We start from the raw sequence: 61809 nt of genomic DNA, 5'->3' as shown, positions 1-61809 counted from the left end.
GTGGCGCCAGGCTGCCAGCAGGCTCTGGCAGGCAGGACTTGACCCAAAGCCCTGCTCCCCCCTCACCGCTGTACCTCCAAATGCACTTTAATTAATTCCCCTCTTTTACCTTTCCAAATCCATCATGGTAATGATCCTCCGTGCTGCTGAGGAAGCCCCGTGAAGCATCTCCAGCAAACCTCCCGCCCTTTCAGCTGCTTCCTCGGCTCGTTCAGCGAGCAAGCAGGATTTCATCTCCTCCGTCATGGAAAGGTACTGGCTGAAAGATGCTTCTTTCCTCGTGCACTGCACCCAGCCAGTGTGGGAGAGTGGCCCCAAGCCCCAGGGCCCAGGGAATGGCTCGGGGGAAGAGCCAGCAGTTTTGATTAGGAGGCTGATGAAGGAGATGCAGCAAATAGCACTCATCTGTTGTTTTCTTTCATTCTTTTTTTTTATTTTTTATTTTTTTCCCTTCTGAAAGCTCTGAGAGGGGAAGATACCATGTGGTTTGCAGAAGAGCTGAAATAATCAGCTGGCAGCCCGCTAAGCCTGGTCACGGATTAGGAACCAGAAGACAGGCGGCTAAACCCCAAAGCAAATAAGCAGAGTTTCCTATAGCTAACGGGCTCATCAGGGAAAGGCCCACGTACCAGGAGCAGCACAAAACCAGCAGGACATGCTGTCCACGACTGTCACCTCACCCCAAAGCTGTCCCTTGCCTGATTTTATGGCAGAGGCAGCTGCCCAGCCTGCCCTCACCACCCCACTGAGCTGTGCTCAGCCACTGCCCAGGTGCGGCCAGCCCTGAGAGGGTTAAAGCCAAGCTCATCAGCCCGAGTGATGAGAAGTAGGGGAGAAAATATAAACAAGTAATCATTAATTAAGGTGAAAAGCTGGAAGCAGAGATTGCCGAACGCTAATCAGTCTGACGGGGAGGCTGCGTGCAAAACAGCCATCAAGCTCCTTCAGCTTTAATTACAGCCAGCTCGGTATCAAGGAGAAGTCACATTTTCTTCTCCCCTAGCTTTGAGCCGTCGGACCAGTTGGAGCGTGCGTGCTGTTACTGGGCAGACTGGAATTCCCTCCTGGCTATGGGAGCTCCCCAAGCCAGACACAGCGTCTGCCCTTCCCGCTCACGTGCTCCCCAAAACAGGGGCTCAGCCCCAGAGAGCTGAGGAACGGGAGCTTGGGCTTGCAGAGGCTTGCTGGACTAAATGAACCTTCTCACACAGGTTTTCTCCTGTCCTCTTTGTCCCGTGTTATTTAGGCTTCACCCCAATACACAACACTCAGCCCTGACCTGGTCTGCTCCCTCTGCAAGCAGGGCCCACGAGGAGCAGGATCGGAGTATCACCACTCCTGACCACTGTTCCCTTCTCCCTCCAGCACTTTGGGCTGCAAAATGGGCTTTTGCATCTGGAAATGATGCAGATTTTTGTACCTGGAGGCTGGTGTGACACACCAGCAGGCCACCAGCCACTGTGTCACGCACAAAGGGTGGTGGCAGCGAGCTGCAGGACTAGCGAACCCCCATGGAGGTGGGCAAAGCACACCGGAGGTATTTCCAGAGGAGAAGCAGCCACCACGGAGAAAAAGAGGGCTGGGAGGTGAGGGAGGCTCGAGGGGCAGAAATCGACATCAAACACTTAAGTGGGGAAAGAAGAATAATCCCCAGCGCAGCAACGGAGTTGACCTCAGTGCGGGGAAGGGGGTGTCCTTGCAGCTGAGCTCTAACAAGCCGCACAACAGCGTCAGTGAGGGTTAGAAATGCCATGTCGCCTGGGAATTTGATGAGTGGGCAGGACAAAGCAATAAGGGAAGATTTACGCAAGCAGAGGCAGGGGATGTGAAGAGAAGAGGAATAAAGGGGGGTGGGAGGGTGTAGCTCTGCTGCGAGGTCTGCAGCATCTTGCACGCACCAGACCCCCAGATCCCATTGCTGCCAGGTGTCCTCATCCCCACCCTACAGTGCCCATAGCACTGAAAGTGTCAGGGGACAAGGACAGAGCCAAATTTTTTTCACCTATGACCGCAGCCTTCAGCTGCATCTCCAAAATCCCACCAGACACAGGGGCAAGGAAGGACACCGGGGTTTCCACAGCCTGCGCAGGGCTTGGGGCACCACTGACAGGGCTGTGCTGCCTCCAACGACTGCATTTGGCATGCTGGCATTTGGCAGTGGGCTGGCAGTAAATGGCTCCTCTCCCCCAGCTGGGGCTCCCTCGCTGTCTGAATTAGCTGTGAAGTGAGCAGCGTGGTCCCCGCGGATTTCCAGCCTGCAGTCTGCCGCACCACCTGGCCTCTGCGTCTCCTCCTGGAAAACCAGCCTCAGGGGCTTTGCTGGGAGGGTTAGCTCCACGCACGTGCTGGCTGTGGGCAGCAGGGCAGTGAGAAGTGAACTGTCAGGAAAAAATTGCCATCCACCCCATTCAGGGCAAACACGTTCACTCTGAAACCTACTGATGCCATGACAGTCAGCTCCAGCATGAAACTCTGGAGTGTCCCACAGTGTCACTGCCCTCACTAGACACTTTTTGCCAAGCTTTCTCTTTTTCACCTGCTCTTAGGGCATTATCAGCATAGATCTGCTTCACGGTAGAGGTTACACACTCAGGAGCCACACAGCACTGAGCAAATGCCATCTGCAATTAAGGAAAATGAGGGCTGTTGCAAGCATGCAATATTTACTGTAAATATTGAGCTGGAACAGCGCAGTGGCAGGTTTAACGCTTTGCAGATAAGGCATCTGAGGTCTGGCTGTGGGATTTTGGAGGGGGTTGTTGAGCTCTGCAGCGCTCGAGCTCAGCTTTGTGAGCAGGGACGCTCGGCCCTCCTGTGGGGTGTCGTTCAACTGCTACCACAAACAAAGCCTCCTCTGTGGCTGTTCGGGGCAGGGTGGCCAACAAGGAACAAAGCAGGGGTAAGTCTTGCTCCCAGGAGGACACGGGTCCCACAGCAGTCCCACAGCGATGAGCGTTGTGGAAGATGTCCCAGCCCACCGGCTGGTGTAGGCCTCACGCTCTCCTGGAAGCCCTCTCCATTAGGTTGGAAGGGGCACAGAGGAGAAAAGATTAAACTAAGTGCACGTGGGTGCCACCAAAATAGTCATTACATGGAAATAAAGTGTCTTGCCAAGTCAGTAAACCACGCACATGGAGCTAATTCCACTGAATAGCATCACTGCTTGGAGAGCAACATGTCCTTCAGCCCCAGGAGGAAGGGATGAAACTCCTCATGATGAAGAAATACCAAAGAGAAGGCAGTAATCCTTCAGGAACTTGCAAAAGGCAGACAGAAAGTAAGAAAAAGGATGAACCAGGTGGAACAACATGGTGGGAGAAGGAGTTTGGGGGTTGTTTAGGAAAAAACGAGGGACAGACCTCTAGGAGACATCCTCCAGCAAGTACCTTTGGTGGAGCGGAGTCAAGGGAAGAGGCTGGTCTGTTCCTCCTTGAACTTCAGAGAAGCCCCAGGGAGGGCATGCAGATATGTCAGCACCCAAGCCTTTCCACTCTTTACTTCACATTAATGTGTCCCTCTGTTTTGCATCTGTATGGTGGATTGTGCCAGTCCTAGACAAGTGGTCCAGTAAGCGGAGGTGAGTTTGAGCAACCAGTTGACCATTGCCACAGGAGCTTTCAGCTTGGCTGTGCCCCACATTATTCTGGAATAATTTTCCACCCACCGGCTGGAAAAGAGGTTTCTTTGCTTTGTTCATTTGTAGTGAACGGTCAGACACTCCTGAGATCTTCTCGGAGGGGTCATGGCTAGGAGATTGCCAGCTGTTACCAAGCTTTCCTCCTCCAGCAGTTCCTTCTGAACAGAGGCCATGGCATCTTGTAGCTGGTGAGTCCATGCTCTGGCATGGTTGGCACCTTCCGTGTCCCTCCTCCTGGTGTTCTCCCGTGGGACCTGGATCACCTCCGTGTTGCCTCCATAGAAGCCTCCGGTGCTGTTGGTGAAACCTTTGCCCACGTTGACCACGTGGACTTGATTTCCAACTCGCTTCTTCTTCTTCCTGTTCTTGTTCTGGGAGAAGAGGCAGGTGAAGACCTGCTTGAAACGCTTTCGGAAGTGCTTGGAGATGAGGGCATAGACGATGGGGTTGAGGCAGGAATTGGCGTACGAAAGGCAGTGGGAAGCCAGGCGGCAGGCATACGTGGCTCTGTTGAAGGGGAAGTGGCCAAACCAGAAGCAGAGGATGACCAGATGGTGGGGAAGCCAACAGAGGCAGAACAAGATAGCAACAGCCACAATCATCTTGGTGACCTTCCGCTTGGCCTTACGGGACTCTGAGATCCTTTCAATGGGGTCTACAGAGGTCCACAGGAACTTGATGGTCCTGGCGTATGCCAGGCTCACCACAGTCACGGGTAAGAGGTATCCAAAGACAAACGTGAGGATGTCCAGAATCTTTCGGCGCTGGTCCTCCCAGATGGGGACGCAGATGGGCACCCCGTGGTAATGGACGATCTGGTAGTAACTGAGGTAAGGCCCTGCAAAGAGCAGGGACAGCGACCAGATCACTACGATGGCCACTCCTGCGTTTCGGGTGGTACGGAGATCCCGGGACTTCAGCGGGTAGCGGATGGCCAGGTACCTGGTGGGGAGGGGAAGGAGAGACCAGGCATAATGCGGGTGGGATATCTCATTGCCCTCCAGCCCCATGGAGCTGCCATCTAGGCAGCCTTTCCTGTGCAGCCTCCCATTTCTCCTCTTCCCCACCTTTCACGAGGGAGGGTTATGGTGAGCTCACATAGCTAAAGGGATCATCCCAACGTGGAGCTGGGAATCTCCATCACCCTGTGCTAGGTCAGGAGGGGCAGGCAACGTGCCTCTTGAAGCGGGGAAGAGGGCAGGAGCAGGACACAGAGGACTCCGTGTTTCTCCTCTGGTGCACTGTTTCCCTGGGTTTTAGCACTCTTGGTTTTGTATGGTGGACACCAAGCCTCAGTGCGTGCCTGCACTCCTCCTGCTCAGGTGAGAAAGGGAAAGGGCTGGGTAATCAGGCTGAGAGCTTGGCTGGATGCTGGGAGAAGGCACGGGGAGATGTGGAGGAACAGTGAGAAGCTGGATCTGCTGGCCCTGCCTCTAGGGAGACCCTACGTGCTCTTCACAGGACATTCAACAAGGTAGGGACTGATCTTTCCCTTACCCCTTAGCTCAAGAGTGGTGAACACATTGTCCCTGAGCTGAGGGACCGAGATGGGAGGGGACACTTGCCTGTCAATGGAGACAGCAGCCAGGGTGAAGCTGCTGGCGTACATGGTGAGGTAGATGAGAAAATGCACGGCCTTGCAGGCAAAGGCCCCGAAGAGCCACCCGTCCAGGGTGTAAATGGTGGCCTGGAAGGGGACACAGCAGACGATGAAGCACAGGTCGGCCATGGCCAGGTTGAGGATGAAGAGGTTGGTGGTGTTATACTTCACTTGGCCGTTCCGTAGCAGCACGGCCAGCACCAGCCCATTCCCCACGGTGCCCAGGAGGAAGATGAGGGAGAAGATGATGGGCACGATGATCCCTGCCGCTCGCAGCTCCGGGCTGTCGGAGGAGGCGTTCCAGCCCCCTGGCATCTCCCCATCCGACAGCAGGGCCCTGTGAGCAGAGACAGAGAGACAGCCTGGATTCACGTCCCCATCACAGCGTCCCCTCTCCCACCAACTCACCTACACTCCTCCTACAATCCCAAAGCTGCTTTTAAACCTTTTGGGATTTCTTGCTTTGGCAAGTCTTCATCCCAGCTGATGTTCAACCAGGCTTGGCCAGGGCCACGAGGACACAGAGAAGGAACACCCCCTAGCAGCAGCACCCTGTTGCCTTTAATGTGCTTTCAAATCAGAGCTCAACAGGTCTCTGAAAAGCACAGGTGGGACGCATTTTATCCGTGGGTGTGGGGTATTGCTGACCCGACAGAAGGTGCAGGCAAAGGAAATTTGGCTGCTGGGTCCTATCTTGTGATGTGGGAGAGGAATGGGGGGGAGACCTCAAAACACAACCAAATAGTCATCACAAAGGAGCGATTTATCCCGGAGCTTGAGGAGCGAGGTGCTGACATTTGCTGCCAAACTTCCTCCAGCACTGAGTAACACCGTGCTCAGGCGGGGAGCGCAAACACCCGCTCTCCTAACGAGCCTTCGCCTTATTGTTCCATCATTAGAACAAATTGTCCTTGGCTGAGCAGCAACCAAGAAGGAAAGACACCGTTATCTAGCAACTGTTGACATGCAATTAACTCCTTTTGGGTCGCGCGAGCTCTTTCACCCCGTGCTCCCCCATCTCTCTTCTCATGCCGCTTCTCCTTCACATCACCCTCTGTGCTGTGCTGGCAGTTCATCCCTGGCTCTCAGCTCCCCTCTGTCCTACTGGTGACTGCCCAGCTCCTCCATCCCAGCCCTGTGGGACCTTCCTGCACCAGCAGAAGCCCGCAGCGTCCCTCTGGGCCCACACCTCGCACGTAGGCTGTGGGGAGCTGTGGGCACACTCTCACCCCTGCCCGGGGAGCCCTGAGGATGTGAAGCTGGCACTCACCTTTGCGAGGAAGGGCCTTCAGCTTCTCTGCTTGCTCAGGGGAAACCTCCAGAAGAGCCTGGGCAGCGGTGGTGAGGAGGAGGCAGCCCTTCATCCACGTGGGACAAGGACAGTTTGAGCAGTACCGTCACCCCTGCCCGGTGCTCCAGCGCTCCCCGCCAGCCGCCAGCTCTGCTCTCTTCTCCTCCTCACTCCCGCGCTCGCCTCTCTCCTCCTGGAGCTCCTCGCACGCTCTCTCTCTCTCTCTGTCTCCCCCTTTTCCCTCCCTCTGCTCTTGCTGCTGATCCATTGATCTCTCTCTGTATTTATTTTTTTTTCCCCTCTCCCCGTCGTTGGGTTTGGAGTTAACTCCTCTCTGCCCAGCCTTCCTGTGGGTTCAGCAGCTCCCACAAGGAGGGGACAGCGGAGAACAAGGGTGCTGCTCCTTGCTAGGAGAGGCAGGATAGGGTCCTGCAGCCCCGGCACCGCTGTGTGTTCGGGAGGTGCTTCCCAACACCTCCAGGGAACGTGGATGTCCCGCCATGCCTGACCCTTACCTCCTGCTCGGTCTATGGGGCTAAAACCTCTGGAGCACGAGCAATTAGTTGCTATTTCTAGCTGTTGTTAATTGCGAGCAGCATGGCAAAAAGGACTCGTAGCACAGACCAGATCAAATCACACCCAGCATCAGAGCCGGAGACGGAGGGCAAATAGGCTTTTGTTTTCTGACCTCTCACCAGAATTTCTCTCCCAGGGTAGGGAGGACAAGCAGCCCAGGGCCGGCCCCACCAGACCTCCAGCTCCCTTATCACCCCGCAGGACAGCGTGTGCTCCGGCTGATGTGACAAGAAGCAACCGTGACCCACGCAGCCATCCTGCACCGAATCCATGCCCTGCAGACCTTCAGGAGCACCAGGGCTGAACATGGTTAGGGGGGGGCCTTTCCGAGCAAGACCCAAAACCCAGCAGCTCCCCTTTGCTGGGAAGGTCCCGGATGCCTCTTCAAGCACAGGCATGGGCAGGATACGGAGGTGCCGGACCCTTCCCCTCCGTGGCAGCCTCTTCTCCCTGGGGCAGCATGGGTGGAAAGAGGCAGAGGCGAGGGTCCCGCTGCCCCTGCCCACGTTCATCCCCACCCTCAGCACCTCAGCCCGGTGGGAGGCCCCCGCTGCCCCCCCGATGTCTGGAGGGAGCAGGGTGTCCCCGGGCAGGCGGGCGGGCGGCCGGGTATCAGCACCCACAACCAGGGAAAAGGGGAAGGCCACGCTCGGGATGCGGCGATAACCGGGGGGGACGCAGCCACAGCCCGCAGCGCCGCTCGCCATGCAGGGCCCCTGCCGCTGCCTCCTCCTCCTCCTCCTCTTCCTCCTCCTCCTCTGCCTGCTGCCGCTGCCGCCGCCGGCTGCCTCGGGCCTGGCACCACCGCCGCCGCCACCGGAGGACCCTCGAGACCTGCCACTGCCACCCGGCACTGCTGACCCCGCTGCCCGCCTGCTGCGCGGCCGCCCCTCGGCCCCGGTGCGGCCCTACAGCCTCTCGCTCTCCCCCGAGGACTACCGCTACGCTCCCAAACCCCGCCATCTACGGCCCGGGCGGCTTCGCCGGCTGCTGGGTTCAGCCTTCGACCCCTTCTGGATGTCGGCCGAGGAGCCGGCGGGTCACAACGGCACCGCCACCACCGCCGCCACCACCGAGGATCTGGAGAACCAGAGCCGGGAGCTGGCGGAGGGTGCCGGGCGGTACCGCCGCAAGCTGTGGCGTGAGGCCGAGGGGCTGGAGCTGCCCACCCTGCTGCCCCCCATGCCCGGGCTGCCCCCCGAGCTGGCCGCCACCGTGGCGCGGCGCTTGCGGCAGTGGCTGGTGGAGCGGGCCGCTTGCCGCCTCGCCTCCTCCTGGGTAGACCTGGGGCCCGTCTTCTGGCCCCGCTGGGTGCGCCACACCGCCTGCCAGCCCGAGCCCTCCGGCTGCTCCTGGCCCCCCGGTATGGCTTGCCGTCCTGCCCAGCTCACCCAGCTCAAGCTGTTGGCCTGGCACTGCTGGGCACCCCGGCCCCCTGGCCCCCCGCACTGCGCCTGGCGGCAGATCCCCTACCCCGTGGTGGTCGCCTGCAAGTGCTCCTGCCGCTGAGGGGCTGGGGAGAGGGAGAAATAAAATGCCAGAAGCCAAGCGGGATACCCCCCGGGTGTTTATCTGGGGCAAAGGATGCGGGGAGGGTTAGTCCGTGGCATCCCTGTGCACCGGGGACTGAGGGTGGTGGGAGCGGGGCTGGGGTGCAGGGAAGACGTGAGGGGATGTGGGTTGAGCTTGAAGGTGGACACTGTGATGTGGAGAAGGGCTGGAAGAGGGGCAGGTTTGGGACTGAGGTGTGACAGCACGGTGAGGGCTGTTCATGAGGGTGGGTGGAAGTGAGGGAGGCAGGAAGCCAGGGCTGGAAGTGTCCTTGTTTGTAGGGGAATTGAATGGGATGGGGAGCTACAGTAGCTTAATGTGCAACGGGAGAGAGAGGTGAACCCACACCTACCCCACATTGCCTACAGGGATGGGGTGGGACCAGCATATAGGGTGGGCCACCTGGGATGGGTCAGGCTGGGAACTACAGCCTGGAAAGGCAGCACCTCCTGCCTCTGCGTCCTAACGAGCAAAAAGCCCTCTGCTTTCTGGGCTAAGAGCCACAAACAGCCGCGGATCAGACCTCCACCAGGAAGCCTTGAAGAAAATAAAGAGCTGGAGGACTCGCCTGGGAACGAAACGTTCTTGCACCTCCTCGCTGCGGTCGGCAGCGGCTGCGTTATTCAGCCGCGGCGCGCTGTGGCCTGACCCGCCTGCCTCCCCGGCGCTGCAGCTCCCGGCGCCGTGCAGACCGCAGCCTGCTGCACAGCTCGGCCTTGGAGCGGCTGGGAGAGGCAGCGGGGACGGAGGGGAGAGGTTGGGGTGTCCAGAGATGAGGAGGATGGGGAGAGAACGTGTGCGTGCAAGGACACGGGAGGGAGGCTGCATGACACACGGTTGGAGCAGAGGCAATTCGAACAAAGCCATCCTGTGATACCCAGGACCCGGCGTGTGCCTGCTCGAGTGCTAAATCACCACCTCGGCAGGGCTCGGAGGAACAAATGCAGAGATGCCAGCCTGCTGTGTGTTCTCTGCCACGTGAAAATTGCACTTGATGGAGGGAAATTACAGGTTTCTGTCACCTGCTCGGATGCATGCCCTCTTGCCCATCTCCTGGGCTTGCGCCACGTGGGGCGAGATGCAGCTCCCGGGGCTGGGGTGGGAGCCCTGCGGGGAGGGTGAAGTTGTAGGGCTGATCTCAGGCACCAAGCAAGCCTGGGAGCGAGGAGCAGCTGGTGCTGGGGCCAGCCTCTGCCCTCTTTTCTTTGCTGGTGGCAGGGGTTGCCAGGGGCTGATGCACAGCCTGGGAAACCACAGCTCCCGGATGAGAAAGCAAGAGCCAGACATCTACCCACTGCACTGCAGGAAACCTTTAATGACACAGGGGCTGCTGCCAGCACACCGCAACAGCCAGAGCCTTCAGGTCCTTCGTCCAGCAGCACGGTGCTCAAGCCTCCCCACCCCGGCACAGGCACTTGTGTTGGTCACGGGCAGGAAAGGCACCGAGGGAAAGACGCCGCTGGTGGCCCCTCAAGGCAGCGCTCCGTGTTTCCGTCCCACCTCGGTGAAGGCCTCCACGCAGCGGTCGATGTCCTCATCGCTGTGCACAGCCGAAATCTGGACCCGGATGCGGGCTTTCCCCTTGGGGACCACGGGGTAGCTGAAGCCAATGACATAAATACCTGGGGAGAAAGCACAGAGAGCTGGATTTCAAGGGGTACCTGCTTCCGAGCTCTGATGGACTCATGGAAAATCCCCTCCCCTCTAGGAAGGACCAAGAGGATATTTGCAGCCGGAGGGTGCGAAACGAGCAGATTTCATGCAGAAATCTCTCTGGAGGGGAGATGATGGTGGTGGGGGCACCATCAGGCATCGATTCCATCGAGAAACGTGCCTGCAACCAGAGCTCCCTGCCCCGCTCACCCCTGCTCAGCATGTCCTCAGCCATCACCGCAGCCAGCCGGGCGTCCCCGAGCATGACGGGACAGATGGGATGGTCCTTGCCTGAGATGGTGAAGCCGGCTGCCGTCATCTTGCTTCTGAAGCTGGTGAGGAGAACGAGAGAAGGAGTCAAAGCTTGTCACCCCTGTCCTTGGGGACCGCTGCCGTGCTTTCCCGGGGAGCCCTGGGGGTGATTCTGGCTCACATCTCCTCCCCCTGAGGACCTCCAGCAAGGTGTCAGCAGAGGGTGAACGCACACCCAAGTCCCTAACGCTCCTAACAAGCCCCTTCCCGTGCTCCCACCCCACCTGGGACAGGAGAGGAGTGGAGACAAGGCCCCTCACCGCTGGGTCTTGGCGGCCATGGACTGGGCGATGGCGTTGCTCTCCATGAGCAGGTCCAGGGCCTTGGAGGCGCAGCCCACCACGGCGGGGGGCAGGCTGTTGGAGAAGAGGTAGGGCCGGGAGCGCTGGCGGAGCAGGTCGATGAGGGGTTTGGGGCCCGTCGTGTACCCACCTGCGGAGGCAGGGGAAAGGGGAATGGGTGAGGCACCCCTCGGTGCTGCGGCAGGGTCCCAAACCGAGCCTCGTGCCACCAGCAGGACAAGGAGAGCAGGCGTTTTGTTGGTTTTGGACAGATGAAGGCAACGTCAAAGCGATGCTGTGGAGCACTTTAGGGCACGGGCAAGGGGATGCCTTCACCTGCAGCTCCTCCAAGAGCTTTTCCCAGGGTGGAGTTGATGATGGTGACCTTGTCCATCACTCCCAGGAGCTCATCAGTACCCCTGCAGAAAAAGGAACGTCACGTTAGGACCCGTGCCAGCGCTTACCAGGGAATCTGCTCTACATCTGGCACCTCGAGGGAAACGAAGCACCACCGGGCAGGCGGCAAGGCAGTGACACCGAACCCCGAAGACCCAAGGGGGCCTTCTAGGAGGGTGAAACGCCCCCTTACCGGCCGTTGGGCCCCAGGAACCCTGTGGCGTGGCATTCGTCGATGAAGACCAGGGCGTCGTACTTCTGGGCCAGCTGGCAGATCTCCCGCAGGGGCGCGATGTCACCGTCCATGGAGAAGGCACCATCGGTGGCCACCAGCCGCAGGCGGTGTTTCTGTGGGAGGGAAGAGTGGCACCCTGCTGCTTCCCCACGGGATTTATCCACGCCAAACAGCAAAAAAGGATGCCCAAGGCATGGGAAAAAGCCGAATCCTTCAGGGTTGGGTCCTGCCTGGACACGTGGGGGCTTTGGGGTGGGAGCGCAGCCCCGTACCTGCGCGTCCTGCAGCTTGGCCTCCAGGTCCTGCATGTCCATGTGCTTGTAGCGGTACTTGTTCGCCTTGCACAGGCGGATGCCGTCGATGATGGAGGCATGGTTCAGCTCGTCAGACAGCACCGCGTCCTCCGGGGTGAGCAGAGCCTGCCCGTGCCAAACGTACAGGGTCAGCCTCTGCTGCAGGGCACCACCTCGCCCCAGTCGGGCAGCCCGTCCCGGTGAGGAGGGCAAAGCTGCATTTGACTGCAGCTGCCACGTCTCTCCTGGCGCTGCTAAATTTTCCACTTTCCTGCCCAGCTCCCTTATCCCCTGGTTTTCTGAGGGCTGAGTAAACAGCTCCGCACGGCCCACACCTCCCAGTTCAAGGGCACCAGGTCTGGGCTCTCCACCAGGGAGCCTCTGCAGCCTCTCCCCTCCTCTTTGCCAGGCACGACCAACCTCAAAGATGCCGGCGTTTGCGTCGAAGCAGCTGGCGTAGAGGATGGCGTCCTCCCTCTGGTGGAAGCGCGCGATCTTCTCCTCCAGCTCCTTGTGTATGCTCTGAGCAGACAGAATAAAAAAAGCAAGCATCACCGCTTAGGGCAGTGCGAGTTCTCGCTTGCCCGCTGCTGATGGGTGCAGTCTGCAGGGGGAGAAAATAAATGCGTTTTATCCAGGGAAGATGTGTAGGGGGGAGAAGCTAATGGGCCCTAAAACCACGGTGATCGGTTTGGATACCAAAAACCCAGCAGGGAGACTCCAGCCTCCCAGCCACGAGGCAGCAGCCATGGGTTTTCTCTGTGTTTAACCTGCTGGGGCTCTGAGGGGGATAAATTGGGGTAGGTTTGACCGAGACGGTTCAAGTTTAGGATTTTTAAGCGAGCCTGGCTGCAACCCTGAGTGCTGGGAGGGGTGGGGAATGCCATTTGCTTTCTGAATGCGGGGGGATATTGATTTTTCTCCTCTCCAGGAGGGGAATGGTTTAAGGGGGGATGTTCCCTGTGCCTGGTACCCCGTTTACCTGCGTGCCGCAGATGAAGCGCACGGAGCTGAGGCCGGCACCGAACTCCTCGAGGGCTCGCACGGCGGCGCGGATCACCTGCGGGTGGCTCGACAGCCCCAGGTAGTTGTTGGCACAGAAATTGAGGATCCCTGCGGGGGCACACCTTGCAGCCACCACCGGGTCCCCAGCGGTGACCCCACCGGTGACCCTATCGGTGACCCCATCGGGGACCCCATTGGTGACCCCATGGGGGGACCCTCCCCGCACTCACCGGCGTCTCCCCCTCCAGCCAGGCGGAGGTGGGGGCCCTGCGGGGAGGCGATGACCCTCTCGCTCTTCCAGGTGCCGGCTCCCCGGATCCCCTCCAGCTCCCCCTCCAGCCGCCGCCGGAGCTGCGCCGCCGCCGCCCCCGAAGCCGCTCGGGACCCCCCGGCCCCGGCCCCGACCCCGGCCCCGGCCCCGGCCCCGGCCCCGGCCCCCGCCGCCGCCGCCGCCACCCGGAGCCACATCCCCGAGCCCCGAGCCGCTGGGGGCGGTGCGAGCACGGCCAATGGCACCGGGGGGAGGGAAGGGAGGGAGGGGAAGGGAAAAAAGGGAAGGGAAAAAGGGAAGGGAAGGGAAAAAGGGAAAAAAAATGGAAGGGAAGGGAAGGGAAGGGAAGGGAAGGGAAGGGAAGGGAAGGGAAGGGAAGGGAAGGGAAGGGAAGGGAAGGGAAGGGAAGGGAAGGGAAAAAGGGAAGGGAAGGGAAGGGAAGGGAAAAAGGGAAGGGAAAGGAAAAAGGGAAGAGAAGGGAAAAAGAGAAGGGACCCCCTTTCCTTCAAATCATCCCCTGTATGATTTGGGATCACTTGGGCAGATCCTACCCGCGGCTCTCAGACCGTCCCGTGGGCTCCCTGCCAGCCCCACTGGGAGGGACGCTATGGGGCCAGGCCGGGCCTGGTCCCGTGCCAAAGCCCTGGTGACAGCGGGGCCGTGCCCACCCCCACACCCCAAAGGTCCCCGCCACCACCCGTCTGCGCCGTTATCTCCAGCCCTCACCCGCCGGGTGGCGGGCTGATGGGGACGTGGGGCAGGAAGGGAACGGGGAACCCATCGTCCTCCTCCTCCTGGAAGGGCTGCGGCTCTCTTCGCCTCCCTCCCTCCCTCCGAGTCCTCCGCCTGCCCACCACAACCCCCCCAGACCCGCAGGAACCCAAGTCCTGCCCGGCCCCAGCAGACCCCCGGGGCCACCCGCGCTTCCGAGTCGAAATAAAAACCCAGACCAGCAGCTCTTAAAAAGGGGAACTCTTCATGCTGAAGACGTTCCTTTTTTTTTTTTTTTTTTCATTTCTTTCGTTAATTGCCTTATTTTAGCTGTTTCCAGACAGAAATAGATTGATTCGTTACACAGAAAAAAAAAAAAAAAGGCAATAGTAAGAGGTAAAAATAAAGGCAAAAGCTATTTACAGAAACCAACGGGGAGAGTCTGGACAAAGGCCTCCAGACTTCTCACTTCTTTTTGGGCGATTTTCGGGCGCCGGATTTGGCTCTGGGTTTGGACCGCTTTGCCTTCTTCACCTTGGATGTCTTCAGCGACTTGGCCTTAACAGTCTTTGGCTTCTTGGCTTTCTTGGGGCTGGCCCTCGACTTCTTCCTGGCTTTCCTGGCGGCGGCTTTGGGCTTCTTGGCCGGCGACCTGGATTTCCTGGGCCTCGCCGCCTTCTTGGGCGACGTGGACCTTCGGGCAGCCTTCTTCTTCTTCTTCCTCCCGGCCGGGGACTTCTTGGCCTTGTCCCCCTTGGCCAGGCGGTAGGAGCCGGAGGCCCCGACCCCTTTGGTCTGCTTGAGGACGCCGGCGGCGAGCAGGCGCCGGATGGAGAGCTTGATCTGGAGGTCGGCGTGCTGGCCCACCCTGTAGTGGCTCTTCACGTACTTCTGGATGGACTGCCGAGAGGAGCCGCCGCGGCTCTTCTCGGCCCGGATGGCCGCCGCGATCATCTCCGAGTAGCTGGGGTGGGACGCCGGCTTCCGAGGCGCCTTCGCCCGCTTGGGCTTGGCGGCCGGGGCCGGGGCCGGGATGGGGCTGTCCGTCATGGCCAGCGCTTCTCCCGGTGCTGCTGTGGTGGAAACCGGGACCGGGTCAGCCAGCTGCGACGCGGGCACCGGGGCAGGCTACGAGAAGGAGCCGCGGGCAACACGGGATGCTGTGCTGCCACCTCTGCTGCCTCTGCCGCCTCTGCGGGTGCAGCCGGTGCTGCCCCGAATTTAAGGGTGTGGTGCGGACGGCAGGGAGGACTGCCTGTCCCCCGTGTCCCTCCCCCATCGCGTCCCGTCCCGCCCTGCATACTGGGGTGCACTGGGGAGACGGGGAGGGACGTGGTGGGGACAGGGAGGGAGAGTGTGGGGACAAGGAGGGACACCGTGGGGACAGGGAGGGACACTGGGGTGGACACCAGGGGATGGGGAGGGACACTGGAGCTTTGGGGGGACACTGGATGGGACAAAGGCACTGGGAGGGGTATCGGGGGACAGGGAGGAATGCGCAATGGGGACACTGCAGGGGAAAGTGGGGGGGACAAGGAGGGGATGTGGCAAGGACACATAGAGGAGTTTTAGGGGACGAGGAGGAACATGGGGAGGAACAACAGGGGATAAGGAGAGGGGCACTAGATGGACAAGGAGGGACACTTGGGGTCTTTCCCTTCCCTCTGCCCCGAGCCACCATGGTGTCACCCTGGGGTGGGTGATGGCTCCCTGTCACACCACCCGCTGTCCCCAGGGCACACAAAGGGGTTGGGGGGGGTACTTTTTTCATGCAAAAAGGCTCAAAAATAGGTTTGGCAGCTGTACCCCATGGTCCAATGTCTCTGTCCCCACTCCTCTGTCCCTTCTGCTCCCCACCAAGGGGCTTTGGGGATATCATCTCATCCCTCATGCAGAGTCACAAACTAAAGGCTGTCCCCTGTTTTTGGGGCCAGACAGCTCTTTGCTGGGGGACAGAGCAGGGACGTGAATTCTCATCAGCCATCACTTCCCAGCTGGGGTTACATTCAGCTGCCCCCGGGAGATTAAATGTGGCCGTGGCCATCACCTTTCCGGAGGATTCAGATGATGTTTTCCTCCTTCCATCTGAAAAACATCTGTCTGCCCGCAGACGTGCAGTGCTGGGGGACAAAACCCTGCAGCTCGAAACACCTCAGCACATCCAACACATGCTGAGCACCCTCCCGCAACACCGATGGCACCTGGGCGGATTCGTGCCACCAGCCTGGGACACGCAGGCATCGGGAAAAGAAAAGGGGACCCCGGTAGAGGACTCTGGCCTCTCCGTGACGCCCTGACCGGGTGAAGCACCCTGCGTTTTCTGAGCGGGAAATGGAGCGCCGTTGCTGGCTGCCTGCACGTAGGCACTCGGGCGCGGGGAGATAAGGCCCCATCTGGTTTTATTTTGCATCCAAGCTTGAAACCGCCAGCAGCACCCGGGCTCGCCCGCCAAGCGGAGCAAACAAGAGAGGTGGCGGTGGGGGGGGTTGCCAAGAGCATCTCCCAGCCCCGCTCCTTCCCCGCGGAGCCTCCAAAAAAGAGGCAGTGGTTATCAGGGCGGCGCAGCGCCTGGGCAGGGAGGAGGACAAAAGGCTTCACCTCTTCACCTTGCTGGAGCCAGCTGGAAAGGGGCTGTCTTATCGGAGCCCATCACCCGTGCACCTCCTGCAGCTGGCGGGGACGCGGCCTCTCCGCTGTACATGGGGGACCCCAGCCCTTCATCCCGACCGGGTCCCTAATTTTTAGCAAGACAAAAGAAGGGAAGGTCGTAGGGGTGGTCGCAGTTCTTTGGGGGTCCTCCACGGGCAAATTCTGGCCAAGAAAATCCCAAAGGTCCCTGAAGCACCCCTGATGGTGAGAGCATCCCTCGCACCCTGCACTGGTGCACCAGCATGTCCTTAACGTGCAGGAGCAGCTCTGGAGCTGGAGGTGCAATGGAAATGTGCAGAGGCCGATGCTGCACGTTTCTGGCATTAAATCGGCTTTGGAGATTGGGAAACATCCCTCTATCACAAACCTCCGGGTTAGGAGCCTGGCAGGGGAATCTTCCAGTAATCCCAACGTCTTCCTCCTCCTCCTCCTCCCTCCCCGTGCCTCGTCTGACCAGCCCCCCTCGGGATTTCTGCACGTCCAGCCCAGGACTTCTTCTTAAATGGTCAAAGCACACACGTTGTGGACGTGCTGCAGTCCACCGGGTACCAACCCACACCTCACAGGGCTGGGGCTGTTCTTTAACAGCATCCAGGCACAGCAGGGGGAGCACGCAGCGCTCCCGGTGATCGACACCAGCGAATCCATCCCGGCGAAATTTAATTCAGCCCGCGCTCCCCTTTTCAAAGGGGCTCGAAACACGCAGAAAAGCAGCCCTACAGGCTGCCGAGCCCGCCGACATTTCGGCTGCCTGGCCCTCCCGTGCCCCTGCGGCCGGGCGATAGCGCTGCGGGGCCGCCGTGGGGCCGGTATCGCCCTGCCACACGCTGCGCCGCGGGGTGACGGGGCTGATCGGCAGCGCCCACGCGTTTCGGCGCGATGCCTTTATCACGGGCAGCAGCCCCCGGCCAGGAAAAGAAATAAAAAATATAAAAAAAAACAAACACAAAACCCCAAACCCAAACAAACACAGATAGCGAGCGCCTGGGGAAGGGGGTGGCCGGCCAGTTGCATCCCCCGTGTGTGGTTAGGACCATGCAGCCTGAATTCAGCCACAGTGGATGTGCAGGCATGTTTATTCCTAAAAACAAATGTGTAATGCTTTTGCCCTCCTAATTTGGTTCCTACAAATCCCTAACACCGAGGTGGACATCCAGAGCGTGGAAGCTCTTGCCTTCCCAGCTCTGGCCATGTGTGCCAAACTCATCCTATCTTTAAGCCGGCATTTTGGGCACGATCCGAGCCAGGTCCCACATCCCACCATCATTTCTCTCTCATCCCAGCCCAGACACAGCTCTGGCTAACGTAGAATTATTGGACTGCTGTCACAATGCAGATTATTCCCCCCCCAAACCCAAATACAGAGCAGACGGCCAGATAGCTGCTTTGCACGGCTTCCCTCAGCCTCCGTGCTGGCCCCAAAATCACGCAGGAAGCTGCAAAAATTGTCTCCACTTTTTGTCCCGAGCCCTCCCCTCACCGAACATGTTTTTCATCAGCAAAATGGAAAGATTTTATTAAGTTAAGAAGTGAAGGGCACGGCAGAGCAGCAGCTCCCACCTCGGGGCTGGCTGCACAGCACGGCAGCAGCTCCTCTGCCCCAAAAAAAACAAGGGGGGGGCTCTCCCCGTCCCAAGGGAGGGCGGGCAGGGAGGTGCCAGGGGGTTGAGGCTCTGCCAAGGCAGAGGCGAAGGACAGTCACTGAGAGCTTGATCACGCAGCCTCGTGCCAAGGTCTCCTCTTTCAAAGTCCCGGGCGAGCGCAGCTGCGGCCCTGTCGGCTCCCTCCTATGGCTTTGGGTGTCTTCTCCCCAGGGGAGCAGTGTCCTCGCTGTATGACCCCGTAGGGCCACGGAGATGGGGGGAAGAGAGGGCACAAAAAGTGCCAATGGTGGCTGCACGGCCGGGAGAAACGGGGCTGGGGAGAGGGGGGAGAGATTCTCTTTTTTTTCTCAGGTCAGAAAACGCTGGTGATATCAAAGCTTTCCCCCCTCCTCTTCCCCTTCTTCCCGGGGGAAGACAACAATTCCTCTATAAAATATAATTTTCACATATAAAATCCCGAAGAAGGTGCATGTTAGGAGCCAGTCCAAACGACGTGCTCAGATACGCAGGCGAGAGGGGCTTGAAGGGCTTCATCGAAAGCTTCAGGAGGGGCGTGAGGGGAGGCTGGCTGGGGAGGGGGGGACGCCGTGCCAAGGCGATAACGGATGGGACTCAACCTCCCCCTCCCCACGAGTGAGGAACGGAGCAAATTAAAAACAAGAATAGATAAACAAATGAAGAACAGACCTGGAGAGAGAGAGAGAAGGAGATAAAATTAAAAAAAAAAAAAAAGGGGAGCAGGAGGAAGCTGCCAGCCACCCGCGCTCGGGGGGGACGTGGCAGCTCCCCAGCGCTCACCGTTACTCGCTGACGCTGTTGCCCAGCGATTCCTTCTCCTGCAGGGCCGCCATGGCCAGGCGCAGGTGCTCCTTCAGCTGCTCGATCTCCCGCTCCGAGCGCACCTTAATGTGATTCAGCTCGGCGTAGACGTCCTGGTATTTCCCTGAGGCAAATCTCTTGTCCTGCCGGGAGAGGGGGGAAGAGTCAGCGAACCCTGGCGCTGGTATTGGGGTGGCGAGGCGAGGTCAGGGGGAGAAAGGCTAGCAGGTGGAGGAGGAACCAGCCCAAGATCTGAACCTCAGCAGCGATTTTATAGCAGTATTTAACAGCCCGGGTTGGAAGGGACCTCGAAAAATCATCAGGTCCAATATTTTGTGGGAAAAGGGAGCCTAGATGAGATTTTATTGAGCACCCTGCCCAACTGCGTCTTGAAAACCTCCAGTTTTTGGGGACTCCACCACACCTTTGGGGAGGCTGTTCCAGTAATTCATCATTTTCACCATAAAATTGTATTTTTTCTATCAAGGTGAAACATCTCCCGGCGCAGCCAAGCACCCACCTTCTGCATCATCTGCAGCTCCTCTCGGAGGCACTGCACCTCCTTCTTCACGTACTGCAGCTCGTTCTCCTTCACCCGGAGCAGCACCTGGGCCGGGGAGAGAGGAGCCAGAGGTGACTCAAGGCAGGGGGAAGCAGAGAGCCGCAGGATGACCGCTGCCCCGGCCGGGCGCAAGCGCGGCGCTGGGAGAGGAAGGAAGAGGGAAATGATGCGAGGTGCCCCGGGAGAGGCACGGAGGGGAAGCTTGCGCACCTCCTTCCTGCACGGCTCCTGGCCACCCCGCGGCTCCCCTCCGAGCCCAAATCTCTTTCAGGGTGAGAACCCATCAGCCCCGTACCTCCAGCTCGCAGGAGCTGCGCTCGTTGTTCTGGGAGCGGTCCCCGGAGCAGCGCGAGGAGATGAAGCTCCGCAGCTTCCCGATCTCGTCCGAGAGGCGGGTCTGCAGCTCCTGCGGGCAAGCCCCGAGAAAATAGTGGAAGAATACGACCCAAAAGGGGGAGTTTTAGCAGCCAGGTTAGATAGGGGCAGCCCCCAGCAGAAGGAAGATGCTCCATGGGCAGGGAAAGCCCCTCTCTTGCCTGGTTCTTCCGCAGGAGCTGCTTCCCCTCTTGCTGGCAGCGCTGCAGCGTCTGCTCCCGCTCCTCCGCTTTCTCCGTCAGCTGCCCGATCTCCAGGCACTTCTGGGAGTACTGCTCCGACAGCACCTGCAGCTCCCGCTTCAGGGAGTCCACGTCCAACCTGCCAAAGAGGCGCCGGGTCACTGCTGGCCTTGTCATCGGCATCGCCTGCCCCCGTGCCATGGACGGGCTCTTCCCAAAGCCTCCGTCGTGGCTTTGCCACACTGCTCCGTGTGGCTCCAGGCTTCATCCTCCACCCTCCCAACACGAGGACGGGGCTTCGGGGAGCTTCGAGTCAGGCAGGAGAAGCGGAGGAGCTTTGCGTAACGCAGACAGATATGAGCTGATAGGGGAAACACGCCAGGAATAGCGAGAGCTCGGCTAGTTCTGGGTGGCCAGGCACCTCCTTATTCCTCTGTGGATCAATCCTGCTTTGCTGGCACCAAGCAGGGGATAAAGCTCTCTGCCATATAGCTGGTTTTATGGCAGCGAGCCTGGCTGTCACCCACCACCCCTGGAGAGGCAGACACTGGAGGCTACAGCCTCAGATGGGTGTGATAAGACCAGCACGGGGTTCAATGAGGGCAGCAGCCCAGAGCAAGGGGAGCAGGAGAGGAGATTTCTTACTGGTGCTGCTTCTGGAGGGCATCCGAGATGGAGCCGCACTGCTGGAAGCTTCGTGTCCTGCCCAGCTCCTTGTTCATCTCCTCCCGGTGGGCTTTCTTCAGTGCTTCGATGGCTGCAGAGAGGGACAACGGGGGATCAGGCTCTGCCTGCTCAGCACATCTAGGAAAACCAACCCGGGGAGCTGACCGAGCTATTACAGACTCAGATCTCCTTCTGCAGTTCCTCCTCCATCCCTTCTGCCCTCTGGGCTTCCCTCGCCTCCTCCGCTTCCCAAGGCCACCCGAAACAGCCGCCCCTACCCGCTGCTGTGGCCGCAGCCTCCTCTGCCAGGAGCCGCTCCTTCTCCTGCCGCAGCCGCTCCAGCTCCCGCTGGTGGTGCCTCTGGAGCTCCTCCATCACCTGCTGGTGGGACGACTCCATCTCGGCCAGGCTGCGCTCGCAGGCCTCCTGCCAGGCCGGGGGAAAGGACAAGAAACAGGAGGAGTGAGGGGCTTGGAGGTGCCAGGCTGGTTTGACTCAGCAAACCTTACTCCAGCCCATGGCCAGAGATCACTTCCCGGGATGGTTTGTCCCTCCCAAAAGCGAGGTGCTGCTTTTATCACAAAACACACCAAGAGATTGAACGTCTCTGGCTGGAGGAGGTTAACAGCTGGAACCACGTCCCGCTATTTGCCTTTCAAATGAAGCAGCGACCCCAGAATCGATGGAAACCGAGCCTCTTCTTCAGAAAAGTGACACCTCCCAGTGCCACATGACTTGGCTGGGTGCTGTTAAAGAGCCCTTCTTCCCCAGAGCCTGGCTGTCAGAGACCTTCCCACCCAGTTTGCTTTCCTTTCCACTGGCCCTGAGCTGCAGGACAGCTCCCTCAGCGCCATGGATAACTGGTATTACAAGAAAAACCCAAGCAGGACATTCCCCTCTCAGCCCCCAAGGCCTGGGAAGGATGCTTTTGCCACCTAACCACGCCAGAAAGTTATTTTTAAGAAGCCCTCGCATCCCCCAACTTGCTGCCCCCAGTTCCTTCCCCTGGCACTAAGGGAAATGCTGAATCACCGTGAGAGGCGATGCTGGAGCAGCAGGCTGCAGGGACACAAGCCCTCCCCGGCTTCCCTTTGTGCTGAGAGGCTGGAAGCTGGCAGCTGCCTCGCAGATCAAAAAAGGAGAGGGATCAGGCTGGCCACGAACATTGAAAAAATTGATGGGGAATGAGCCCTTTTAGGAAAAAATGAAGTCATTCACTTCAAAAGTGAAGTTTTTCACATACAAAGCCCTGGCCTGGGAGCCACGTGATCAGGAAGATAGGATGCCATTTCTCCCCGCTCCTTTTCCTTTATTTATTTTCATTTTTTTGAACATAACGGAGGCCTGTGGATGTTACCCAAGATCCCAGAGCACCTGAGAAACAGCTCCACGTGACTCGTGGTTTCCTTTCTCTGGGCTAGCAGCAGCCAGCTCACCAGGAGCCTGAATTTCCTTCCCCTGGCTGCCTGCGACACATCCTGAAATCCCAGCAGCGTGCTCGCGCCGCTAACCTCCCGCCAGAAAGCTGGAAGCACCCATTCCCCTGGCTCCAGCCCCTTTTAGGGCTTACCACACACACCAGCCTTTCTGTAATTACCATTGATTACAGCCGAGCCTCGTTAGGGTCACCGAGGCAACCCAATGATTAGCGATACCTGCTTGGCAGCGAGTCCCGGGCTGTGGCATTTCCCATTTCGGGGCTCACCTGAGAGATGTACCCCCGGGGCACGTGGCTGTCCCCCTGGGGTTTTGTCGCCTCATTTTTGGCCCGGCAGGACTCCAGCTGCGCCCGCAGCGACTGGACCTGTGCCAGGGAGGGGAGAGAGAGAGGTGCTGAGCCCAGGGAGGAGGTGGCAGCCTGGAAAGAGCAGCGTGGGGAAGCCAGCAAGGAGGGGAGGAGGTGGACACGCTCTCCTCCAGAGGCAGATCTGTGTTTGAGGATGCTTAGCTCCGACAGACACACACGCTGCTCTTCTCCAGAGCTCAGAGGTGAAGCTCAGAAAGGAGGCAGCACACGCAAAACTGCACCAAAAGGCAGCTCCGTGCAAGCCGTGCCACCGGCGTGGGTGGCCTCGCTCTTCTGCGGAGCCTCCTGCTGCCAGGGAGGCACAAAGCCCCAGGGCATGCACTGTAAGAAGCCAACTTTCCGACAGGACAGATGCTCTCACCTCCTTTCTCAGCGCCTCGTTGAGGTCTCCGCCTTGGTTTCCCTTGCCCTGGTTCAGCAGTGCTGTCAGGGGCACCCGCCGCGAGTCCTTCAAGGGCAGGCGTTCCAGCTCCAGCCACTTCTTCTCTATCTCCTCGTTCAGCCGAGCCCGCTGCTCCTCCGAAAGCGGGGTGGGGGCCAGATCCGGCTCCCCAGCCTTGCGGGATGAGTCCCCCCCCAGGCCGTCGGCGTTGGGCACCCCACTATCGGGGCTCTCGAACCACCTGCGCCTCTCCTCCGAGCGGAGAGCCAGATCCCGCTCCAGATCCTCGTGGTGCTTGGGGGCTCGCTCCGAGCCCCTCAAGCTGCCTCTCGTCCTCGGCGGGGAGCCCTGGCTGGGGGGTTCCTGCTGCAAAGGGGACAGTTCCACGTACTCGAAGGCATGGCGCTGCCCGTCTGCCTTCCAGGGGCTGCCTTTGGTGCTGCCCTCGGAGCCCGGCCGCTGCTGCTGCTGCTGCTGCTCCTCTGCCAGCAGCGAGCCCCTGGCCGGGACGCAGTTCCTCAGCGCGTTCTCCTTGTTGCAATCGGAGAGCCTGCAAGCAGAGAAGTGGCACATGAGGGAGAGAGGCGCAGCGTGGGGACGGGCAGACAGCCCCAGTGTGCGCGCTGCCGGCCAAAACCCACAGCTCGGCTTTTGCTCAACCCAGCCTTGCGAAAAAAACAAACAAACAAACAAAAAAAAAAACACCGCGTGAGCGCCGAGAGGTTTCATCACGGTGCTTGGCAGCTCTGGCTGCGTGCGTGGGTGAGAGGCTCTCCCCACGGGGTGCAGAGGATCTGCCCCAAGCCCGAGCCCCAGCCGTGCCAGACTCCAGCGGGGAAGGGGAGGGGGACCTGACACCAGGCAGCTCTTACTTGGTGACATCCGGGGCGCTGACGGGGCGCACGTTCTTCCTCAGCGCCTCGATCCAGTTGCGCCGGATGCCCGAGGTCATCGCCGACAGCGTGAAGATGGCATCCTTCGTCTGCAGTGGGGACAGGACGGAGGCTGTCACTGCTCACCAGAGGCACGGGCAGCTCCCGCTGGTTTCCCAGGACCGCCGGGCGCCTGCTCGCGCTGCATCAGCTCACTGAGAGCTTTATACAAAACCCCGCAGCCCCTCTCTGTTCGCCTGCTGCACCCATTAGGGATGCCACCCTCTATCTTGGGCTCCTGGGGACGCACGGAGGGGTGGCAGTGGACACGTGCTCTTTGTGGGGCAGCCTCTTTCACACCCCTCATGACACCATCTCCAAGCAAAGGCAAACATGAGCCACCACAGGGCGACTCCGGGTGCCGGGCTTGTCACCAACCACCCTGGCACCCTGGCACGAGGTTTGCACAGCCCAAATCTCTGCATCAGAGGCGTGGATGGCAAGGGAGCAGCCGTTCCCAGCCGGCAAACCCCCTGTGCCTGCAGGGCACTCACGTGGATCTGGAAGCCGTAGTTGCGCTGCACCGCGAATTCCGTCACATCCGTGCAGGAGCGGAGATCGATTTCGCCATCGAGGTCATCGGCCTGAAAGCACAGCCGCCCCCCGGGGTGTAAATGCAAGCCCGGCTCCGAAAAAGCCCCAGCCACCTGCCTGCAGCCTAAAGAAAGCGTGAGCCACCTCCGCTCTGCGGGAGGAGGAAGATTTGGAGAGCATCAGAGCAGCCCTTCTTTTCACTCCCCACCACGACAAACCCCCCAAGGGCTTTTTAGGATGAGTGATGGACCAGGATGAGGTCTCAAAGAGACACTGTCCACCTCTGGCTCCTTTCACAAGGACAGGACACGAGGTGGCCAGGCCAGCGGTGGCGTCCCTCTCCCCCTCACCACGTGGACGAGACCAGGAAAGCACAGAGGGCTCGGGAACCGCTGCCAGCGCTCACCTCCTCGGCGTTGGAGTCCCTGTAATACCTCAGGCTCGAGTCGGTCAGCACGAACCAGTGCTTCTTCCACTGCCAGCAGGCCGGTGAGGGGGAGGGAGGGGAAAAGACAGGAGGGAAACGGATAGACGGTTACCCAGGGAAGCACAGGAACAGGGAGGGACGTGCTGCTCCGCCACCTCGCAGCCTCCAGCCTCTGCCCCCTTCTCCGGTTCCCTTCCAAATCCCCCTCGCGCCCCTCGGCTCCGAGCTGGGGTTTCCCACAGCGGGAGAGACCGAAACAGGAGGGGAAGGAAAAAAACACTGCTCGCACGGGGACCACGACCAACAGGGCTGGGGCGAGAGGCAGGATCCAGGTGGGGCTTACCTCTCCTGGCTCGTCCAGGATGGACATCCATCCCTTCTTGAAATTGAGGAGGTCTGGCTGGAGGAGAGAGGAGAAAGCAGAGGGTTACTGCGTGCTGGGAGCCGCGGAAGGTCCCTCGTGCCAGCGGATGGGATCAGAGTCCCCAGAGGGGGAAGAAGGAGCGGGAAGAGCCCCGCAAGGCTTTTAGGAAACGTGTAGGGGTTTAGGACCCAGTGGCGGAGGAGGCCGGGATTTAGCTCTCAGCAGCAGGCAATCATTCCTGTAAGAGGAAACAGGAGATAAGAGTGAAAAAAAAAAAAAAAAAAAAAAAAGGAAAATATGCAGCAGGGAGGTTTCCACAAGGTGCCTTGGAGGTATTTACTCTGAGATAAGCGAGGGAGGCAGGGGCGAGGGGAAGGGAATGCCGGACAGGCCGGGGCTGGAGAAGGAAGGGGAGAAGCGGACACACCTCACCCCAAACCCAGGCATCCATCCGTGCCCCACAGCTACGTCCCGCCTGCGACTTCACCACCGACCGCTTATTAAAGACACGAGCGGCTCCTCTCCTCCCGCAGAGCCTTCCCTCGCCCCACGGCTACAGAGGATGAGGATGAGGGGAGTTTCATCCAGCTTCCAGCCTGTTAAAATAAAGTTTTGCCCCCCTCTGCCTGCTCCTAACCTCGCGCCAGCGGGACGGCATCCCAAGCAGTTTCTCTCCCCGCAGCAGCGCCGTGCCGGAGAGCTGACTCAGGGCAACCTCTCTCCCCGGCTTTTCCCTCGGCCCAACAGGCTGCAGCCGCTCCTCCTCCCGACTCCACCAGCCCGGGAGGAGCTGCACCAGCAAATATCTCAGCCCAGAGCCTCTTCTTCCTCCAGAACAGGGAGCGGAGGCAATGAGCAGTGTGCCGGTGGCTGGGCACCGAGGGGGCCGGACGCATCCCTTCGGCCGCTCCCCCGGCCCCCGTCGGTGGTTGCCGCCCTGGGAAAGCGCTCTGAAAATTAATTCCTTCCCCGTGGTGGCGGCTCCACCCTGCTCGCCGTTATCCCTTTCCAATCCAGTGACTTCAGCCCTGGCTCCGGACTGGGAGCGGCAGGAGGGAAGGAAAGGAGGCGAAGCGCTCGGCGCGGCCGCCCCTCCCGGCACGCACGTGTGCGGGGCAGGGGAGGCAGGCAGGCAGGAGCGCTGTGGTTGCTCCTTTTTCCATTTGGGAAAGTGTTTTTGGGGTCAGCTGTAGGGTGGACTCCGCGTCCTGGGGGCCAGGAGGCAGCTCGGCTCAGGGGTGGAAGAAAAACGGGCCGAGAGAGGGAGCGAAAGGACTCCTGGGGGGCTTCTGTGCAGGTCAGCTAGGGCTCAGGTATCGATGATTTACCATGCCAGGGCATTAATTGCTGGAATAACGAGCCTGGTGTATAACAATGGGAAAACAAACTGCAAAAAAAGATCAGGCCAGCCCTGCCAGAGCCCCTGCCAAGGCTCGCTGCCCTATTACTGCCCCGCACGCATTACCAGGGCCAGCAAATCCCCGCCGCAGGCTTCCCCCGAGCACGTGAATGTCACCGGGCAGAATGGGCCCTTTTTGCCCTGCCAGCCTCAGCTCTGCAGCCACCCTGGCAGTATTTTTGCTGTAGCAGGGCTGGCAGCACGGGACAGGCCACCGGTGGCCGCAGAAAAGTGTGTAAAACCATTTATATCCCCCCCTCTCCACGACCGAATCCAGCTGGAGCAGAGAGCTCGGGAGACGAGCAGAGACCAGAGCAGGGCTCGGACTGAATCCCCCCTCGGAGGAAAAGGCAGGAGGAGGAAACGGGCAGGAAAGCAGAGCTGCCGAGAGATCCGGGGGCTGGGACACGAGGATGGAGCAGGATGTGTCCCCAGGAAAAAAAAAAATAGCCGTGGGGATGAGAGGCAGGTTGTGCCCAGCCCTACGTGGGTTATACCTGGCCCTACACAGCACCGAGTGGCTGGGGACACGGGTGACATTCAGAGGGACTGGGTTACAGCCTGGCAGGTCGCAGAGCCAGCCGAGGAGGGGATACAAGGGTTGTGATAACAGCCGGCAAGTATCTGAAGAATGTAAACACCGAAGAAGGGAAGGGGCTGGGGTGGGAGCGGAGGAATCGCCGCCGGGTGGTACAAGGGAGCCGGAGCCCAGGGTGGAGAAACGGAGGAGAAGAGAAGGCAACGGAGCGAGGGAGATGAAGCTGAAGGAGGGGAAGGACAGGAGGACCTCGCCTCGGCGTGGTGGAGCCCTGGAGGGCAGAAACCCCAGAGCTGACGGGGAGGGGGTGGCCGGTCAGGTGCGCTGCCTCCACCGCCGTCCCCGCGCCTCCTGCTCCTTTCGGGACCGCAGGCCCCGGAGCAACACTTCCCTGACCACGGCGGCTGGAAGGAGGGACCTCTGGAGGTCACCTCTGAGTGACCAGTGTCCTCAGGAGGTGCACCCCCAGGTCGCCCAGGGCTCCTTCCTCTCGCCTCCTCCCCGCCACAGGGCTGGCAGCGGGGGCTTCTCGGCCTCCCCGCCAGCGCGCTTCCTCCGAAAAAAAAAAAAAAGGGAACTCGCTCCGCCAGGAAAGGGCCGCAGGCCAAAAGACAAAGCTAAACCGCTCCGGCTCTGCTCAACAAAACCCCTCTGGGGCTGGAGGGGGCACGCAGCCCAGCCTGCCACCCGTGGGTGTCCCCCCCGGTGTCGCTCCCCGTCCCCCTGCCACCGGCGTGGCGAGCCTCAGCCGCTCGCGCGCCCACCGGGGTGCCCTCCGGTGTCCCCACGCGTGTGGGGCTGCCCCGAAAGCTGCTGAATCGCCAGCCAGGAGGGGACGGAGGGCAGCCCAAGAGGGGTGACGGGGTGAAGACGGTGGCGGCGAGGCCCGAGCTGAAGCGGGGGGACCCCCGGTGCCGGACTCACCGTCATGGCTGGGGCGCGGCGGGCGCGGGCGCTGGCAGCCAGGGTGGCGGGGTGGCTTCAGAGGCCGGGTGGTTCCCGTGGCCCCACCATGCCTGCCTGAGCTTTTTTTCCTCTTTTTTTTTTTTTTTTTATGAAAAAAAAAAAAAAAAAAAGTTTTTCCTCCCACCCTAAACTTCCTGGGAGGACCCAGCCGGGCCAATGGGAGCCGCCCCACAGCGCGCAGCCAATGGAGCCGGCGGGGCGGGTGAGGCCGGTGGGGCCCCCACGGAAGGACAAGTTGTGGGGCTCTTGGGGTGACGCCGGGACCCCCGCTTCACGGCACCCTTTGTGCCCCAAAAGGCCCCGCTGCCAGCAGGAGATAGGGGAAGGAAGGCAGCTCGGCGAGGGGGTCAGGCCCAGGTGCGCCGCTCGCCCCCCATCCAGCCTCGCCAAGTGGCTCCATGCCTCAGTTTTCCCATCTGGGGAATGGGCACAGGGTTGGGCTGTGACCCCTGCTGTCCCACGGGGTGTGACAGCGAGCCCCGTGCCCAGGAGGTGACAGGGAAGGTGCCCACTTGGTGTGTGCTGAGCCCCCCCAACCCCAGTCCCAGGCTTTGCCCCCTACCTTGTTGCGTCTCTCACTGGGATTCGGGGCTGGCTGCTGGCTTCCCGAGGAGCTTTGTGCTGGGAAGGCGCCTCCACCCAGCTGGGGCTGCGGGGAGAGAAAGCGAGAGCTAAAAGCAAGGGGGTTTCATCCCCTCCTCGCCTCCCCAGACCCCGCTGTCGCCCTCCCAGTGTGGGGCAGGAGGAAGCACCCCAGTGCCAGGAGGATGGCGTCGCTCCTCACACCCTGGGGAAAAGGGGATGCTGGAGGGGCAGGAAGGCTGCGTGTGGACGTGTGTGTGTGTGTGTGCAGCTCAATCCTGCCCTGGCCAGGGAGAAAAGCTGCAAATAAGGTCGGCGCCCCGCTCCGTGCAGGCAGAGATGCTCGCTGGTTTTACCCCTGGCAGCAGGGTCCCCCCCCCAGCTCCGGCTCCTGGCTGTGTTTTCACTCCCCTGCCGTACTCACGTGGTAAATAGGAAGCTTCTTGCTCCCCCAGTCACTTTCCAAGGGCTTTTCGGGGTTGTTTGAGTCCTGGGTGCGCTCGGGCGCCTTCCAGTCATCTTCCAGCTGCTGCACTGGACTCTCGGGCCTTCTCCAGCTGTCATCCGGCCGCGGCCACACGTCTAGACATCTCCCAGGGCTTCTCCAGTCCTTTTCCAGCTGGTGCATCAAATCCACGTGGCACAGGGGCTTCTCCTGGAGCTTCGAGTCCTTCTCTGGCTTCAGAGCTTGCTGGCCATCTCCACGGCCCTTCCAGTCCTGCTCCGGCGGGCGCGTCGGGCTGGTGGGGCGCAGCGGCTTCCCTCGGCCTCTCCACTCAGCGTCCGTGCCCTTCCCGGGGAGGGGAGGCTGCAGTTTTTCCCGCAGGCTCTGCCAGCCACATTCGGGCTGTTTCCCGGAGCCCCTGGCGTGCAGAGGCTCCCCTGGGTTCCCCCATCTCCTCTCTGCCCCCCGTGCTGGGCCAGCCGGGGAGATCTCCTTTTGGCTTTTCCACGCGCTCTCCGTCCGTCCCAGGGGACTCGTGCACCGTGGGGGCCCTGCCCGGCCCAGCCTGGCGCTATCCAAGCCCTTCCCAAAGCTCGGGGGGCGCAGGGAATCCCCCAGGCTCTTCCTCTCCCCCGTTTTCCCCACGCTCCCAGCCTGCCAGGCAGCTCGGCCCCTCTCCATTTGGCTCCTCCAGTCTTTCTCCGAGCGCTGGGGAGGGCTCGCGGCCCCCCCCGCCCTCTGCTCCGACCTGAAATTGGGGCTGGGGGAGCGCGGGCTGCTGCTGCCCCTCTCCAGCTGCCGAGTGGGGCTCGAGGAGTCCCTTGGCTTCCTCCAGTCCCTCTCCGCCCGCGGGGATGGGCACACGGGGCGCAGGGGGGCCCCGGTCCTCTCCGGGAGCCGAGCTGGGCTGGGGGAGCGCCGGAGCTCTTTGGGGTCTCTGCTGCGCTGCTCGGGGTGCCAGGAGAGCCGCTGGCCCTAGGGGACGGAGAGCAAAGGGTCCTCTTGGGAGGGAAAATACACTCGGGAGGGACAGCGGGGAGGGAGATAAGGTGGGATGAGGGTTGGCTGGGTCATAACAAGAGGCACTGCAGCCATCGCACCCCCACGCGCGGAGGCAGCCTGCGGTGAGGAGAAACCTCTCAAATAGGGGAAAAAAAGGTGGTAGGAACAAGCAGCCAGGGCTCACCTCCCTGGGCAGGCTGGGGCTGGACTGCCTGCGACCTAGGCGGCCTTTGCTGGGTGGCAGCGGGGTCTTCCCATCCAGCCTCTCCACGCGGCCCTCCTCCAGCGCCTGGAAAGCCTCCAGCGTCTCCGATTTCCTGCGGGCACGAGGAGCCGGGCTCCAGCCCCCACACACCCCCGACTGCTTTTGGGGACACCCCAGAGCCTCCCCGCTCCTTTCTCACCTGCGCTCGCAGCCGAATATCCTCTCCACCTCCACCCGGCCGGGGCTGAGGGTGCGGGAGCCGCAGCGCTCGGCGGCGTCCCCGCGGCCGAGGCGCTTGGGTTTGGGCAGGTCCGCCAGCACCGTGTACTCCTGCCGCTCCAACCCGCGCCTCCCCTCCGTGCCCGCGCCGCCGGGGTGCCCGTGGGGCTCCCCGGGACGGGAGGAGGACGCCAGGAGCCTGCCGGGGGTCTGAGAAGAGCCGCGGCCGCGAGGCGATGGCGAAGGAGCCCGGGGAGGGTCGGGTTTGGGGTGCTCCGGGGAGAAGCGGCAGCTCCCCGTGTGGGGCTTCGCCCGGCTCTCCTCGGGCTTCTGGCTGGCGGGACCTCGGGCTGGGATTTAATAGGGTGTTAATACCAAGAGGTGCCGGCTCACAGGCTCCAGGCCTTAAACATTTAGGATTCCTGGATCAAAAACCTCCTAGGAGCAGGCTCTGCCATATCTAGAGACCCGCCGGCAACTTCAGGCACCCCCAAGGGGGGAGCAAGCCAGAAGCAGGGTGTAGGACGGGGGCAAACGGAGCGTACCTGCTTTCAGCGGGCAGCTTTCTTTCCTACAGCTCGGGGCCTCCGTCCTCACCCAGGATCCAGAGGGAAGGGGCTGAGCCCACCTGGGTCTGTCTGCCTGCGGCGCCCGCGCCTCGTCCTTGCGGCCCCCGTGGCTCATGGCGTCCCGCTTGCCCGATCCCAAAGAGCTGTCCCACAGCCTGGTCATTTCCCAGTCCTGGGAGACAAGACAGGGCAGGTCTCTGCAGTGGGGGCAGCAAGCCTGCGGGCTGGAAGGAGGCAGAGAGGGGTTACAGCCCAGAGCTGCTGGCGAAACGGGACCGGGAGAGGAGCATAAGGTGGGCTCAGCCCCAAATCGGCTGGCAGGGCAAGGGAGTGAGGCAGGAAAACCCACATAGCAAATCTAGGGGCAGAGCCTGCTTTGTGGGATGAAGGAGCTCAGCTGAGCCCCTCTGCCACCTCAGGAGCTCCTGAACGTGCCCGATAGACATGGTGATGAGGCGACAAGGGGCTGGGGACACTGGCACACCCCACACCACGACGCCCGTCTCACCCTGGCGAGCGCGGAGCCGCCTTCGGCACAGCCTCGGGGTTCAGTGCCGGTTTCTCCGTGCTCGCCCTCGGCTCCGGGGCTGAGCGGGGGCCGTGCCCTGCCCTGCTGCCAGCTGTGGAGCGGGGAGAGAGGACAGCCGGCGGTCAGCAGAGCTCGGGGACGGCCACCAACACCTGGGGCAGCCCAGAGGAACCCGTGCGGAGGGGACTGCTCAGCCCTATCGTCACGCCCGACGTCCCCCTGCTCCTGTGGCTTGGCTCCCCTCTCCCCGCAGTGCTCCGGGGGGTTTTATTCGAGCAGGGTGGCTGCTGGTGGCACTCACCGTGCCGCCCCGTCGGCTCGGCCCACGCAGACGTACACCTCGCAGCGGGGTGCTACGATGCGGACGGCGTCCCAGGGCCCCCCCGGCTCTGCCTCGGGGCCGGCGCTGCGCCCTGCCACCTCCACGGCATGCTCCTGCGAGGAAGAGGAGGATGCAGTGGCGCCGTGATGAAGTCACGAGGAGGAAGGAAAACGCAGCTCCTTCGGGAAACACCTTGCTTCTTCCACCTCCTCCGCCAGCAGGCTGGTTTCGGAGGCTCGCACGTGGATGTGGGCTCAGGGTACCCCCCCCTCGCCGCCCAGACAGCCCCAGGAGAGGACACCGCGCCCCGAAAGAGGAGGATTTCCCCCAGGAAAGGTTGCAAAACCCCAGCCCCTGCTCCTCGGCGTCTCCCCCTCTGGTTACCTGCAGGGCTGAGGGTGCCCGCGCCGCCCTCCCTCCAGCATCTCGCCCGCGCCGGGATTCGCTCAGAGGCGGCTCCGAGCAGCTCGCAGGCAGAGGGCTGCAGTAACCTTAGAGGGCCCACGAGCAGGGGTAGAGGGCACGAAAGGGAGCGGGAGGCTCATTACTATTTCATGATCCCGGGCCGGTCGCTCCGGGAGGGCAGCGAACAACACGAAACCCTCCGCGAACATGAAACCAGCCGACGCCTGCTTGGATGCAGCTCGCCGCAGCCAGGCAGCTCGTGCCGAAGGACCAGCTTAGGACTGATGCATCCAGAGCCCCAAATCCCACGAGATTTACTCCTTTCCACCTAAATTCTGGGAACAGCTGGCCGCGGCAAGCTCTGCTAGGAGCGTCTTTTAGGTGGGGTGGGCTGCGGGTGCCAAGCAGAAGCTCACCTGGTCAGCGTGCTGGTGAGCCCCTGCAGCGTGCAAACAGTGCTGGCACAGGCTCCCGGCGAATATGTTGGCCTCGAAACCGGCACAGGGCACGTCATCCGGTGACCGCCGCATCACCCATAGCGGGGACGAGGACGCCGTGGCTGCCGGGCTGCCCAGGGGAAGGGGAAAAAGGGAGGGCAGAGCTCTCAGCTCCCCCCCTCCGAGGCTCTCGGGCTCCTGTGGAAGCACAAACGTTACCCGCAGGCTGTTTGCTGCTCTCGGCTGGCAAGGCTGGAGCCCAAGGGCAGCCAGATGCGAGGCCATAAGCACAAGCGAGCCGCGTAATTGCACATAATAAAAGGGTGTGCTCCAGCAGAGGCCTTTTTTAGCAGGGGGCACTGCTCTGCACCCTCAAACACTGCTGACACAGCCAATTTGGGAGTCCCCGAGGACACAAGGCTCGGGTCCTGCTCTTTTCTTTGCAGAAAGTTGTCTTAATTCAAGCTCGGATAAAAGGCACAGAAAGGAAACCTTCCTTCATGCCTGTAATGCTCACAAAGAGCAGCCTAGGAAATTTGGAAACCCACTAAGTGACCCCATTAAAATATTCGGGACCTAGGGGATATAGTTCCTGGCAACACTGCAAAGGGCAACGAGCGTGGCTAGCGCAGCAGCCGGGCTCCACACGTCTACCCTGGCTTTCCCTCAAGCATCCCGCACATCATCACCTCCTCTGCCCCTCTGGGTTTGAGAAGGAGCCCTTCAATTCGGGGACGGGATCCGTGCCGGGAGGGCTCTGCTTAACTGCGAATCGCACGCGCCAGCGCTGCCCTTGCAGTCTCCCTCCTTGCACTGAGGCGTGTTTTCTTGACCGGCCACCAGCCCAGGCACTCGCCTGCGAGGGAAGCAGCAGGAACCAGCCCAGCATCGCTGTCCACCCCTGCCCACGGACTGCCACCCGTGGCCGGAGCCCACGACGTGGCGCTGCCTGGTGGGCAAAGCATCGCCCCCACACCCCATGGGGCGCTTGGGGCCTGCTGCCGGGGTCACGCTGCGCCCCCCAGGGCCTCTGACACGCGTGCATGCAGCCAGGCAGCCGCACACGCTGCTCCCAGTTGCTCCCAGTTGCTCCCAGTGCCCCCAGTACCTCGACTCCCCCACGGCTCCCAGCGCCTCGCTGCCCGCCGAGCTCCCCCTTGAATGAAGCCGGCCGTGGGAACTGCTGGCAGCGAGGCCACGCCCCCTGCCCTCTCATTGGCCGCCGCCCGACAGCAATTTGAATACCGCCCTCTGATTGGCTGGCTGGTGGCGCGCCGGCGCCACGTGTACGGGCACCCACGTGGCGGCGGCAGCGGGCGGGCGATCGACCCGGGCCGGGCCGCGCTCGGTGGCCCCGGGGCTACGGCTCGCCCCCGGGCCTCGGTCTCTGGCCCCCGCCGCTCCCCTGCCTGGGTCTCGCTTGGCCTGCCCTCAGCTGCTCCTGCTGCAGTTACTTCTATGCCCGGTAGTAAAAAAAAATCAAGTTTTATTCAAAATAAATAAATAAATCTCCATTTTGCTCCATGAACTCCCCAAAGTTCTCGCCTCTCTCCTCAAAACTTTTCTCCCCGGTTCCTTTCTGGAGGCACTGCACCAGATGCAGCCTGGAGCTTGATGTGCTGCTGAGGAGCAAGCACAGAGCAACAATTAACACACTGCAGCTCCATCTGTGCGCTGAGCTCCAGCTCTTCCGCCCCCCTCTGCCCTTTTTGCCTCCCCGCCTGCTTTTGATCCTCTCTAATCCCCGTTATATTTTTGTGTGGAACTCACAGGCTGGCGTGAACCGTGATGTGTCTGGCAAATGCTTAACTCACCAGCTCACGAGGGATCTTGCAGCCCTCCCCCAAGGCAGCCCAGTCCCACCCCGTAACAGAGACACGGGGCCTACGGGTCCGGGGAGGAGCCAGGAATTCACGCTACAAAATCAAGCTTGGATCAATCAGCTGGAGAAATCAATACCGCAGCCAACAACACTGGTGGTTAACTCCGTGTAGGATTGCATGGCTCTATTTAAAAAAATTTTTTTTTTTTCATTTTTTTTTTCATCTACTTGTGTGAAAACAGCTTCCAGGAGGACCTGGAAGTTTCCAGAGCGTGGAGAAGCTGTTGGAAATTTCAGCTGACGCTCGAGAAAGGCTCGGAAGTTATCAGGGCCGGGGAAACACGCAAACTAAAAGGGCGACTCTCCTAAATCACCTGGCAGTAAAACAACAAACACTTCAACACACACCGAGGTCCCCAGAAGAAAGGCAACTGCCCTGAGGTACAGGGCAGCCTCTGCTGCTCCTGTCCCGGAGAGGGCCACACATACGCAGCACGGGCATTAAGGGATTTCATAGCCCTCTGAGCTATCGGGATTGGGATCGGCGCAGTCAGCAGGCAAGGGAATGAGCTGTTTGTTCCTGCTCTGGCACGTTCTGTATTACCACAGAACGCCTCCTGGCCATTCCCTTTCCCGAGCACCAGCGGATTGCGAGATTCTTACAGCAACGGGAATCATCTACCCCCTTCTCAGCTGGTACTGGCACGAGCACAGCTGCTGTTAGACTTCAAGTCAGGTTTTTAGCAGGATTATTTCATGAAGATTTACGCAAGAAGTCACTAAATTTCACGTGGGACAGCTACCCCTAAAAAAAAATACAAAGTATCCCCAAATTTCAGTGTGGCGCTGGAGAAGAAACACACGAGACAAGAAAATTCCACGTCTTCATGGAAGAAGGATTTACTGTACAGCAGAAACACCGAGGCACTGGTGCTTGAGTGGGAAAACTCTCAGTTTTCTGACTGGGAAAACCTCCCAGTTTCACAAGCTGCCCTGGTGGCGTGCCTGCTGCGCTCAGCGCCAGATCCCCTCCTTTGATAAAACCAAGCATCAGCTCTGGAAGGGGAGGCTTGAGGACAGAAGGGCTCTGCCAAACAGAGAATCTGACCTCCAACACAAGTTTTTGGAGACTTCAGGGCAGATATTTAGTTGGAGACGCCGCAGGAATAAATAGGTAGAGCATCTAGCGCCCCAGGCCAGCACTCAGGTGAGAGAAGGGCTGCACTGGGCTCACTGCTGATCCGAGCTGAGCAACCAAGGTCCTTGCCCGTGATGAAGAAGCCAAAAAGAGCAGCAGGTCAGATGCAGAAAACTGTCCCAGCTGCTGCTCTGAGCACCAGGTTCTCCGTTAATCCTGGTCGCGGCCCATTTTGCCCGTCAGCCTCCGTCGCTGAGTCTTGGTGGTTCGCCTCATGGCGGGTTTCTGGATTTTCTGGCGTGGGCCCTGCCCGCGCTGGGGTCGCTTTCCTTTTGATTTTTTCTGGCTGTGCATGTGCAGCGTGGCGGTAAGAGCAGAGATCCTGGGCAGGGCAAGAAAAGAGAAATATTTGGGGACCGAAGTCTGCAGGAGCAAGGCAACACCACGATAATAGCAGGACAACCCTGTGGGCCAACTGCATGCCCCAGGGGAACTCCACTGTGCCAGGCATCGTCCTGAGAGGGCAGAAAACTTGCAATCTGCAAGTGCAGTAACAACTAAAATGAGCTTTTTGAGCAGAGGGCAGCCCAGCCATCAGAGAGTTAAGTCATTCTCCGCAACCCCAAAGCAGCTGTAAAGCCTGGATACTCAAAAATGCGGAGAATGCCAAAGCTTTAAGCTTTAGGGTCATTTGACCTTCATCCTAGGTACAAATTCTGTTCCCTGCAACACACCCTTCCCTGCGTTATCTGACAAGGAGGAGGACAAGACAAACAGTTCAGGGCAAAGCCCACCCTGCGACGCATCCTCCTCCTGCTGCTGTCATCAGAGATGAACGCGATAGGAAGTGTCCCAGGCGGGCTTGTGCTCTGCCAGTGCCCTCTGCTGGCTCCTGCCCACCGGCACCCTAAAAGCACAGCATCCCCTCCGGCACCAAGATCCTCCTGGACCAGTTCACAGAGCCTAGCAGCAAGAAGTTGAATGAATTTATACGTACTTTTCAGACAGGAGGGGGTTTCTGGACTTCTTGGGCACTGTTATTGCAGGCTTGTTCACTACTTCTTCTCCCTTCTCTTCTCCCGAACCATCATTTTTTCCCTTAAAAAGGAAAAAAAACATCAACCAAAAAAAATCCTATTAAAACAGGCAGTCTCATTATACCAGTGTTTCCGCTGCCTTCTTGATTTCATCCTGTTTTGTGAAACATCAGGTTACAGATCAAGACTTTAAATCTTAGACAACTATAATTGTTCAAGTCTCAAGGTTTCTTATTGCGGCCCTTCAAATAGGGACAACCGGTAAGAAGTCCTACATTATTCCACCCCAAGAACCAACTTCAGCATGATCTTAATGGCCACACAAGTGAAGACTAACCTATGAAGTGAAGGTTTCAGCTTTTTCTTCCTTAAAATACTAAAACTTCCTTAAGTAGATTTTCATTTTAGAAGATGTCCTCAGAAATATAAAAGGCTAACTGCTCAATACAGACAGTTCGCCAGAGATTAAACCCAGCCACAAAGATCAAAAGGGTCATGTCAACTTGTGCTACAAAGCCTTTACGAAACAAACACAAGATCTCAGTTAATATCTGTTCCAAAAATAGAAATGACCGCAACCAGAATCAAATGGTTTATTTGTGGTCCAAACATAGGATCACAGAGAGCAAAATCCCTTCTCACCCTAGCAGCAATTTTTCCTGGACAAGTCACAGGAAAAACATGGAGGACAGTCCATGCAGTGAAGCCTATATTCTTTCACTGCTTGTACTGTACCTGCTTTGAAAATACTATGTTCTCCCCATCCACCTCTGTGGCAGCTTCTACTAACACAAGATTTGTTAGTAAAGGACTCCAGGGTGATTTGGAGTGATCACGTACAACACTTCTCCACAAACACCGGACCACTAAAGAGAAAGAAATGTGAAAATTATCGATTTCCTTTTTCATCCATGCTCCCAGCCAGCTGCAAGTCTTTTGGCCATTCCTACCTAGTCAGCCCCAAGAATGTTTAAGGCTGATACTATGAGAGAGGCAGCAAGTGGCTGTACCTCAGGGGTGGTCAGTCCCAGCTGGCGTGCACCTGAGAGGTCCAGGTCACTGATGGTGGTCACCGTTACGATGTGGTTTGGGTGGTCGATGTTCACTGACTCCGTCCGCGAGGTTACCAAGTGCTCCAGCTCATCATACTCTTCTGGGGAGACAAAAAATTAAAATAAAATAAACATAACACAACACGATGCAAAGCACGCAACTTTCCGCAAGGTGCAGACACATTCCTGAGCATCACACTGGAGGGTCAGACCCACACAGACTGCTGCCCAGTCTCTTGAGGGGATATAAGAGGAGTGAGGTGCCATCCCTGTGGGGCAGCACTACTACTCCAGCTGTGATTGCCCTGCCACAGAGGCAGATTCCCAGCTTTCTGGCATGTTTGGTGCCTCTCCAGTTCCTCACGGGCTCCTCCGACCCCCACCCTGCTGTGAGGGAGCCCCAAATCCTGTCACCACAGAGCACATACCCAGCGCCTCCTCCCTCTCGCTCAGCATCTTCAGGTACTCCTTGTGCCGCTGAGGGAGGAAAACAAGTCACTGCAGCACCCCTGCTACACCAAATACCCGTCCCATCCCAATTCCTCGTTCAGGAGGACCTTTTTTTCCCCAAAAGCAACACAGTGGGAACCCGAAGGTGCCTGCCCCCCCCAGCCGGGGCTCCCTCTGCCATGGCGGGGGGGGGGGGGGGGGGGGCTTCTCCTCGGAGGGCTGGGGGGTGCTGTACCTCCTCCTTCATCTTCCTCTGCTCCTCCTTCAGCTTCCTCTTGATCTCCTCCAGGGCCACCTTCCTCCTCTCCACCTTCCGTTTGTGGAAGCCGGTCAGGTACTCCCTGCAAGAGAGGAAACCTTCAGCTTCCAGCGCCCCCCCCCTACCCCGGGGAACCCCCCCAGCACTCCCGCCCGCTCCCACCTCCGCTTCTCCTCATCAAAAGTCACCACCAGCCGTGAAGCCGCTCCCCCGGGCCCCTTCTTCTTCTTTTTCTTCCGACCCATGGCTGCCCCACGCGGTTTCTTCTTCTTCTTTCCCTGCCCGCCCCTTCCGTCGCCTCCCGGCCATGAGGGGCGGCGCGGCGCGACATGGCGGGGGCGTCCCCCCGCCCGGCCCGGCCCCGCCCGCCATTTTGTGCCTCCGTCGCCGCCTGTGATGGGGGCGAGCTGTGGGGACCCTTCTGTGTGTCCCCTCGTTGTGCCCTTGCACTTTTCTTTCCCCTGAAGTGGGAGCAGGAGAGTTCTTGCTCACAGTGTTTCACTTCCATGTGTCTGTAATAAAAAGTCTGAACGGATTTCAAGGTGCCTTTGTTGTTTGGTGTACTGCTCCTCTTAGCCTTGGGGAGGTGAGCGTGAGGATGGGTCTCGGCTCTGAGGCTGAGCCTCCAGGATGCAGGACCTGTCCAAGCAGCCACAGAATCATAAAGCTTGGAAATTACCTTCCATACCATCTGGTCCAACCATCCCCCTACCACCAACATCACCCACTAACCCATGTCCCTGAGCACTACATCCAACCTTTCCTTGAATACCCCCAGGGATGGTGACTCCACCGCCTCCCTGGGCAACCCGTCCCAATGCCTGACTGCTCTTTCTGAGGAGAAATGTCTCCTAATTTCCAACTTAAACCTCCACTGGCACAACTTGAGGCCGTTCCCACTAGTTATTTGCAAGAAGAGGCCGACCTCCAGCTCCCCACAACTTCCTTTCAGGTAGTTGCAGGGAGCAATAGGGCCATGGTGGGAGAGGTCCCAGCACCAGCCGGTGGTGGCGTGGGGATGCCCATCTTCCTCATTGCTAACCGGGTGACTTTTGCTGAACTTCTGAACCTCTTTTGACCTCTAGTCCTTCCCTTAAAAATGTCTGTAAGGCTTGAGTGGTGGCCAGCTGGCTTTATGGGACCTTCCCAAGTGCTGTTGGGTCAAGGACAGAACCGCCCCAAGCGTGCAGAGTGTGACAAGTCCCGACACGGCCCGACAGCCGCTTGTCCCAAGCCGCCTTGCCTTTATCAGCTCACTGTCTGCTTGCTCTTTTTTCCTGGGTTGTCCTCTGCCCAGCAGAAATGCAGCAAAACCAGTTCTGTGGTTAATTGCCGCACTTCCCTCCACGCCCATGGGGTAGGCTGCCTCCTCCTCCTCCTTCTCCTCCTCTTCTCTCACTGCCCGGGTGCACTTCGTCCTCCAGCCTCTTTACACCAGCCCGCGCCCTGCCGGCTCAGGTGCAGCCAGCCCTCCGCTCTCCCTCCATTAACCTCACGGCTTCTCCTGCCTCCCTCTTCCCCTTCCTTCTGCAAGCCCTTTTGGCGCTCTGGTGGCCCCTTCTCCCTCGGGGTGGACTGCAGGTGCAAGAAGCCCCAGGCACCTGCCCTGCCCGGAGGCAGGGGTGGCATTCAGATACCATGGCTGGAGGTGAGAAGAGCGTGAAGGCCCTGAGGGAGGTGTGGAAAAGGGCAGAAAACTCCTTGTGCGCAGACTGCGGGAAGCCGGGTGAGTCCCCGAGGGTTGCTGGAGGACAGGTCAGAGGCAGGAACTTGGTCTCTTGGTCTCGTCCTGGCCTGGTGGGGCTTTGGAGCAGCCTGTGGAAGGAGGAGTGTGAGCAGGGGAAGGGGAGATGCTGGGAGGGCAGGTGGTGGGAGCCGTGCAGTGCCCTGCAGCTCTTGTGGTGTGGGCTGGTCCAGACTGAAGAGGACCCCAGAGATGTGATAGCAAGGGAAGAGGAAGGAGATGCAGCACTGGTGGGAAGGACAGGGACACAGCAGCGCCAGAGGAGCAGGGCCTGGGCAGCTGCAGCACCGTGGGTTGCAATCATGGTGGATCTCAGATGCAAATCAAGGTCATGCCCAGTCAGGACCCGACAGGAAAGCTCCCAGTGAAAGCCGAACTGCTGCACAAAGAAGGCGTGATTCGGGAGAGCACGGTCTCTTCTGTGACTCAGCGCTGAACTGACAACCTTCAGCAGGCGCCTGGGAGATTTCTTTCACTGAGGAGCTTGTCCTCTTGAAAGGGGACCGCTCTGAGGATCTACAAGCACTGCTAAAAAATGCCCATTGTACTCCTCCCAAAAGGGACGTGTGGGTAGTACCACCCAAGCCAAAGTAAAACCGGGCTAATTGATACTGTTCTACCGTCTTAAATTTTCCCGGGATGATTTTGGTTTGAAGGTTGCTTTTCACTTCCTGAGCTAAACACTGTTGTGGTTTTGCTGTGTTTCACTAAACAGCTCCTGGAGTCTTTTCGCAGAGGTGGTTGCATTATTGTTTCAGATGGTTCTTTACACAAAGGGAGTTTGCAGAGCACTTTGAAGTTTTACAAGGTTCGAGTCAACAGAGATTCAGATTAAGCAGTGGAGGCAATATTAACTATGCTTTTTCCACACAGACATCTGTACCCTGGGTTAATTAACCCACTCAGGTGGAACCATGCTCATAAAGCTCTCTGTTTCTCAGGGATATGTTCTGAGTTGAGACAGTTTCCCTGGGGGAATTTACCACTTCTACTCATACCCCTTTTTATACCCTCAGATCCTGACTGGGCATCCTCTACCTTGGGTGTCTTTATATGCCTCAGCTGCTCAGGAATTCACCGCAACATCCCTAGCATCAGCAAAGTCAAATCCCTGAAGATGGACCACTGGGATGATGCTCAGGTGCAGGTGAGATTTTTATCCCGTTGGTATGTCAGGTAGGTTGGGTCTAGGCTGTATACTAACACTTCTTCTAGCCTTTGGCCAAATCAGGCCTTTGGCCTCACAGAATTGGAGATTAATGTGGTAAGCAGGCACTTTTCTAGTGCTCTGGATACACAAGTGGAGATAATTCCTCTTAACTCACTGGGAGAGGGAAGATGCACTTGCCTTTATGTGTCTCCCCATTTCCTGTTACTGTGTGGCTGACACAAATCTCTTGCAGTGTGTCACACCAGGTTCGGTGTCTTTTATCATGGTTACTCATTTCCTACTCGCCCGCTCCGTCCTGGCTCCGTCCTGGCTCATTGTCTTCTCCTGGTTTCAGCAATGCAAAGGGAAAATTTTGGACAATTCCATGCTCTGAGAAGAGTTTTGAGATACAGTGTGATCTCTTGAGAATAAGGACACTTCTGTGGACTTGACCTCTTCCTGTGACATTTCCCCTCAGTCCTATTAATTTTTAGGGGACTGACAAAATTTTCCAGAGATCCAAGGAAAATAATCTGTATCTTGCTGCTCTTTGGAGAGGAGCAAAGAGGTTTGGAAAGTCAGAGCTGTTGTTAAACTCAGTCTCTCCAGCAAATGCACTGAATGTGCATGCACCCAGCACCACAGAATTGACATTCAAGGCATTCTGTTGATCCAGGTGCAATCAGTGTAATTTCTGAGAACAGGCAAGTCCTTTGAGACCTACCTTTCTTTAGCCAGACTTCGCAGGGATTGCAAAGGGGGGAAATGAGTATGGTCCATGAGAGCTCGCCCTGTAATAGATAAGAAAAAGGCCTGACATGAGTCTGCATCAAGGGGAAGGCACTAACTCTCTGTCTAACTCTGCAGTTTCTGGCCAAGCATGGGAATGCTGTGACTAAAGCCACTTACGAAGCTCACATCCCTATTTACTATTACCAGCCAACCTACAATGACTGCCAGTAAGTTGCTGCGTATAAAAGCAAATGGGGAAGGGCAGTTCTGGGTTCCCCTGGTTCATTTCTCAGCTACCTGTCACTTCTCCCTGCAGGGTGCTGAGAGAACAGTGGATACGGGCCAAATACGAACGCAAAGAGTTCACCGAGCCAGGAAAACAGCTGCCATATACTGATGGTAAGAGCAGGGCACAGCTTCAAAATGTCCTCCTTGTTGCCTTTACTGGAGGCTTTTGAGTGTTACGAGGACAAAACGCATTGTGTCAGTGCTGCAAATCCCACAGGTACTCCTGAGAACCTGCCTGATATTTACAGAGCATGGCTCGGGGAGAGTTTAAATTGTGGACAGTGTAGGTTTGCACTGCCGTTGCTTCCAAGTGTTTTATTACCAGCCGGCATTGTTCAGAGGCATTTGCTGTGCTGGCGGAGCCAGAATTCTGCAATAAGGAATGTCTGTCCTGCTGCGTGCCACCCCCTTCAGCCACAGCAGTTGCCTCTGAAATGTCACTGCCAGCGTTGTGACACAAAGAGTAGGAGCCTAAGGGCCTGCAGAGACGAATGGGAAGCGTTCTGGTTCCACGCCAGCTGTCTGCATGGGCCAGGGCTGTGGTGTTCACAGGAGAGGCGGCTCTCACACGGACAGAGGCAGTTGTAGGAACCAGCCGAGGAGGTGGGAAGCATCGCATGCTCTGTCCCAGCGTGTGGCCGGGACCCCTGGCTGAATACAACTCTGATTCTGTGGAGGGATGCTCTTAAAACCGGCTTTTCTGTTCCTAGGGGTGAAGGAAGGCATCCTCTGGAAGCGAGGCCGAGACAATGGACAGTTCCTACCCCGCAAGTTCCTCTTGTCTGAGCGAGAGGGATGCCTGAAGTATTTCACCAAGCAGGATGTGAGCATGGTGGACAACTCCCACCTCATTGCATATTCCACCTCGGGCAGTGATGTCACGGAGATGTGTCTCTCTCTTATGCGTGTTCCTGAGATTTCCTCACTCACCCAGGCCAGGGATGATAAAAGAGAGATGTGTCATAGAGGAGGGGTTCTCCTGCAACTCCCAGGGTGACATTTCCACCACATCTTCATTTTGTGTTCTCCTACATCCTTCCCTCTTCAACATTACTTTTGTTGGTGACAAGGTGGAAATGGCACTTCATGAGACTCCCCCTGTCCTGTCTTACTGGTGAATCTCAGGGTACAGGGCTGACATACAATCCTACTATTGATGAAAGGGATGATCTTTCACTTCACCCCATCCATTTTCCTGTCTGTGCAATCCTGCACCATCCCTGGAACCAGCCTCACCCTACTGTGAACCAAGTTGCCAAAAACCTGTTGTTTTGTTTCGTGTAGGGCTACTTTTCTGCTCGTTTGCTTCCCTGAAATGAATGGGGCAAGTGCTAGTGGACTGTTGCAAGGGAGGAAATGGCTTGGGGTAGGAAGGAGCAGGAGTGGGGGCTTTCCTTTTGGAGCCTGTTAGCCTTTAGACTGGGTCAGCTGTCGAGTCAGATGTACTTTCAGCATCTCACTGGCAGTTCCAGAGTATGGCTCAAATCTAAATTGGAGGGGCTGAGCCACTCTTTGGGCTTGAGCATGCCACACAGTGGAGGGGGCAATTTTGATGGGAAGGGGGCAGTTAATACCTTTTAACACCCTCTGGCCTTCACTAAGGCAGTAGCTCAGATCTCTTTCCCGCTAGGATTGCTCACGCATGATCAATGCCTTTCTGTTCTCAGTCCAAAGAACCCAAAATCAGTGTCAAAATAGATGTCATCAATGCTACGTTCCAGCCAGCCAAGATTGGGAATCCCAATGGCCTGCAGATCACCTATCTCAAAGACAACAAGACTCGGAACATATTTGTATACCATAAAAGTGGAAAGGTATCTTGGTTTCGTATCAAACGCTGCAAAACAACTGAGCTGACTGGAAGAGCTGCGGGTTATGAGCGGTGTGAGCTGTGGCTAGGACGGCGTGCGTGTTGGCGAGTTGCTGTCGGAAAAGAGGCTGAGGGTTCTGGCACTGTGCTCGCGTGTCTGCGAGAGAGTTTTGTGGCAGGGAGCAGGGCAGGAGCGCTGGCTGAGTGGGTTTGTGTGGGAGGAGCTGCTGCAGAAGATGTGCTGGCTGTGTGTGTGAGGGAGGTGCTGTAGGGCCTGCGGGGGGAGAGCTAGCTGTGCTTGCAGCTGACATAGGGTTGGGCGCAGCTGGGTGAGTTTGGGTGGCCCACTGCTGCTCGAAGCTTTTTGTTCTGTTCTGTTTTGTTTTCAGGAGGTAGTGGACTGGTTCAATGCCATTCGCTCTGTGCAGTTCCATTACCTGAAGGTAGCATTTCCCATAGCCAGCGATAATGAGGTAAGGCAGCACTAGAGCATAGTGCCGAATTTCTTGCTGGTACTCGGTTACTCTGATAAAAGAGCCCATTAGTTATTGTTAGATCCCTAGACACAGGAGTAGAAATTGCAATATGTAGGTAGAAGGATGAGAAAGTGTGCGTACAAGGGCTGAGGGTGGCCTGAGAACAGCCACTCTCTGCTATTCCAAGGCACATTGCAAACAGAAGTGACTCGTGGCTAGGCAGTTCTGCAAACATGAATTTAAGAGGGAGGTAAATTTGGGCAAAGAGAAGGAAGAGTTTGACAATGAATAGCAAAGACGTGTGGTTGAGTGAATGTTACTCTCACTTTTTTGCCAGATTAAAAGCCGGCTGACAAGAAACTTCCTGAAGGAGGGATACATGGAGAAGACAGGTCCCAAGGTGAGCTGAAACGGGAGAAGAAAACTAGCAGGGATTTGCCAGAGAGCCAGTGACTTTCCCTGCTGCATCGTTTTCCTCCTGTTGTTTCCCCACTCCCCCCTACTCTTTAGACATTAATGGGAACAGCGTGTGTGCAGTCAAGGGGGAGGAAAATAAAAGCAAGGGGAAGGACATATGTGGAAGTAGATGAAAGCAGACACCCTGCTTTCTCCCAGTCTCTCTGAATGTGTCTGTGTGTGCATGACTTTAGAGGTGTTTAGAACCTAGATTTCTCCTGTCTCAACTCTGGGGTCCTTCACAGAAGTCCAAGAGTTAGGGTCAACAGTTGGGGCTGGAAAACTGGTCACCGATCCCCACCTGCAGCTCAGAAGGGGAGAGAGGGAGGTTGCTGTTAAGGCAGGGACTGGATTCAAGTGTTTGGGGTGAATTTTGGGTATCCATCTGCACAGCTCACAGCAGAGGGCACTGTCACCTTACAAATGTCACCTCTTCCCTCCGCAGCAGAGAGAGGCTTTTAAGAAGCGCTGGTTCACGCTGGATCACCGCAGGCTCATGTACTTCAAGGACCCTTTGGTGAGGGGGAGATCTGACCTGCGGCGGCTGCAGGCAGCAGTGCTGAGGGCAGGGTCAAAGTGCAACCACAGTCTTGCTTCTTTGCTTTGCTCTGCTGTAAGGGAGGCCGGGGGGTTGCCCAAAGTCCCTGAGTGGACTCCAGGTCTTCCCCTTTCCATCCCACTTCATTCATCCCACACTTCATTTGTTTCGCTGCCTGCAAACAATGGGAAGAGGAAGGGCAGGGGTGTAAAGGCAGCGGGGGCGAGGAGAGTGGCATGGTGAGTGTCACGGAGAGGCAGATGCAGCAGTTCCTCTCTTGGACCTCTTGAGGTCTACACTCCTAAATTATCCCTTCGGTCACTGTCTTTGAGCACAGCCTCTCACTTTTGAATCCCCTGACCACCTTCAGATCTTTTTGCTGCTGCATCCCTGCTCCTCACCCTGCCCTTAGGAGCACTGCTATTAATCGCTGGTTCTTCCTGGATTCAGTAATCCCCTCTCTTTCCCTCCTGATGCGCAGGACGCGTTTGCTAAGGGTGAGGTATTTGTGGGCAGCAGCGAGAACGGTTATAGTGTCCAAAAGGGATTGCCTGCAGGGACACAGGGCAACTTCTCTTGGCACTACGGCCTCACCATTGTCACCCCTGACCGGGAATACCTCTTCACCTGCGAGACGGAGGCTGACCAGCTGGGCTGGATCGCAGCCTTCACTAGTGTCATCAACCAGGCCATGACACCCCAGGAATATGCCAGTAAGTGCCTGGATGATGTTTCCTTCCCCTCCTGCTGCTCCACTTCAGAGCATTGCCCTAATGCACTTCCTTTCTCCTTCGCTACAGTTGAAGCCTACTTCAAGTTTAAGTCCTAGGAAGCCACGTGGAAACTTCGCTATTACTCGACTCTACCTGGTCCTCTTGGGTGGGCTGACAAGACAGGAGAGGAAATCGACATCAAAGAAACACAGTGCTCTTGCAGCCTCCCCTTTGAAGCACTTTTTTTTTCCCCCACGGACATTTCTCTTTGTTCTGGGACCCGATGAAGCTGCTTCTTTTCAAGTCAGGAGACTGAATTTCACCTCATGAGACTGACTTCTCAGTGCGACCTGTCACTGCTGAGTTGCTGTGATCTGACTGGATGCCGGCAGTCCTTGCCTATCGATCAGGCCTTGAATACTTGGCACTTGCCGTGGTGGACATGGGACCTCACATCACATCTGCATTCAACTGCAGACAGCCTCCTGCCTTATGTAAGAAAACTTCTGCCTTGCTGGAGCCGAGGCCCAGTGGGCTGTGGGGGCTGCTGGACTAGGAGAGACAATTTCATTACAAGAAGTGGCTTCTCTGCTGGTGACAGAGATGTGAAACATCTAGTTACTTGATCAGCTAGTCTAATAGCTGTTAAAGGTCACTTAAAAGATGTAATCTAACAGCCGACTGTGAAGCCTGTTTCCTCCCGTGTGTATGGGCTTGAAAGTTTCTTCAGCCCGCATTTGTTTGGAGCTCATCTTCTGACTGCTGCTGAGCAGATGAAGAAACCAGCTCAGTGTTTGTGTGCGTGTGTGTGTGTGGACAATATGTGTGTGTGTACAAAACAAAAAAGTGGTGGGAGGTGGAATATTGCCGTAGGGAAGATACTGTGAAGGATATTGGTGTTATTGAAGTTCAGCTGCCAAATCTGAGTCGCTGCAGTCAAACCGAAGGCGAGAGGTTGGCTCCTGGAGAGACCAGCCTATGGCATGCCTGCTACAGACTTCAGACTCTCTGTTGCCTTTACTAGAGCCTAGGAATTGATGTCTGAAGTAAAGAATATGTGGGTCTCTGCTCCCTCGCTCTCTGTATGTCAAAGGCACTTGCATTCTGAGCTACACATTCCATATGTATGTGAATATTACGTATCCTGCTATGCATTAGTATAGCAGGGAAGTCTGTATGTTCACGTCCTTCTAGTAACAGACCTAACCACCAAATCAACCCGTGATTCATATCTCAGAGATCATCTCTTAAAGCTCCCCAGCGTGTTTCACATGCTGGAAGGACCGGCTGAGTTCTGCTGTTGGCTGTGCTATCTAATGTGTCTGCACTTTTACACAGGCAGGGTGAGAATAGGCATTTAGGGTGCTAGGGGAAGCTAAGTGGAATTAATGAGTCGACTATGATTTTAATTAGCTCCTAAATAAATGAATAAAAAAAACCCATTTTAATCTATTGTAACTTCCTAAATGAGCTGAGCTGCTGGCTTCTAAGGTATGTTTCTTGAAAAAAGACAGTCTGAGCAAGGAGCTGTGGCTATTCAATGCATTTTCCAGTGCAGTTGGACTGTGAATCTTCCCATCAGAACCAACTGGGTGATGTGATCCCCCTCTGCTTTTCTGGCGATCCTCTCCCTCTGTGCTGAGACCACCACAACCTGTTGGGAGCACTGGCTTCTTGGATAAGAAACAGGATTACTCATCCTGCTGCTATGACACAGCAAATCTTTCCACCCATAAGTATGTTTCACTGCAGTTTTGCTGATGTCTCTCAGTTTGGTGCATGACTGTCCCAGAAACTGAAGGCCATTGCAAAGCTTGTGCTCCGAAGCGAAGTGCCTTTCAGTTTTGATAATATGAAAATGGGACAGTGCATTAAAAAAAATAAAAAATAAAAAAAAAAGGTCAAGCCCCATTGAATATCCTGCACATTCAGTTCTCCTCTAGAAAGGAGAGGAGAGGGACCCAGCCATGCCAAGTGCTGGCACATATAACCCCGAGGGAGGCCTCTAAAGTCACCTCCATCGTTGCCATGTGTGCCATACTCCTGTGGCATGGTCATGTTGAAGCTGCTGCTGTTGCATGTAGCACGTTGCTTGGGAGGTGCTTGGCTCCTGCTGCAGCAGGATCTGCCTATCTGCTGCTGAGATGTTGCTGCTGGAGGTAGGTGGAGGCTTCTGACTCAGCCACAACAAAGCGAACGCACTCACTGAGGGTGCAAAAAAAAAAAAAAAAATGTATCTTGAGTGACCTAAAAACCCCTGCAGACTAGCAGGAGATCAGCAGTGGCATGTCTGTCTGCTTCCTGAGACAAATGTGGTTCAGATGTGGTTTATTTCAAAAAAAAAAAAAAAAAAAAGAGTGGGTGTGCTGGGTGCAGAAGACTTTGGGGCACAGTTGTCATACAGTGATACTCCAGCAGAAGGCAATGGTGCCTAAGGCAGGAAGGGAGGAAGGGGAAATCCCAGAGGAGGAGGGTGGTCTTTGGGGAAAGGAAGGAGGTAGTGGGTCTAAAATACCCAGCCCTTTGAGCCTCTAGGAGCTTGATGCTGACTGGGGACAAGGGCGGAACAGGGCCAGGTCACAGGCCATGGGAGGTGTCCTACCATCTGGTGGTCTGTGGGGGCCTTTGCATGGAAAACTGGGGGTTAAATCCATTGCCTGTACCTCAAGGGGTCCTGATGACCTTGGAAATGACTTGGGGTAGGTCCTCTTGCCCAGGTTAAGCAAGGAGCAGTGTAGCAATCTTTATATTTTCAGTGCTGACCCTAGTTTCCCTTCAAAAGCCACAGAAAAATTCTTTTGCCTCCTGCCAGCTTGGGGTGGCTTATCTATCCTACCTCACAGGAGGAAAACTGGGCAAGGAAAAAGAAAGGGAGAAAAGAAGGAGAAGGAGGAGAGAGCAGGAGGAAGGCTCTGAGGAAGAAGGAGCGTGTCTGAAAGAAAGGAGGGAGCCATCACGGCTCCTCAGCTGGTGGCTAGCAGCATGGTATGAACTGGGACTGGGATCACACTGGTGTGTGAAGCTGTGAGTCAGACACATTCCTGTGCAGTGGGCAAGGCTCTCCAGCGGTGGGTTAAAGAGGGGGGATCACACTTCTCCAGCATCTGAGCTGAAAGAACAGAGGCTAGGGAGAAGGAGAAACCCACTTGTCCGTGGAGTCGGCTGTTTTTCTGCCCAGCAAACACTGGAGGAGCAAGAAGTGAGGAGCTGGTGAAGAGCACAGACCTTTCCTCTGGGTTGACAGCGGTTACTTTGCACCTGTCAGCCTGGAAGAGGAGGGTGGCGTCCCTTTTTCAGCCTTTATTTGATGAAAACCGCTGGACGGAGCTTGTGACGGACAAGATCAGCAAAATGGACTGTATGGCTGGAGGTGAGGAATAGACTTCTCTGGAGCACCTTACGTCTGCGGAGCTCACGCCATTTATCTGGGCTTCCCTTAAGAATATTTGTGTCTCATATAGCAAGCAGGGAGGGCAGAGAGAAGGAACAGGTCTCTCACAGCCCGATTGCTCTCCCACCCCGATCCCCAAGATGTCTCGTGACCCTGCCCTCATCAGTGTCAGGCCTGAAGAAGATCCTGAGGGTGGCAGCTTCTCGGAGGAAAGCAGCGGTGGGGGTGACAGCAGTAGTGTCCTGGGAGAGGACAGCCCCGTCACGGGGCCGCTGGGCACAGTGCTGCTGCTCGTGTGCCTCGTTGGGATGGTCGGGAACATCTACACGGTGCTGGTGGCCTCTGGCAGGGTGTCGGGCCGCTCAGCGGGCTCCCTGGGGGTCTACGTGATCAACCTCGCCCTGGCCGACCTCCTGTACCTCTCCACCATCCCCTTCGTGGTCTGCACCTACTTTGCCCACGACTGGTTCTTCGGGGACGCAGGCTGTAGGATTTTGCTCAGCCTGGACCTCCTCACCATGCACGCCAGCATCTTCCTTCTGACCGCCATGAGCCTGGAGCGGTACTGGGCAGTCACCAAGCCGCTGCGGGCCAGGCGGGCCGGCAACGCTTACCGCAGGCTGGCCAGCGCCGTCCTCTGGCTCCTTGCGCTCCTGCTGACGGCCCCCATGATGGCGATGACCCAGCTGCGGGAGGGGGATGGCCCCCACAAGCGCATCTGCGTCCCCACCTGGACGCCGGCAGCCTTCCGCCTCTACCTGACGGTGCTCTTCGCCACCAGCGTCCTGGTGCCCGGCATGGTGCTGGGCATCGTCTACACCCGCCTGGCCCGGGCATACCGCTCCTCCGCCTGGCCCTCGGGGCTGCCGGCGGCTGGCCGGGCTCCCAGCCGGCGTCTTTCCTCCAGGATCTCTGCCATCGTGGTGGCCTACTGGGCCTGCTTCCTCCCCTTCTGGGGCTGGCAGCTGGCTGGGCTGTACCAGGGCGAGGGGCTGGGTATTGGCCCCACCGCCCAGGCCTATCTAAATTTTGGTGTCACCTGCCTGGCCTATGGAAACAGCTGCATCAACCCCTTCCTCTACACCCTGCTGGCCAGCAGCTACCGCCGGCGCCCTGGCCACAGAGGGTCAGGGATGGTGTGGCCCCACACACCCTCCCTGGATGCCACGGGAGGCCACAGCATCCCCCTGGCTTCTGGGGAAATGTTGGGGGAAAATGTGGGAAGCCCCAGGTCTTGAGCAGCTCTCTGGGTGAGGGGCATCTCCCAGGCTTTTGTGGGAGTTGAGACATGAAATAAAAATTCCTTGTCTTCAGTGCTGGCTTGTGGTGTTTTCCATCCTTGTCGTCAACCTGGTGCGTTCCCCTTCATGCCTCGCACTTTGTGAGGCCGCTTGAGGATGCTCATGGTGAGGAGTCAGTCCCAGCTCTCATCCTCCGAGCCCTCACGTGCTGGCCTCCGCCTCGTGCAAGGCCAGGGAGTAGGTGGAAGGGAGCAGTCAACCTCTGTATGTCTAAATTATACCACCAAGGAACTCTCACCACCCTCACCTCCTCGCTGGCAACGGACAGAGCCATAACAAAACAGGGACAACAGTGACTCACAGATTTCACAGGACCGGTGAGTCACTTCGAGAAGCAGGCACGCTAGTGGGAGACCTGATTAAAGTGCATCCTCTGGCTTGTGGCGAAACTCTCATTCAGCTTCTTTTTTTCTCCGCCCACCCTCACCGAAATCTTTGAAGAGTCTTTGGACTCTCCAAGTATGGTTCGGAGACGTTGTGGGATGTGAGATTGCCCCGCAGTACAGCTCAGGGAGGTGAGCATGTCTGCCTAGCTTTCAAGGTCAGTCCAGCACAGGAAGCTACAAGGAGAGAGCTTCTCTACGTGTCCTTCATCACAGCTTATGAAAGGGCCTGTCATCAGTACCATGTCCCTACTGTGGTCAAGGAGATCCCCAACCCTCTGTCCTACTGAATGTACCCCAGGCTGGGACAATGCCATGACATGAACTGAGCCAGGTTTCTTGCCTTGAGACCATCTAGCCCAGCATGGCTCACTTCCACACAGCTAAACTCTCTTCTTATCCCCAGAAAATTTGGCCTCATCCATATCACCACATTGGAAGTGCCCAGGCTATGCTGTCCCCCAACAGTGCCTGTGCACAGGGTGGCAATGCTAGATGCTGCATTTCCTATTATAGATGTAGCCCTAAAGAAGAGGGTGTGATCCAGAACAGCCTGGCTTTGAGTAACACGAGACTCCAAAAGCGATTCAGCTGCAGAGTCTCAGCCTGGTTTTACTCCCTAAATGTTCCTGCCTCCCATCCTAAAAGCCCATCTCAAGCCTTTGTCTCCAACTTGCCTCTCTCCTCTTCCCCAACCCCAATTCCTAGCAGCCAAGCCTCTCTCCGCATGGGTACCTGAGACACAGGACCTAGCAGATCCTCATGAATTATAGAGCAAGAATGAGAGGTGCTGCTGCCTCAGTAACAAGCTCCCGTGCACCAGCTGCTCTGCAACTGCCTAATGGGAGGAATTACGCTGGCCAGGCCTGCAGGGCAACCTTGCAGGACATCAAATTGTCTTTCACATTGCTTGTGGCCAGCCTGGAAGTGAGGACCCAAAGATTGCATGCTTCCATCCTTGCTCCACCAGGCACACCACTCATCATTACTGCTAAATTAGTATTAGGCTAAGAGAGCCCCCAAGGCAGCTGTTGGCTGATGCCTTGGGTAAGCCACAGCCCAGTGAGCAATATGCTGTAATATCAAGCACGCTTCATCTTCTTCTGCCCCTTCAGAGGCCAGCCTCACAGTAGACTGAGAAATACTCAGGCTTATGTGGGCTAATATGTGAGTGAAGGGGTATCAGAAGTATTATTCATAGTATTTGGATGAAGAGCCCGTGGCAGACACTCCCGAAGTCAGCAAGACATTCCTTCCCACTGCTATTCCTGTGCAGAAGCAAGTCACATCTGGCCACAGCACACTGTTTCCTACTGGGACTCTTCCCAACATTTTTACCTTGTCTTCCCAGGCTCTTGCCCCCACCAACCTCCTCTCCACCCATGAGATCAAGGGCCAAAGCTATATTTAGTTAATCTCACCCACGTGTGATACGCCAGCAAAGCAGGTTATACCACTCCAAGTCCCCCAGCTGACTAACCCCTGTAAGCTTACAAAAAATAGTTTGAGACGTGGTAGACCAAAACATGTTTATTGATGGCTTTTTTGTACTCGAAACAGGTGTATTTGAAACAGGAGAGGGAGTTACTCCCAGCTGAGGGACTGCAGCGTGAAGTCCCCATGTGTATCGAAGTAATCAAAGACAGAAAGACCCAGCCGGTTGGGGAACGTGAACTGGTGGCCCGTCAGGTGGACGGTCACATCACTTGGGTTGATGCTGAAGGTGACCTGCAAAATAAAGGGAGAAGTCAGAGAAAGCTTCTGCCAAAATACTCTCAACCCTTCTGCTCTGCAAGGTGAACATGCTCAGCAGCATAACCTGCTCTTCAGCAGCACCAGCATGCTTCTGGTGTCCCAAGCAATGCTTATTCCCTGCTCAGTTCAACAGAAACATCCCTTGGAGCTAGATGGAGCTTGCACGTTTGATCCTCACCCGTCACCACTGCTCAGGGCCCTGGAGGGTGGCACTGGCCAAGCAGGAGAAGCCAGTTGGGTGCCCTGTGCCAGACGCCCTCCCTTCACCACATCCCAGGTCTCACCTCTGCGGGGGCTCCCTTCTGGAAAGGGAAGACCGTCTCCCTTTGCTCCGCACCCCACTCCTCCACTTTCTTGGAGTTGCACACGATGGTGTTCACATCGCCGTGAGCATCAAAGCGGGGGTTGAAGTGAAGGCCCAGGTGGGTCGAGTCCTTCCCCAGATTCATCACAAAGCTGCAGGGAAAGGAGACAGACACCACAGTAGCACGTCACTCATTACCATAACCGCCTCTGGGCCTGCTCCCTCAAGCCCAGAGGAGGGTGTCCAAGGAGAAATCCTTTAGGAAAGCTGTGCAGTTTTGCAGAAGAGATGGTGCTGTCGATGCAAGATACTCTCCACTAAGCTTTTAACAGGAGAAATATTCAGTGTTTAGCCCTGAACATGGGATTCCTCTACACCCAAACCAGCTCCCAGGGAGTCAGTTGCTTGTCCCAGCTTTCCTTCCAGCCTCAAACAGTTAGTTGGGGCTGCACCCTGCTTGACAGCCACTGCCTTCTCCCAGCCCTGCAGGCAGCTGAAGTAATCACCATCTCATTAGCTATCCCAGAGCATCTTGCAATGGCAGTGGGAGGAAACAGCTTCCCAGCCCAGTGTCCACCTTGCCTCCAGGCCTCTGACTGAAATGAGAAGTGAGGAGGCATTTCGTTTGGCAAGAGAAAGCCCAGGAGGCTTCACTCCAATGGTATCAAACTTCAAAGGCGCTGGGAAGAGCTGGAACATGTTTCCTGGAACACCACTAGTGCTGGTACAGCAGCTACGGGCTCCACCTTGCTCACCAAGGGGCCCCACCAGCCACAGGCCTGCGAGAGGGCTGCAGCCTTTCCCTTTACACCATGAAGGGAGCCGTGGCTCTGAGCATCCATGGCAGAGCACCCAGGATCTCCCCATTCCTTGGGGCAGGATCTTCTGCCCAAGGCACAGTAACGGTGCCCTTGCTCCTAGGCCACCTTCAGGGCAGGGGAGAGGATGTTGGGTTGGTCTCGAGCTGTGTCTCAGCACAGATACAGCTTCAATTTCCTTCACCCTGTGCTAGAGAGGATGTGGTCACTGCCAGTTCGTGCAGCTGGGGCTTCACATCTGCTTTGGCTTAGCCCCTTGGCAGCAGAGCCATGTCTGCAGCGTACATTAGGCAGTGACTCACTAGGAACTGCTGCCGGGGTTAACCCCTCGGAGAGCTGCTCCTCTCCCACCCAAGGGACAAGATTCTCCTGCTGGGGACCGAAGGAAACCAGCTCAGCTCGGGGCTTCGGCACAGCTTACCTCTTGGCATTGGGTGGAATCGTCCCCTTGACTGTGAGGCGCTGGCCAGGCTTGAGGCCCAGGTTGGTGCACACGGGTCCCTGAGGAACGAGAAGACAGATGTTAGCTCAGTACCTGCTGGCTCCCTTGCTCCGATTTGGCAGCTTTCCCTGCTGCCTCACCAGGCAGTGCAGTGCCTGGGACTGCAGGAAGGACAGGGATGCTCCCTTCCCCTAGGGCCAGGCACACGGGACTCTCTCGAGAAGTCCCCCGAATCACATGAACCATCTGCCCGATTTCCCAACCTTCCTCTTGCTGCTCTCGTCAACGTATCTGTGTTTCGTGGCAGTGAGGAGAGTACCTGTGAGCTCCCATCACACCCACCCTCTCCTGAACACACCCATGTGCCTTGTGGGTCTCATGACATCCCACAGAAGCCTGGCTGTGCAGGGACAGCCAGAAGTCTTGCTCCCCAGCTTCCAAGGGCTTCTTTTTTTTGCTTTTATTTGCAAGTTTAACGTTTGCAAGAGCTTTTTCCTGCTCCATGCATGCACTTTTCCCTGCTTTCTCTAGGAGAAGGAAAATACCCTGGTACTCATTTCTTAATAGCACCAGAGGCAAGAGCACAAGAATGCAAGAGCACAAGAATACCAAGAGCTTCTCCCCCACCCCAATTTCGTTTGCACTTGGGACACTCCCTGATTTTCCCCCTCCTCAGTCTTGCGAAAGAAATCAAAGTGCAAACACTCTGCTGACACAAGTAGCCCTCCAGCAGCCCTTGGTGCTCACAGGACACTTCAGGAGAGCGCATTTTCTTACGAGAAATAATAACGGAGTGACTCATGAAAACTGCAGCCAGGAAGCGAGTGGCAAGGCTGCCCAGGAGAGGAGATGCTCAGAGAGCAATAAATCTTACTGCAGACGCTTCCCCAGAGCAGAACGGCTATAAAGCAGGTTCCCCCAGCTTTGGAACCAACCTAGCAAGGACCCTCACCACATTCCTCCCCAAAGGGACCCTGCAGGGAAAAAACTCTCCTGCCAGAAGGACAAATAGCAGCCACCCTTCTGTAATAGATGCAGCAGGAATCCTGGCTCCCCCCAGCAGCAGGCACCCAGGCACAGGGAGAGATGAGCAGCTGGAGGAGGATCGTGCAAGCACCCTCCTGCCAAGCCAACATCTCCCCCATCGTCCTGCTCCATGAAGCAGCACCTCTGACGAAGCAGCACCCCCAAAAAAGCTGCCCCTGCAGCTCCCCATCGCTCCCTGCACTCACGCAAGACATGGTGCTGCTCCGTGGGCTGCTGCTCCTCTCCTCCAAGGTGCAGAAGTCCCAGGCAAGTAGCTCAGGGGCCCCACCCTGGCCTTTAAATAGATGGAGAGCTGAGTTGTGCCAGCCCTTTCCCCACCCAGCTCGCCAATCAGATGGAGGATGGAGAGGGAGGGGTTGGTTTTTGGGGAGGGAGGACCTGTCAGGCACGGCTGCCTCCTCCCACCCTCACCCAGGCCCCTCTCCAGGATGCTAAATCCCAACCCTTCCAAGCAGGCTGCTGGCTCCAGGAGGAGATCCAGCCGCGTGTGGCCTCCAAGCCAATGGAAAATAGTTCTAGAATGAGAGTTTTGCTCTCCAAGGTTTTGATCCCACATGGAAAACAGTCAGAGGGACTCAGACTGGGGGGCGGGCTGGGCTCTTCAGCTCCGCTTAAACTGGGAGCAGGAGAAATGCCACCAGGGGTACACGGTGCCTCCGAAACTCCCTGCAGTCCAGGTGAAACCCCAGGAGCTGATGCAGGATCCAGGGGCTCCCAGCTGCACCACCAAGCCTTGCTGTCCCCCAGCTGCTGACCCAGCCCTTACCACCAGCCCTTGTAGGTCCTGGAGCCAACGAAGGGACACCAGCCCCTATTCTGCAGAACCCCTAAGCGCCCCCAAAACCATGTGTGTGCGTGTTTTGTGGCTGTAGGGCACAGCAAACCTGGAGGAAACCCTCTCGGAGGGGTGGAGAGGGATCATCCAAGAACGCTCAGTGCTCTTGCACCAATTCTGGACACATCCAAGGGGCTGAGGAACAAGGAGATGGGGGCAAAACGCTCCGTGATCGTAAAACATAGGGTTTACACGTCTTTTAGCTGCCTCCACGTTCCCTTTGTGGCAAGTATGACTCACCCGAGTGAAAAGATTCCTTTGGAAAAAGTTACCCAATTACTACATGGCTCAACTGTAATTATGCTGAGAGAGGAGGGGAAAAAAAATCGGGCAGCGGGCCAGGCTTGTGGCTTAAAGCTTTCCTTGTCTTGCATATTTGTCTCTAAATCACAAGACGCTCTGCGATTTCCTCAAGAGGCCCAGAACAGAAACACGCTGAAACGCTTTCTTCTTCCCTTTCTCTGAGGCCCATCGGTTCCCCATCTGCTCAGGACGTGACAGTCCCCATCCCTCTTACCCCCATCAGGCACGACCCCAAAGGCTGGGTACTTTTCCTCCTGGGTACTTTTATTTGGTGCCATCAATGCCAGCAGAGGTAGCAGGGAGAAACTCCTCCCTGCTGGAATTAAGGGGGGCATGGAAAAGCTCCGGCCTTTGGCCAGGTTGCTGACCCCTTCTGCTCTACAAACAGATGGAGTGAAGGCCAAAATGTGTCTCCTTCCCCGTCTCTCAGCCGTGGGTTTCTCCACCCCCTGCTCTGGAAAACGGCGTTCAGCCCTGGAGCCTGGCTCCTTCCATGTGTCGCGGGTGAGAAATGATGGGTGGAGAAGGGGATTTTCGAGATATTTGCTCACTTAGGGCTGGAGAGGGGAGAGGCCACTCAAAAGGTGAAGGATAGGTTGTGTGCACCATAACCCAGCCTCAGCAGCCACCAGCCCCTTGAGTCATGCACGTCCAGGGACCTTTCTCCAAAAGCTGCTGGGAAGATCAGAGAGCAGCTCGTGGATAACAGGCGACAAAAACAGGTGACAAAACCTAAAGCTCCAGGATCGGCATCCTTACAAGGAAATTCAAGGAAAGGAAGGTCCCTGCCACCCCTTCCATCACCCTGAAGATGCAGAGGTGCTTGCCCGTTATTTTCGGGAGAGGATTGGCACGGGAAGGGCCGCTGTGGGTTGAGAAAGGCAGAGCCAGGCTAGTTAGAGCTGGTAATCTTCACCTCCCATCACCTCGGTCCTTACCAGCGTGCGGCTGGTCAGCCACCAGGGGAAGGGTTATCAGCACATTTGGTCTGCTGAGGATGGAGGTGAGGAAGATGAAGATAGATCACAGCAGACCCTGGTGGCACGGGATTGTCCTGCTGTGGGGAAACTCAGCAGTGGTGTGGGTCTCTTCTCCTCCAGCCTTCTCCTGCCAGGCTCTTCCTCACCAGGAGAGCTTTCCTGCACTGCACTGCAGCCCCTTCCCTCGTATTACAGGCAGAGACACTGATCTTTATCGCATCTTGGGAAGCAAAAGGTCATCTTTATCCAGGCCAAAGGGAGTGAGCTGACCTTATGCTGTTGCTGCAAACAGTGCCCTTGGCCATGCCAAGCTCTTTGGCCAGAGAGAGCCACAGATATGGAGGGAGCGTTGCCTGTGGGATACTAATTCTGGTTAAGAGTGTGAGGCAAGTGGTATCTACAACTGCACCTGCTTTTTCCAGGCTGTGATGTCCCTGCTGTGGCAGGGGCAGACCAAATTCACATCTACGTGAGCATGAGGCCAGAAATCACAGCAAAGAGAGACCCTTCCAAGCCTGTCCTGTGCTAGGGGTTGGGCATCACACTCAGGACCTGACCCAGGGCACCTCTGCGGCTCGTGCTTCAGAGGCAGCCTGGCTCCTGGAGCGACTCGCTGCCCTCTCGTTAGCCCTTTCCTTGCACAACGTCCCCGTCTCCTCGCTCCTCTTAGGAAAGCGCAAATTGCCCTTGCTGGTGAGAAATCTCAGACAATCCTCAGACAATTGCTGCTGCCCTTGGGGCCCGAGATCGTCCTTTGCTGCTGGCTGTGACCCCACCATTCCCGCAGAAGGAACCAGACCCCCGTCTGTTGGTGTGGGTCTGCCCATGGTTTTCATCACAGCTCTTCCCTCAGAGCCTCAGCTTGATGCCAAAAGCACCTGCGCTGAGCTCCCCATGCTGAGGTGGCACCGTTCCTCGAGCTTCCAGCTTCCCTCATGGCCATCCCCACCCTTCCCAACGTCCAGGCTGTAATTCAGCTTGGGCTGAAGTGGGAAACACGATTGCTAAAGGTGAGTTTCATCACTGCGGGTGGCTTTGATTGAAGGTCTGCCTCCTGGCCTCGCTGATAGGCATTGCTACAGATCAGCATACCTGGACGGATCCTGCGTGCTGAGGGCTGGAGTCCAGATACTGCAAGCTAAGGGGTTGAGCCAACCTGATGGGCATTGGGTTGAGCTGTTGGGTGGCCCTATCCAAGGTGGTTTGGCAGCTGCCAAGGAAATATCCCGGTCAGGCAAGCGTCTGAGGCAGAAGAAGGAAGATCTGCCCCCAAATCTGCTTGTGAAGGAGGCAGTGATGGACTGGGCATCCTGAGTCATGACCTTGGAGAGCTGGGGAAGGGCCTGGCCGAAAATCCCGTGGACTACGTGAGTGAGGTCCACCTGTACGCATCACTCCCCGGCTGGCAAGGGCCTGTTTAGGCAGCAATTACCCCCTCGGTGATTTATTTGCAACATCTTTCCACTGGGAGAGCATCTTTGTACCTGCTCATCCACTCCGTGTTACGTGAGCTGTGGTTTTTTGAATTCAGGATTAGGTGCACTGAACTCGGGTTTATTATCTCGCAGGCTCCGAGCCTCACGTCTCCAGTGAGCCACAGCAGGATCTCTCCAGCTTTCCTGCTGCAATGTTTCCAACCACATCCAGTTTCCTGGAACGAGAGCTGCTTGTAAGGCTCCTGCTCTTGCTGACTCCGGACTCTCTGCTTTCATTTAATCAGTATGGAAATATGTTCCCCGGTGGTGAAGATAATTCCACAAATGTTATCAAAGGGTACCCGGGCATGGTGATTTATCTGGGAGAGCCTGAAATTACAGCTTGGGGAAGCGGGGATGAGTCCTGGTCACGCTAATGGCATCGGGATGTGTTGGACACACCTCAAAGTGCGGCCGGGGAGTATCCCAAATCGGTGCTCCCCACCTCCACCCCCACACCTCCACCACGAGGAGCTCACATCGGGCTTCATCTCGCCTCCGGGGGATGAACCCCCTCGGGGCACAGCCTGGTTTGTGCACCTGGTCTCCTGGCTGGGGTGGGCTCCCCGTGGCTGCAGGATGGGCTCAGCATCCCAGCCAGGTGCTGGGCAGCGGGTGGGCAGCACGGATCACCCCGTGCCAGCCCCTGGAGATCATTGTCCCGAGCCATTCAAGTGCTTTCCTAGCATGCAGGTAGAATGAGAAGCCACTGACGGTGCTAGAAATAGTGATGGTGCAGCAAAAAACAACCCCAAGCCTTCGATTAACTCAGGCATGAAGGAGCCTGACTCCATGGAAGTGGTGGAGTTAGCAGATCTTTAAAGCCAGCAACACCTCGACTACTTGTGGAGGCTTCGTGCTGCATTTTGGTTGAGGGCCACTAGGCACAGGACGGCGAGTGAAAGCAAAGCAATGCAAGCAAAGGTGGCCGGGTGCTTGAGGAAAGGACCCCCTTGTTTTGGACGCAGGGATGTTGCTGGCAGTGACACAGCCTGGCCCAGGTGGTTGTTGTATGTAGAGGGATTCCCTCAGCTGCAGACGCAGGTGGAGAAAAGCCTTGCGTCATGTAGGGCAGCAGCTGCTGAACCAGACCGGCCCTGCCATGCAGGGAGGGCCGAGAGATAAGCAGGAGGAGATATGAGCTCTCCTGCAGGCAAAGTATGGTTAGGGCCCTCGTCCAACTCTGCCACGCAGCTTGAAACCGATCATTTGCTTCTGAAAAGAAATGGGAAATGGAATTCGGGCCGGTGCACTGAATTTCCATTTTTTCTTTAAATAAATACAGTTAAAGAAGCAGAAAGAGGAAAAAAAAAAAGTAGAAGTGTTGGGGTGCAGCATGCGCTGTTCAGGCACTGCCGGCGAGCCCTCAAACCTGAACTTGAAGAAATGACACGTTTCGAAAGCAGACCTACAAGCTCAGCAGACGCTGGCTCTAGGGGGGAAAGGATTGCCACCGCTTGGCTGGATGTTGGCTAATGCCACCCAGAGGGCCGGCAGCGCCAGCCCATTGCAAGTGCTGCAGGAGAAAAAGGCAGTGTTTTGCTAAAACGTGACCCCGTGCTTTAGGTAAGGAGTATTCCCGGGCTAATGGTTGGCACCGGGAGTGCAAGGGGAAAGAAAATGCAACTCCCGCTTGCTGCTGGAGGCTCGGCTCTGCTGTTACTGACATGCAGGAGAGCTGCAGGCTACGGACTGGCTGTGATCACCGGCTCCGCACTGCTGTAATACCCAAACCAGCATCCTTGCGGGAGCAAAGAAACCTGCCATTTATTAAGCCTATTTCAAGCCTAGAAACTACCCGCCGAGGCATATTACCCGTCTCGGGTCGCTGTCTGCAAAAGCGCCTTTTGAGACATGCCGGGCAGAGGTTTGTTTGCTGTGTTTTAATATGCAGATCACAAGCGGGTGCTGTGCTCGAACATGTCGGGGCAGCCCAGGTGCTGGTTTCAGCTCTCCCAAGAGCCAGGGCTCTGGAGCAGCGTGCTCGTGGAATAAAGGCACGTTTCTCCTGCAACACCCTGCAGACCGAAACTCAGCCGCCTGCTGCTTGTCAGCGAGCGATGTGCGCAAAGACAAGTCTGCAATGATGATCCCGAAGAAAGGGGTTCCCTTGAATAGTTTTCTTCTTTTTTTTGGGGAGCTGCTGGAAAAGGAGGATGTTTCGGCAGGGCTGGGCTCCCTGCCTTCCCCGAGGTGTGGCGGGCAGACCAGACGTGCTGCTCGGGGAGAGAAAGTGCAGGGCGCTCCGCTTGATGCTATCGCGGCTTGGAGGCAGAGGGAGGTGCTGGGGTGCGTCATCCCCTGGGATGCTGCTGGCTCCAGCCCCCTCGCAAGGGGACCCAGGTGCAGAACTGGGCTCCTCAGCCTCCATCCATCC

General features: G+C 57.5%; 9 protein-coding genes across 13 annotated transcripts; 3 read left to right on the top strand and 6 right to left on the bottom strand.

The window, feature by feature from the left end:
- Positions 1–3693: 3693 nt before the first annotated feature.
- On the bottom strand, positions 3694–5552 carry GALR3 (galanin receptor 3; the record flags this gene model as incomplete). The annotated part of the gene is made up of 2 exons (XM_084283132.1): positions 3694–4579; positions 5203–5552. The coding sequence occupies 2 exons, from the start codon at positions 5550–5552 to the stop codon at positions 3694–3696; spliced, it is 1236 nt and encodes a 411-aa protein (XP_084139258.1).
- A 2257-nt stretch (positions 5553–7809) lies between these two features.
- LOC311221712 (noggin-like) lies at positions 7810–8613 on the top strand (the record flags this gene model as incomplete). Its single annotated transcript, XM_084305816.1, has 1 exon — positions 7810–8613. One exon carries the CDS (start codon positions 7810–7812, stop codon positions 8611–8613), a length of 804 nt encoding a protein of 267 aa, XP_084161942.1.
- Positions 8614–9950: 1337 nt separating this feature from the next.
- On the bottom strand, positions 9951–13298 carry GCAT (glycine C-acetyltransferase; the record flags this gene model as incomplete). The annotated part of the gene is made up of 9 exons (XM_084305722.1): positions 9951–10277; positions 10519–10640; positions 10881–11052; positions 11238–11320; positions 11491–11645; positions 11805–11951; positions 12246–12347; positions 12808–12938; positions 13061–13298. The coding sequence occupies 9 exons, from the start codon at positions 13296–13298 to the stop codon at positions 10126–10128; spliced, it is 1302 nt and encodes a 433-aa protein (XP_084161848.1). The 3' UTR covers positions 9951–10125.
- Positions 13299–14112: 814 nt separating this feature from the next.
- On the bottom strand, positions 14113–14995 carry H1-0 (H1.0 linker histone). Its single transcript, XM_084288115.1, has one exon. The coding sequence runs from the start codon at positions 14860–14862 to the stop codon at positions 14278–14280; it is 585 nt and encodes a 194-aa protein (XP_084144241.1). The 5' UTR covers positions 14863–14995; the 3' UTR covers positions 14113–14277.
- A 2960-nt stretch (positions 14996–17955) lies between these two features.
- On the bottom strand, positions 17956–28115 carry TRIOBP (TRIO and F-actin binding protein). 5 transcript variants are annotated; one of them, XM_084301956.1, is made up of 14 exons: positions 25753–26123; positions 25095–25151; positions 24731–24799; positions 24285–24374; positions 23731–23840; positions 22838–23408; positions 22375–22473; positions 20948–21095; positions 20649–20760; positions 19983–20142; positions 19742–19852; positions 19405–19491; positions 18864–19027; positions 17956–18378 (listed from the first exon to the last, which is right to left on the bottom strand). In XM_084301956.1, exons 1-13 carry the CDS (start codon positions 25771–25773, stop codon positions 18866–18868), a joined length of 1797 nt encoding a protein of 598 aa, XP_084158082.1. In that variant the 5' UTR covers positions 25774–26123; the 3' UTR covers positions 17956–18378; positions 18864–18865. The 5 variants fall into 5 exon arrangements, with proteins under 5 accessions (XP_084158082.1, XP_084158083.1, XP_084158081.1 ...); XM_084301957.1 differs by lacking the exons at positions 17956–18378; positions 25753–26123 and adding exons at positions 18614–18752; positions 27977–28115; XM_084301955.1 differs by lacking the exon at positions 17956–18378 and adding an exon at positions 18614–18752 and having other exon boundaries at positions 25753–26122.
- A 7315-nt stretch (positions 28116–35430) lies between these two features.
- NOL12 (nucleolar protein 12) lies at positions 35431–38782 on the bottom strand. Its single transcript, XM_084293320.1, has 6 exons — positions 38654–38782; positions 38468–38573; positions 38211–38259; positions 37741–37883; positions 36691–36791; positions 35431–36075 (listed from the first exon to the last, which is right to left on the bottom strand). Exons 1-6 carry the CDS (start codon positions 38734–38736, stop codon positions 35904–35906), a joined length of 654 nt encoding a protein of 217 aa, XP_084149446.1. The 5' UTR covers positions 38737–38782; the 3' UTR covers positions 35431–35903.
- A 1347-nt stretch (positions 38783–40129) lies between these two features.
- On the top strand, positions 40130–46602 carry LOC311222331 (arf-GAP with dual PH domain-containing protein 1-like; the record flags this gene model as incomplete). The annotated part of the gene is made up of 11 exons (XM_084306578.1): positions 40130–40217; positions 41252–41382; positions 42253–42344; positions 42434–42516; positions 43116–43228; positions 44073–44219; positions 44605–44688; positions 45029–45091; positions 45593–45664; positions 46167–46398; positions 46486–46602. 11 exons carry the CDS (start codon positions 40130–40132, stop codon positions 46512–46514), a joined length of 1134 nt encoding a protein of 377 aa, XP_084162704.1. The 3' UTR covers positions 46515–46602.
- A 3327-nt stretch (positions 46603–49929) lies between these two features.
- LOC311221543 (urotensin-2 receptor-like) lies at positions 49930–51027 on the top strand (the record flags this gene model as incomplete). The annotated part of the gene is made up of 1 exon (XM_084305605.1): positions 49930–51027. One exon carries the CDS (start codon positions 49930–49932, stop codon positions 51025–51027), a length of 1098 nt encoding a protein of 365 aa, XP_084161731.1.
- Positions 51028–52988: 1961 nt separating this feature from the next.
- On the bottom strand, positions 52989–56073 carry LGALS1 (galectin 1). The gene is made up of 4 exons (XM_084297377.1): positions 56025–56073; positions 54772–54851; positions 53513–53684; positions 52989–53201 (listed from the first exon to the last, which is right to left on the bottom strand). Exons 1-4 carry the CDS (start codon positions 56031–56033, stop codon positions 53058–53060), a joined length of 405 nt encoding a protein of 134 aa, XP_084153503.1. The 5' UTR covers positions 56034–56073; the 3' UTR covers positions 52989–53057.
- Between the last annotated feature and the right edge of the window lie 5736 nt (positions 56074–61809).

Source organism: Netta rufina (assembly GCF_964035555.1).
Source record: "Netta rufina genome assembly, chromosome: 1".
NCBI classification, from domain to species: Eukaryota; Metazoa; Chordata; class Aves; order Anseriformes; family Anatidae; genus Netta; species Netta rufina.
This window is presented reverse-complemented; position numbering and strand designations above follow the sequence as displayed.

Excerpts from the sequence above, each read along its gene's own strand:
- TRIOBP (XM_084301956.1), bottom strand. The coding sequence starts at position 25,773 with ATGCCGTCCCGCTGGCGCGAG. Across the intron at positions 24,800-25,094 it reads TCCTGGACGAGCCAGGAGAG|TGGAAGAAGCACTGGTTCGT; the intron begins GTAAGCCCCACC and ends GCCTGCTGGCAG. Across the intron at positions 20,761-20,947 it reads GGCTGCGGCCACAGCAGCGG|CCATCGAAGCACTGAAGAAA; the intron begins GTAGGGGCGGCT and ends CCCTCTCTGCAG.
- NOL12 (XM_084293320.1), bottom strand. The coding sequence starts at position 38,736 with ATGGGTCGGAAGAAAAAGAAGAAGAAGGGGCCCGGGGGAGCGGCTTCA. Across the intron at positions 38,260-38,467 it reads AGAGGAAGATGAAGGAGGAG|CGGCACAAGGAGTACCTGAA; the intron begins GTACAGCACCCC and ends TTCCTCCCTCAG. Across the intron at positions 36,076-36,690 it reads AACCCCCTCCTGTCTGAAAA|GATCTCTGCTCTTACCGCCA; the intron begins GTACGTATAAAT and ends TGCCCTGCCCAG.
- H1-0 (XM_084288115.1), bottom strand. The coding sequence starts at position 14,862 with ATGACGGACAGCCCCATCCCGGCCCCGGCCCCGGCCGCCAAGCCCAAG.
- LGALS1 (XM_084297377.1), bottom strand. Across the intron at positions 53,685-54,771 it reads ATTCCACCCAATGCCAAGAG|CTTTGTGATGAATCTGGGGA; the intron begins GTAAGCTGTGCC and ends CTTTCCCTGCAG. Across the intron at positions 53,202-53,512 it reads AGAAGGGAGCCCCCGCAGAG|GTCACCTTCAGCATCAACCC; the intron begins GTGAGACCTGGG and ends TTTATTTTGCAG.